At 46.4% G+C, this 70,711-nt stretch overlaps 3 protein-coding genes and 2 long non-coding RNA genes across 19 annotated transcripts; 3 read left to right on the forward strand and 2 right to left on the reverse strand.

Moving 5' to 3' along the window:
• The first annotated feature begins 22,228 nt into the window (after positions 1-22,228).
• On the forward strand, positions 22,229-29,061 carry LOC136528016 (uncharacterized). 13 transcript variants are annotated; one of them, XR_010776968.1, is made up of 13 exons: positions 22,229-22,418; positions 23,496-23,560; positions 23,693-24,064; positions 25,980-26,111; positions 26,226-26,294; positions 26,492-26,660; positions 27,161-27,375; positions 27,451-27,571; positions 27,674-27,715; positions 27,885-27,996; positions 28,093-28,182; positions 28,497-28,874; positions 28,943-29,061. It is a non-coding gene; the product is annotated as an uncharacterized lncRNA (long non-coding RNA). The 13 variants fall into 13 exon arrangements; XR_010776975.1 differs by lacking the exon at positions 26,226-26,294 and having other exon boundaries at positions 22,230-22,418; positions 23,693-23,759; positions 23,849-24,064; positions 26,508-26,660; XR_010776974.1 differs by lacking the exon at positions 26,226-26,294 and having other exon boundaries at positions 22,230-22,418; positions 23,693-23,754; positions 23,849-24,064; positions 26,508-26,660.
• An 835-nt stretch (positions 29,062-29,896) lies between these two features.
• On the forward strand, positions 29,897-32,574 carry LOC136525267 (uncharacterized). Of its 2 annotated transcripts, XM_066518271.1 has the most exons (4): positions 29,897-30,137; positions 31,467-31,573; positions 31,648-32,010; positions 32,099-32,574. In XM_066518271.1, the coding sequence occupies exons 1-4, from the start codon at positions 30,071-30,073 to the stop codon at positions 32,423-32,425; spliced, it is 864 nt and encodes a 287-aa protein (XP_066374368.1). In that variant the 5' UTR covers positions 29,897-30,070; the 3' UTR covers positions 32,426-32,574. The 2 variants fall into 2 exon arrangements, with proteins under 2 accessions (XP_066374368.1, XP_066374369.1); XM_066518272.1 differs by lacking the exon at positions 31,467-31,573.
• An 8,365-nt stretch (positions 32,575-40,939) lies between these two features.
• LOC136529878 (uncharacterized) lies at positions 40,940-43,384 on the reverse strand. The gene is made up of 4 exons (XR_010777456.1): positions 42,767-43,384; positions 42,361-42,685; positions 41,144-41,409; positions 40,940-41,066 (listed from the first exon to the last, which is right to left on the reverse strand). It is a non-coding gene; the product is annotated as an uncharacterized lncRNA (long non-coding RNA).
• Positions 43,385-44,191: 807 nt separating this feature from the next.
• LOC136529449 (uncharacterized) lies at positions 44,192-52,460 on the forward strand. 2 transcript variants are annotated; one of them, XM_066522528.1, is made up of 3 exons: positions 44,192-44,791; positions 44,876-45,117; positions 50,263-52,460. In XM_066522528.1, exons 1-3 carry the CDS (start codon positions 44,262-44,264, stop codon positions 50,346-50,348), a joined length of 858 nt encoding a protein of 285 aa, XP_066378625.1. In that variant the 5' UTR covers positions 44,192-44,261; the 3' UTR covers positions 50,349-52,460. The 2 variants fall into 2 exon arrangements, 1 of the variants encoding a protein (XP_066378625.1); XR_010777327.1 differs by lacking the exons at positions 44,192-44,791; positions 44,876-45,117 and adding exons at positions 46,867-47,054; positions 47,135-47,269.
• A 2,878-nt stretch (positions 52,461-55,338) lies between these two features.
• LOC136525483 (uncharacterized) lies at positions 55,339-58,022 on the reverse strand. Its single transcript, XM_066518452.1, has 2 exons — positions 57,995-58,022; positions 55,339-57,347 (listed from the first exon to the last, which is right to left on the reverse strand). The coding sequence occupies exons 1-2, from the start codon at positions 58,020-58,022 to the stop codon at positions 55,339-55,341; spliced, it is 2,037 nt and encodes a 678-aa protein (XP_066374549.1).
• Positions 58,023-70,711: the final 12,689 nt, after the last annotated feature.

Raw genomic sequence — 70,711 nt, forward strand, 5'->3', positions numbered from 1 at the left:
ACCGGAGCCCATCAGCCTTGGCTCAGCCCACTCGCGCTTGCCCCCCCTCCGCGGGCCGTCCATCTTCTTCCTCTTGGGCCTGCGCCCCGTCCCTCTTTCCTCTGCGTCTGGCCCAGCAGCGCGCCCGCAGCCCACTCCCGTGCTCGGCCCGCTCAGCAGCCAGTCGTGCCGCGTGTCCCCTCCCTCCTCTCTCTCACCTGACGCTGACACCCTGGGCCCACATGTCAGCCAGTATCTTCTTCCTCCAGTCGTCCCCGAATTAGACTCCGACGCCGCCGTGGTGTCCGTGCCGCCCCCGTCTCCCTCCATTTTGCGTGCGCCCCAAGCCAAGCCGGCCCTTAAAATCGGATGCCCGAGCTCTCCGCCTCCAGCCCCAAGTTCCTACGTTGCAGCCTCCTTCGCCGAGCCACCACCTATGGCCGCAGCCGTGCCACCCCGAGCTCCACTCCGCCTAATCTTGCCTGAGGCCGCCACCGTGCTGTCGCAGCCTTCCTCGAGCCCTCCACCGAGCTCGCCTTGAGCCACTCTTGCCCCTGTGGTCTTCCCATGAGCTGTGGTGACCAGGAGCGTCAAAGCCAACGTCGGCAGCAAGGTCCGGTCATGGCGCCGCCGTCTGGATGCAGCCGCCGCCGACCTCATCTTTCCCAAACGATCGCAGCCGTCGGATTCGTGATCAACATCCTAGATTAGAAGGTACCGGTTCGCAGGCACAATTGCTAAAGAGTCCTCGCACTTTTCAATAATTGAACTCGCAGTCCAAGACGTTTCTCCCTGAGTCCGTTTTCTTCTTTGGAAAGCGTATTTTGTTTCGGTAAAGTCTAAAATACGTTTTCACTTATTTACATATTCGCCACTGATTTTGTTGTAGCCATAACTTCCCTGTTTTGACTCTGATTTGATCTGTTCAACTTGCGTTAGGTTCGTAATTTCATAACCTACCTGTTCATACTACTGTTATATATGTTTTCAACTTTTAAAATTCATGATTAGATTTAATCTATTATTTTATTAAAGGAAACCTCGTTTAAATCACATCTTCTACGTTTTAACTCCGTTTTGGCCCATTCGAGTTGCGTTAGATTCATAGCGACAAGATCTACGTGTTAGTAACAGTGTTTATCATGTCACTAATACTGGAATTTCATGGTTTGAATTATATCTTGATTAATAATTATGCAACTGGGTTTTGTAAATAAAATATGATTTGTTTAGTTTTATAAATCAAATCTAAATTTGACTTAAATTATAATATCTATAAAATATCTTATATATGTTTTTATATAATTAAAACACATGAAACTAATAGTTTTATGAGTAGATCTTTCGGTAGATGTATCTTTTTTAACCGTAGCTCCGATTAGCGTGCTTTTCGCGTCTGTGTGTTCGTAGTGAGACGTAGATTTGTTGTACAAACTTTTCATCTTGATTTTATATTTGGTGTACTGTTCTAATTTAGATCTATTGTTTGCTTCGTGTATGATTGTATGGATGCTTGTGTGGTGCTTTATGATTTCGTCCAGTCGATGAGATATACGTGGTGATCAAGAAGAAGAAGAAGAACACTAAAGATTAAAGCTTACCGAAGGATCGGTGTTTAAGGCAAGTATAGCATGTGACCATCCTTGTTACCTATTCACCTTTAATCATTTAATTCATATTGCATGTGTCTACCTTGTTGCCAATAAGGATATCCTAGATATTTGGTATCTTGTACCTTGACGCCTATGGGATATGCATTGGGTAGTTTTGCTAGTGCTCAACTACAACCATGATCTTGTAACTTGACTAATGATATATGCAATAAACACTAAAAGGTGCTTTTTAGCAACATGGAACAAGGGGGCTAGAGCATTGGGCTATTTTTATGGTGCTCTAGATTCCTCTCCCTAAGGACTTATCTGTAAGTGATCATCCAGGACTTACAGGACAGCAGTGAGGGCTATATGGCTCTAGCTTTAGCTCAGTATGAGGACCTTTTCTAGCTTGTTAGTGGTTACCTTTATTGGCATAAGAATGGCTTGATGAATCGGGTATAGTGCGGCCTCTATCCCCATGTGTATAGGCTACGTGTCAATGTGCCATCGGGAAGGGGGGCTCTACATCTGTTTGCCGAGTGAATCTAATGGCCCTAACTTGTTAGACGAACCTTTGAAAGGCTTCATAGTGAACCCTACCAACCTTCCTTGGTAGTGGGTCAAGAGGCTGATCACCTCAGGCGAAAGGGTAAATCACGACTCACAGTGAAAGTGTACAACCTCTGCAGAGTGTAAAACTGGTATATCAGCCGTGCTCACGGTCACGAGCGGCCTTGGAACCCTTACGGAATAGATGATGAACATTAATGATATGGATGATGAAGATGTTCACTAATGGTTAATTGTTTATGCTATTCATTATACATGTTTACCTGATCATGTGTTTATATGGGCTTCTAATAAACTTGTTGCTACTCACTTGCTAAAATCATGACTCATTGAAAGCTAATCGCAGTTAAACCAGCGTTAGCCTTTTGAGCCTCATGAACCCCATGTTATATTTGTTGAGTACGACATGTACTTACGCTTGCTTTACTTTTCATATACTCGGATAAAAATCCTGGATGGGTACTAGATTGCTAGAGTTTGGAGGATTTAGGCTTGTGATCAATCAGTCAGTTGTCCCTGTGGAATTGGAGTCTTTGCCTGAAGAACAGAGTTGTCTATCTGCTGTCTATACTCTGAGGTTATATTCTTTATACTAATATGCTATGTATTTAATCATTGTCTTTTGGTATTACCCTTATTTGTAGCTATATGTGAGATTTGACATCCTGGGCTCACATATGGTGCGTATCTGGTTTTGTTCTTAAAACCGGGTGCTACAATTCACCAGGTCCAGTGCAGCCATGTCTTCGCCTGGTGCAAACACTGAGCATAGTACTCCTAGAGCCACTATTACCCTATCTCAGCAACCTACTCCCACAACTAGTGTTAACCAAGCAGTTCCTGCAGACACCTCACCAGGTGGACAGAGCTCTAGGCAAAGCAGTGACATCAATGAGTCAGCTGAGCAATTTGATGCCGCTAATTCAGAGGGTTATACATATGAAGGAGAACCAAGAGATGACTTAGTTCCAGGTAAACAATACGAGTTTCTAAGCATTTGTTTCTCCATTCATTATCTACAATTGTTACTGCTTTAATAACACATTTTGATCATTATTTGCTAATGCAGCGCCCCCAAAGAATGTCCGCAAGAAAACCATGGGTCATGGCTTAGAGAAGATGCTAAATAGAGGAAAGAAGCTGGCTATCCAAGTGGCTGAAGGGAAGAAAAGACCTGATGTCCCACTTCAGGCAGCGAAGCTAGCATCAGAAACTGGTGTTGCCCTTATAGACAACATGCCCATCTACACATCATGGAAGCTTTATGACAATGATGTGGGAAAGGCAGAAGTAAAAAAAGTGCTTGACAAAGTGGCGGTGAGACAACTATTTCACCCCTCCAAATACTCTCTTGCATTACTCTACTCCCATGTGAAAAATTGTATCTAATAAATGATTTGTGTGGCTTCAGTCAAGGTTGGATGTGGATTTCTAAGAATAAGGCACCAAGTAAAGCTACATGCACTGATATCATTAAGAGGGGAGTAAGGCAGACGAAGTATCACCTGAAAAAGAAGTACTTCGACGAGTCACTGATAGAAGAACAACTGCTGGCCAAGCAACCTCCACCTAAAATGAAGAAAGAGGAATGGACCAAGCTGGTAGAGTACTGGTGTGACCCAAAGAATCAGGTCCATGCCTAAATTATCTGCTTTTGTTCATATGCAATGCAAACTGTGCATGTGAATGACAACTCTGTATTGCATGTGGTGCAGGAAAAATGTGCTAAGAATAAAGTAAACCGAGCCCAAGTGCAGCTTCATCAAAGGACTAGAGCTAGGTCCTATATTGCCCATCAATACAGCCTGGTACGGATACTATGTCTTTTGTACATTTGTAGCTTAGTAATTACCATGTGCTTTTGAACTGTCAAGTTAGCACGTGCTCCAATTATTTCTGAGATGAGCTCCCATGTTCATAATATTTGCGTTGTGCTGAGTGAGCTATAATCAATAGGTGTTTAGGCTCCAATTCTTTTATGGTGACCATTTGAAACTGAAATCTGCAAGAGGAATTGCTATGTCATCAGAGATGATCATCATCAGTAGTAGGTGTTGTTTAGGCCAAGTTATTATTCTTGATCTGTCTAGGTTGCATTGATGCATGTTCCTATGTTGTTTTTCTTGAACTGTCAGTAATTAGTTAACTTTGCTAGTGATTGTATTTGTTGTTGGCATAAAAAATCTAGAGGCAAATACTTGTATGATCTGTAGTGCATACATATTTTGGCATCTTGCTATTGGCATGTACAAATAATCTATGGCTAATCTTATATCCCAAGTTTTTAACATGCTACAGAGGACTAAGTACAACATGATGGAGCCAGATGCTGTTGATTTCTTTAGGGAATGTATGAGTAGTCCCCAAAATGGTCATACACCTCTTGCAAATGAAATATATGTAAGTTACAAAACAATGGATACATGCATGTACTGCACTCAAGTAAATGCCTAGTTCAACACTGTTGTATGGCCTTGTTATTAAGTGGATTCATTTTATGTATGTCAATGAAATATGGTCGGCAGTCTACCTAGGGGTATGCCCAAGGTAGTAGACTGTCGGTAGACAGATGCGCAAGCCACAAACAAGATGGTGACGCAAGACAGACATGAGGTTTTATCCAGGTTCGGCCACCGTAAAGGCATAATACCTATGTCCTACGTCTGGTTGTATTGCTATATGTCAATGAGAGATGTTTTAGAGGGGTCCCCTGCCCGCCTTATATAGTCCGGGGGCAGGGTTACAGATCTGGAAACTAATCCTAGCCAGTTACAATTGCCATAGGTGGCCGGATAAGGATTCCTATTCTGACTGACCAGGATCTTGTTTGATCTCCAAATCTGCCTTGACTCCTTGCGCGGGATTCCAAATAGGTTGGCTGGGCCGCGCGTCGTCTTCTAGTGGACCGGACCCCCTGATCTGGGCTAGCCCAATCCTAGCCGTAAGGGTATAGGGGTTAATACCCCCACAGCTAGTCCCCGAGCACCATGTATTATGCTGCGACACGCCGTTCGATCTCATTCGACTAATGTGATCCATCTTCATGTCATCTCCAACTGATTGAAACATTGACCAACCGAATGTGTGAGCATTCTGGTCAGAACAGAGAGCAGTAGACCACGATTATAGCCGAAGATTCCGGTTGTCCGAAGAATGCAAGGTGCTCTTAAAGAAAAAAGAAAAAGATTTCTTTCCTTATCAAGTGTGCCCACTTGTATTTCTGAAAAGAAATGTAAGTGACCCTTGGACAATAGTAATTCTGGCAATCAGTCAAAGCGTAAGGGTCGATCAGATAAACACATTCACCGCAAGGTGAAGTGTGCCCACTTAGTCCCCGAGCCTGGTAGTAGGTGACGTAGGCACGTGGTGCCAGGGTCTAAAAAGAATTTCCACTGAAGTTAAGAATCCAATCATCATACAAGCAATACGAAATGCACCGGCAGGTGCATCGTACCGATGTAGTCCCCGAGCTTGCTGGAAGGCGAAGTATAAGCCTTGTAGCAAGGTCCAAATAAATGCCTCTCGACTGTATGTAAGTACAAATCACATGTAGCCGAGGAGAGCGGTCTCCGAGCAGTGGTCGGAACAATCCCCGAGCATGGTAGTGGTCGAAGCAGTCCCCGAGCATGGTAGTGGTCTGGACAGTCCCCAAGCACGTTAGTGGTCTGGATAGTCCCCAAGCACGGTAGTGGTCTGGGCAGTCCCCGAGCACGATAGTGGTCTGGACCATCCCTGAGCACGATAGTGGTCTAGGCAGTCTCCGAGCATGATAGTGGTCTGGACCATCCCTGAGCACGAGACGTGTGGCGAAGAACCAAACGCCACTTGTACTATTATTTGGTGTATTTATTTATCTTCTTAATCTGTCCAGTCCAATTTGACACGTCTGGTCAAAAAAGTAGACGGGTATAACACGTCATACTGCCTTCTTGTCCTTTCAAGCAAACAGTCACTTGGCACCTGTAAGGAGGTGCGCCAGTGTGGGCCCCCTCACACTGGTAACAAAGAGGCGCATATATTGGCATAGATCTCGAGGTTGTGAAAACAACCGTCTGCAGCGCGTGCGCACATCTCCCAAGAATCTCGGGCAGACAAAACGACAGAACTCTTGGTTAAATATAGTATAGAATTGGTAAGTTACTTTTTATCGAACCCCATTACCATTCACCGCCATAGCCTTCTTCTTCCTCTTGCCAACCCTAATACCTTCGAAATCATCACCAATCACTCCTCCACCGTATCTGTTTTCATCAGCAAGGCCAAATTCATGGCGAAAAGTGATGCCCAGAAGAAAGCCGGAGTCATGGCAAAGGAGTGGTGGAAGTCGAGAAGCAACGAGCAAACCATCAAAGACCTCGTCATCATGGGAGTACTCCACAACAAGGAGCTCATAGGATGGCGCACGCCAGAGTGCGAGGGGTACCCTGATCCACAACCAGGTGAGATTGTGGTTTTCGAAGATTTCTTTAAGCAGGGTTTTGGGGTTCCAGTGCACCCTTTCCTTCAAGGGCTCTGTCTGTATTACAAGATTGGGATTTGCAATCTGTATCCCAACTCGATTCTTCTTGTCTCTAGCTTCATTCATCTTTGCGAAGCATATGGCGGCTTCCAGCCCCATTTCGACTTCTTTCGCCATCTTTTCTGTCTATGGAAGAAAGGAAGCGGCGGCTCAAAGATAGCCGGAGGTGTGTACCTCAACCTTCGTGATAGGATGAAGGCCCAGTACCTGCACTACCCTTGGAACACATCACTTGATGACTGGTACAAGAAGTGGTTCTACATCCGTGAAGAGCCGAACATGATCACACTGTGCGACATGGGGTTCATTCTAGAGAAGAGGACCAGTTGGTCGGAGAAGCCCGAGCACCTGGAATAGATCCTAGAACTACTTGGCATAATCCTGTGGAAGAAACTAGACGGTCCAAGTGTGGTCGGGAACTTCATCACCCAAAGGATCCAGCCCTGCTAGAGGAGGGTACATCCCGGCTATGAGTACTAAGGTAGCGTAGACCCAACGAGGACAAGGCAAGAGGCGCTTGACAAGATCGAAGTCAGAGCCAGAATTGGAGAGCTATTTAACTTAGCTGATCCAAATTATGTCAGATTGAGCGACATCGAGCACGCTTTCAAGCTCGCCCGACCTCCCCCAAAGGTAAATCATCCTGCCTTGCACCCGTAGTTTTATGTTATAAGAGAAACTTACTATGTTATCTCCTTTGTGTTTCCCAGATTAGTGATCGAGATAGAGCAATAGTGTTCGTGTCTCCACCCCCTGGTGTAGATTGGCCGCAAGTTGCCGGCCCAACCACCCAGACCAGCGCCGGGATAGAAGACGTCGACTAGGCCGTGCTCGAATTTGGGGAGGAGACAACAGCCAAAGCTGCTGGTAAGCGACCGGCGGCCAGCAAGCGTCGTCAGGCGATCTTTACTCTATCGAACAATGACATAGAGGATGCAGACATCTTTCGACTCGTCCCTCGAAAGAGGAGGAAGCAACTGGAGTCGACGGAGCAAGGTGGCTCCTCCATGCCAGTGGGACCCGCATCGCCGACCACTACAGCGCGGAGGACAAGCGGCGAAGGGGCGAGCACCAAGCCCCAGCGTCAGTGCTGGATGTAGAGGGAGATCAGGTGTCACCCGCACAGCATGTGGAGCAAGCATGGACGAAGAGACGTGCCTTTGCCACATCATTCCATGCTTCCAACATGTAAGTATTTGTAACTTTGAGGTAAGCATGCAATTTTTATTGACTATGGTCGCCTTCTGAACTTATCTTGGATGTACTAGGTCGGCGTCCACCAAAAATCCGGATCAACTAATCGGAAGCAGCGTGGCTCTGGCAGCAATTGCAGACAAGACTACGCAACAACCATCCATGGAAGTACCCATAGCAGAAAACCCATCGGAGCCTCAACCCACCAGCAGTCGGACAACAGTCCCCGACCAAGGGGTCGAGGGAATAGCCGAGCCAAACACAAATGCTCTAAGCATGAACCCTACGGGGGGCGATACCTCAGCACCAAGGGTAATGGGTCAGACCGAGGAGCAACGGACGAAGGCGAGAGCACAGAGCATGTTTATCGATGCTGTAGCTCGTGGGAAGGCCATAGTAATCGCAGAAGCTGCTAACTCTAGACCAACACCGATACCTGAAGAAGAGGCCAAAGAGGACGAAGTAGAAGAGGTCCTAGGCCATCCACAGGACAGATGACAACATGTATATGTGTCGCGCTGGTGGAACGACCAATGGGTTGTTCATGAGAAAATCCTAGAGGTCGAAGAGACCATGAAAGTTGAACGGGCAGCGAAACGACTGGTGACGGAAGTCCAGGTATGCTTTGCTTGACCACTTGATCTTGCCACCTAGTCATACTATCTTACTTAGCTTTTTGCATGCAGGACTTAATGAAGACTGCAAGGTACCACAAGAAATGCTTCAACCAAATTGAGGGGATCATGGCAAGCAATAAAGAACTGGCGGCCGAAGTGGAACGCTTGCGCCACCAACTTGAAGCCACCAACCATGAGAGGACGGAGCAAGAGGCGTAGAACTAGAACCTGGTTGCCCAGCTCAGTAACAAAGAGCAGGAAAGAACAAGTAAGTAGTTACTTTATCACAACGATTGCATGACAAGTGTTGTTGCGTTGTTGGTAGTAACAGCTGTAGTGCAGGCTTAAAAGCCGAAGAGTCCGTCTCCGAGAGGAGAATAGTCGTGCGGTCGTAGAGTGTGATCGCCTGAAGGAGGACAATAGGAAACTAGCACATGACTAGTCGTAGCTTCAGGACCACATGACCAAGATGAAAGAGGAACTGAAAAGTAAGTGTTCCAGACCCCTTTGCTCACTTTTGTTGCCCACCTTATCTTGTCGTGGTATGACGTTTTAATGTCTTGTGCGGTTTACAATTTTAAAAGTCAATGCCAAGAAGCATCTGGAGGCCGTGATAAAAGATCGTGACGGCTGGAAGGCGCAGTGCCAAGAGATCACCGAGGATCGGGACACATGGAAAAACCGGTGCCATGAAGTGGCAACGGGCATTTTGCCGGTCCTCAACCTTATCGATCCGACGCTTACAGAGGACGTGCTAAGGACACCACAGCTTGGACTGGTCGATAGATGCCGAAAGGCATAGGGATGGTTCCAAGAGTTCATGAAGGAGGCGGGTGAGTACACAGGTGCACATGTGCTAAGCATGGTGCGTGCTCACTACCCCTTGATCGATCTCAAATGCCTAGAGGCTGGATACCCGAAGGAGATAGATCCAGACAAGGCTGAGGAGCTTCGGATGACCCAGCTAGACTTGTCGGCGAAAATAATTGGCGACATTAACCTATGTGGAGGCGGGACAACACCTATACAGGGTACGCCATCAACAAGTCAGCTAGAAACGCCATCAGTTTTAAGCCAACCGGCGAAGCCTATGGTCTCGACCAGCCAGGCATCGGTAGGGCCATCTTCTTCAGCTCGACAAGTACAAGAGTCCCTGAGACTCAAGCATGATATCAGGACCAGCGAGCAGCAGGTGCCGCATGCCCCGACCAGCCAATAGGATAGGCTATAGTTGTAGAAGAAGATGTAGTTGTGTTATTGTAAACTTAGACCTTTTCAGGCAAGCTTGTAATAACGTAACTGTATATCTCATAAGCTTGTTTGTCTTGTAGAAAATGTATTTAAGCTTGGATCTCTTGTTGGTGTAACTAAGTGAGAACATGTTAGTGTTCTGTTTAGTTGTACCAGTTTAGTTGACACGTCATCCTGACAGGTTTGTATGGCCCTGGTTTGTCCTGTGGTCGGAGTGTGAGGAGCGTAGCTTGTGCACATGTAGACGCAGACTAGCCAAACCAGAGGGGACTTGTCGATCACCCATAGCGTAGAGAGCAGATCCCATGCACGCATTGGGAGGAACCGGAGACAGGGCCTACTCCGAAAACTCAGGAAGGAATGGTGGTTGGTTTTGACTGGTTGAGTTAGAATAACCATAGACTTCGAAGCGACACATTAGAGTGGTCAAAGAAATCATAATAGCTTTATTGAATTAAATTAAAAGTACAAGAGGAGTACATATCTTAGTAGTTAAGCATAGAAACGCCTAAGCTTATCGATGTGCCATGAATTGGGTACGTCCGTACCATCCAGGTGAGCTAACCTGCAAGACGTTGGTTGTGTGACTTCCTTGATCATGAAGGGCCCTTCCCATGGAGTTGCGAGTTTATGGACACCAGCCTAATTCGTCTTCCACTTCAGGACCAGGTCCCCGACCATGAAGAACCACTCTTTAACGTTCTTATTGTAGTACCTACGCAAAATAGCAAGGTATTTGGCTATACATACGCAAGAATCAAGCCGCTTCTCTTCTACACTATTCACTTCTAGCTCCCGCACTTCATTGACCTTGCCTTCGTCGAAGTTCTCTACCCGTGCTGATCTGAAGGCTATATCTGATGGGAGGACTGCCTCAGCACCGTAAACCATAAAGTATGGTGATACGCTGGTATTGCGACTGGGCTGGGTTCTGAGGCCCCAGACCACGGCTGGTAACTCTTTGAGCCATCTTCCGGGAGCTTTGTCATTTTCTCTATACATCCTCTTCTTAAGTGCGTCCAAGATCATACCATTGGCCCACTTGACCTGTCTATTAGCTCTAGGGTGCGCCACCGAGACGTATTTTACTATTATGCCCCTTTCATCGCAGAAGTCCCAAAAAACATTCTCAGTGAACTGAGTACCTAGATCAGTGATGATGCTGTTGGGTATGCTAAAGCGGTGGATGACCTGGTTGATGAACGTGACAGCCTTTTCTGAGGATGCCTGTACCAGAGGCATGTACTCTATCCACTTAGAAAATTTGTCGATCAGCACAAAGACACATGTAAATTTCCCAGGGGCCGGTTTAAAGGGCCCAATCATATCCAATCCCCAGCATACGAAGGGCCAAGAGGCTGGTATTGTCTGGATCTCATGTGCTGGTACATGGATTCTCTTGGCGAAGAACTGACAACCCCCACAATGGCGGACTAGCTTCTCTGCATCGGCTACCACTGATGGCCAATAGAATCCTGCTCGGAAAGCCTTGCCAACCAGCGTTCTTGAGGCCGCGTGGTTGCCGCAGGAGCTAGAGTGGATTTGGTCCAGGAGATGTTCGCCATCCTCCTAGGTTATACACTTCGTCAAGATTTCCTCCTTTACGTTCTTGCGCCATAATTTGCCATCGACGAGCAGATACTGCTTACTGTGACGCATCAGGCGCTCATTTTCCGTCCGATTGGTGTAACCGCTGCCATCTGTCAGGTACTTGATGAAAGGTACTCTCTAGTTAGGCTCATTAGTGGTCGGAGGTGGCTCGGTGGTGCTTGACGCCGGAACCGTAGCCACCAATAGCTGGTCTAGAGGCTTGTCGATCGTTGGATCTTCCTCTTCGATGGAAGGCATGAGCAGGTCTTGAACGAATACGCCATGTGGGACTTTGGCTCAGGATGATCCTAACTTTGACAATGCATCTGCTGCTTGATTTTTGTCCTGGACCACGTGTGTGTACTCGATGCCGTAGAACTTACCTTCCAACTTTCTGATCGATTTGCAGTATGCATCTATCTTTTCACTGGTCGTGTCCCAATCCTTGTTGAGCTAGTTGATGACCAGAGCCGAGTCTCCATAGACATAGAGACGTTTGACACCGAGCTCAACCGCAATGCGCAAACCATGTAGGCATGCTTCGTACTCGGCGGTGTTATTAGATGCTAGGAAATGAATCCTGAGGACGTACCGGAGCTGCTCCTTGGATGGTGACACAAAAAGGACTCTTGCTCCTGTGCCATCGATGTTGAGAGAGCCGTCGAAGTACATCTTCCAATACTCATCGGGCCCCTAAGAGGCAGGTGTGCTTAAGTCTATCCACTCGACGATAAAATCGACGAGTGCCTAAGACTTGATTGTAGTACGGCTTGCAAATTCCAAAGAGAAAGGGCATAGCTCCATTGCCCATTTGATGATGCGCCTGTTTGCATCCTTGTTACGAATGATGTCTCCCAGAGGGTACTCGGTCATGACCACCACACGATATCCATCGAAGTAATGTTTCAAGTTTCAAGATGTTATCAGTATGGCGTAGATCAGTTTCTGAATCTGTGGGTACCTGGTCTTGGATTCATTGAGTACCTCACTGATGAAATAAATTGGTCACTATACCTTGTAGGCGTGGCCAGGCTCATCGTGCTCGACCACCACGATAGTGGAGACCACCCGATTAGTTGCCGCAATGTAAAGTAGGAGATGTTTCATCTTCTCTGGGAGTAGTGAGGACCAAAGGTGATGTAAGGTATTGTTTTAGCTGTGTGAAGGCAGCGTCTGCTTCCACCGACCACTCAAACTTCTCGGATGCTTTGAGCAGCTTGAAAAACGGTAGTCCTTTTTCTTCTAATCTTGATATGAAACGACTGAGAGCAGCCATGCATCCGGTAAGCTTCTAGACATCCTTCACCTTTTTGGGCGGCTTCATGTCTAAGACAGCTTTGACTTTCTCTGGGTTAGGGCATATGCCATCATAACTGACGATGTTGCCAAGCAGTATACCAGAAGGAACACCAAAGATGCACTTCTTTGGGTTTAATTTCCATTGGAATGTATTAAGGGCTACAAAGGTGCGTTCTAGGTTGTCAACAAGGGTATGTGCTTCCTTGGTTTTGACAACTACATCATCAACATAAGCCTCAACGAGGTCGTCTTTTATCTCGTCATTAAGGCAGGCCTGTATAGTGCGTTGGTAGGTAGCCCCGGTGTTCTTGAGCCCGAACAACATGGTCGTGTAGCAGTAGGCGCCGAAAGGCGTGATAAAAGATGTCTTGATCTGGTCGTCCTTTTTGAGAGCGATCTGGTGATAACCAGAGTAGCAATTGAGAAAGGAAAGCAGCTCGCAACCGGCGATTGAATCTATGACCTCGTCTATGCGAGGTAAGCCGAAGGGGTCCTTAGGGCAGTGTTTGTTGAGATCAGTGTAATCAACGCACATTCTCCATTCATTATTCTTTTTGCGTACAAGAACCAGGTTGGCTAACCACTCCGGATGATACACTTCTTTGATAAATCCGGCTGCCAAAAGCCATGTAACTTCTACCCTAATCACCTCCTTCTTGTCACGAGCGAACCGTCGTAGCTTCTGCTTGATAGGTTTGGCCTTGCCATTGACATTCAAGGAGTGCTCGATCAAGTTTTGAGGTACACCGGGCATGTCAGCAGGTTTCCATGTGAACACATCCATGTTGCTCCTCAAGAACCTGACAAGCACGTCTTCCTATTTGGGATCCAGGTTGGCCCCGATAAGGGCCATTTTGCTAGGATCACTGTCGACCAGCTGGATCACCTTGTGCTCCTTGGACTTGATGTTCTTGCGTGGAGCCTCGAGCTCTGGGATCTCTAGGTGGTCGGCTGAGGTCTTCTTGGCGTCGAGCATGGTCTCAGCCATGCGAATAGAGAGGTCGTGAGCCTCTGCTATTTTGAAGCTGTCGTCCTCGCAGGTATAAGCTGTGTATACATTGCCTCTAAGAGTTAGAACTCCTTTCTCGGCAGGCATCTTGAGCACCAAATACCTATAGTGAGGTATGACCATGAACTTGGTGAGCAATGGTCGACCAAGGATAGCATGGTAGGTGCCATCGAAGTCAGCGACCACGAAGTTGACGTAATCGGTGCGGAAGTGGTTCGGGGTACCAAACTACACAGGTAGCGTGATCTACCCGAGAGGTGTATAGCTCTGACCGGGGAGAACACCCCAGAACTATGCCTCGTATGGTTTGAGATCCGCCTGGGTTATCTTCAGGGCTGGCAGACTGTTCTTGAATAGTATATCAATGGAACTGCCGCCGTCAATCAGCACTCTATCGAACTAAACCTTGTTGATACAAGGATGAAGGACTAGGGGAAAACGTTCTGGCTCAGGTATTGCTGCCCATTGGTCCTTTCTGCTAAAGGAGATCTCGCGGTGAGACCAAGGAGGGAGCCATGGATCGGCGATGAGGTTGTCGGTGTTGGCCACATTCAAGCAGGCGCGGGCGAGCAGCTTGCGTTCTCGTTTGGTCTCGATGGACACTTTGCCTCCAATGATGGTGTGGACGCGATCGGTTGGCTTGACGTACTTGTGACGAGGATTTGCGTCTTCATCATCGTTGTCTTCGTTGCGCTATTCCCCTGTGTCGTTAGGCTTGTTGGACGTATCTAGAGCCTATTGACACATGTAGATAGACTTGAGAACGCGGCAATTCTCCATGGTATGGTTTGACTTGGGGTGGAGCTGGCAGGGCCCTTTCAATGCTTTGGTGTAGTCTTCTTCATAGTTACGATGTCCGCCACCTTTTTTAATGGTGTTGACCTCGCCGTCGTCTTCCCGAGCACGCTTGCCCCTGTAATCGTCACGGCGGTTACGCCACTGATTACGTTGGTCGCGGTGGTCGCGGGAGTCATTGCGCTGGTTGCGGCGATCAAAATTGTCGTTCTGACCACGATTGCCGCGGTAGTCATCGTGGTGTGGGGGGTGGTCGGAGCGTGGAACCCTTGCTGCTTCTTCGATAATTATCTTTTTAGCGTCATCGGCGTCCGCATATTTCTTAGCAGTGGCCAGGAGTGCTGTAACTGATTCAGGTCTCTTGCGGAGGAGCTTGTCCCTTAGGGCGTTGTGGAAGCGGAGGCCAGTGATGAAAGCCTCAATTGTCTTGTTGTCAGAGATTGACGGGACCTTGATGCGCATCTTCGAGAAACACCGGACGTACTCGCGCAGTGGCTCATCTTTCCTATCTCGAATCCACTGCAGATCATATTTGTTTCCCGATTGCTCGCAAGTAGCAATGAAGTTGTCGATGAAAGCTTGCTTGAGCTCCTGCCAAGAATCGAAGTAGTTCGTCGGAAAGCTGACCAGCCATTGGTGGTCTACATGGCCAACAGCGACTGGGAAGTAATTAGACATGACGTGCTCGTCAGCCATGGCTGATCTGCACATGGTTTCATAGAGCATAACCCATAATTCAGGATTCTCCTTGCCGTCATACTTCTGAAGCTTCTCGAACTTGAAGTTCTTGGGCCATATGACTTGGCAAAGGTGAGAAGTAAACTGCTTCAAACCCGAAGGGTCGTGGGTAGTATCTATTCCATACGGCGATGGCATTCGTGGGATGCACGATCGTGGGCTCTCTGGTTGATGCGATCACGCAGATTGCGTTCTCTGAGGTAATGGCGGAGATCGTTATTGCCATCACGGTGATCCCGGTTGCCACCCTAGTTAACTCTACGACCGTGGATATCACGGTGATTGTCACGGTTGTCTCGGTGGTTGTCGTCTCGGTAGTTGCGGCGGTTGTCGTCCCGACCACCATCATGGCCACTGTTTCTGCCTTGACGGTTGTCTAAGGGGTCATCGTTGCACGAGCCACGTTGGTTGAGTGGCTGTGAGCGACTTGAGTACTAGCGGTTGTGGCTTGACTCGACTGAGATGGATGGAGCCCGGGCTTGATTTACAATCTCTGCGGTCTGAGCCATAGCAGTCATCAGATAAGCTTGTATATCATCGCGAACTGCCTGGGTTTCCGGGGTATTGGGTAGTCGTTGCATGGTCGCCATAGCAACAGCTATGTTGGCGCTTGGAGTCCTGAAGACCTGTTTGTCCCCCACCCTATCAAAGGCATTGTTAAGGTCGCGTGGCTGGACCCTTATGCGTTGTGCCTCCTCTTCTGCCTCGGCCTCGATTTGTCAGCGATTAAACCAGTCAATATTGCGTGCTTTACGTGCAAGCCTTTCTTGTTCTGTTTCGCCAACTGCCGGTGGTTCGTCATTACTGACAACATTGATCAAGTCCCCTCGCCTTGGTGGGAAAGACAGGAATTGTGGGAACCCCGGGGCGTGGTCTGAGATATCCAGATCGTATTCAACGCCTTCATCGTCATGATGCTGGAGCTCGGTGTGGATGAAGGCATTGGATGCGATGCCAGACGAAGAGCTAGAGCCACCCTCTTAAACTGTGTGGATGGATCCTTCTCGATAATCCTCAATCCGAACCATGTTGACGAAGTTGCGCAGGCCGTAGGGCTGGGCCTGGTAGTTCTCCGTTGAGGCTTCGTACTCGGAGAGTCGGAGACCAGTCGTGGAGGCTGGCCGGCGACGAGCGGAGCGCCCTTCAGGAGTAGATGTGACCACGAGATCCGTACCGAGTCGTGCAGAATGACTGCCCCGAGCTGGTCGGGTAGATCTATTGTGGGTAGATGTTACCTGCTCATTAGGTTGACTTTGAATTGAACTTACCAGAGCTAGGGTTTCAGTAAGTTTGGTGCCAACCCGATCGATGGAGTCGAGCAGGTCGGTGTTGTCGATCTGCTTCCCTTTGTAGCGAGGAAGCGGACGATAGGTTGTCGGCGTGGCTGAAGATGATGCGGGCGTGGTCAGAGCCAGATCCATCGTGGTCAGAGCTAGATCCACCGTGGTCAGAGCCAGATCCACCGTGGTCGGAGCCGTAGCCGATGCAGGTGATGCGGTGGTCGATGCAGATTGAATCCACACCTCCTCTGTGGTCATGGCGATGAAGTCGTCGGAGCCAGTGGTCTAGGTGATCTGGCTGATGGTGAACGTGAGGCCGTTCAGCATAGCCATGGAGCCGGAGATGATGACCATCTTGTTCGCTTGGAGAGCAGTACACACACCCCCTACCTAGCGCGCCACTATCGACGAAATATGGTCGGCAGTCTACCTAGGGGTATGCTCAAGGTAGTAGATTATCGGTAGACAGATGCGCAAGCCACAAATAAGATGGTGACGTAAGACAGACATGAGGTTTTATCCAGGTTCGGCCGCCGTAAAGGCGTAATACCTATGTCCTGCGTCTGGTTGTATTGCTATATGTCAATGAGAGATGTTTTTTAGAGGGGTCCCCTGCCCGCCTTATATAGTCCGGGGGGCAGGGTTACAGATCTGGAAACTAATCCTAGCCAGTTACAATTGCCATAGGTTGCCGGATAAGGATTCCTATTCTAACCGACCAAGATCTTGCTTGATCTCCAAATCTGCCTTGACTCCTTGCGCAGGATTCCGAACAGGTTGGCCGGGCCACGCGTCGTCTTCTAGTGGACCGGACCCCCTGATCTGGGCCGGCCCAAGCCTAGCCGTAAGGGTATAGGGGTTAATACCCCCACAATGTAGGAACAAATGGTTGCAGAGAAGGAAAGAGAGCTAGAAGGAGAAGAACAAAAGTCTCCCTCCAAGATTGTTGCTGACTATCTCAGCCAGATCAGCCGTTCATCCACCTTCCTTCCTAACATTGGTGTCCCTCGACCATCGAAGACTAGTCGGTCCACATCGACAGATGCACAAGCACGCCTGCAAGCTCAGTTTGAGGAAACACTCCAAGCAAAAAAGAGAGGAAGCTGCTAGGAAGCATGAAGAGTTGCAAGCACAGCTTCAAGCTCAACAGGCTGCACTTGAAGAAAACCAAAGTTTGCTGTGTCAGACCCAAGAGGAAGTGAAGGGGATGCATACCAAGTTTGAAGAGACTAATGCACTACTACGAGCTGTCCTGAAACTTCACAAAGATTGAGGTAGGTATGAATGCAGTGTCTGAGGATGATGCCTTTGCCTAAGCTTTTGCTACCTTGCTAGAACTTACTTTGTGGTTGAAACTTTGTCAGAACTATGTGCAATCTGTTTGTATGTTTGAACCTTTGTGATGGAACCTCTGTATGTTTGAACCTCTTGTGGTGGAACATGCCTGATGGAACCTAGAACTATGTGGTGGAACAAGTGTGCTGGAACATGTTGAACCACTGTCTTCTGGTCTTGAATTTATGTGTATGCATGATGGCTTGACTGAATTGTGTGTGATTTATGACTTGTGATGAGAATGTTGTGGATGATGGCTTGGCTGATATATATGTGTATTATGCTTTTATGAGCTGTGATGAAAGATCAGTGTGTCGTCACTGAATATGGCTGCCACGCTCGTCATGAATGAGAGGACAATTTGTGACGCCATACAGTCGTCTCAAAATGTCTCTAACTACCATACAAAACAAGACAAAATCTAGGCGTCACAAAATCCACATACTTATATATGACGTTTCTGTGTCGTCAAAAAAACTTATCTGAGACTGTCCTCGTACGTACCATTTATGACATTTCGTACATTAGGTGACGCGTTGACTGACCAATATGTGATAGTTACAGTCGTCATAAAAGAAAACAATATGTGACGAAAAGACACAACCGTCACAAAAGGTCGTAACATTTTGTGACGGTTCTCAATATTATCGTCACAAGGTACATTATGTGACTGTCGTTATATGACGACTGGCATGACACTGCTTTTTTTGTCATAAGACACTTTTTATGACCAATTTTGTACTTACCATGACAGTGTGCTTATGTCATACAAACCTAGATTTTTTGTAGTGCTAGGGCAGCGAGCGGCGGCCATGGAGCTGGGGTGCCTAGCGGTGGGCGGCGAGCGGCGAATGTGTAGATGGGGGTGGTCTTGTGCGGCGAGCGGCGGACTTGGAGCCGGGAGCGACGGGACTACGAGAGCGCGAGCAGTCTCATGCGGAGTTCGGCCTCTGGCGGCGCGTTTGGGATAGGGTTGGGGTGGCGGCCGTGGGAGGATTTAGTTTTAGGGTGTTTTTGTTTTCTTTTATTTTTTCACTCTCTTTTCTATTCTATACCACGCCAATACAGAAGGCAGGCGCCAATGACGAAAATAGGGCGCCAAAGCCAAATCCACTCCTGGAACTTATTTTTCTTGTGTGTACCTAATTTTAATATGTGTGTACACCAAAAACCAACAGAATAATTACCATTTTCCTGTGCCTGTGTCATTTTTTCTGTGAGTTAAAACCCACAGAATAATTGCTATTTCTCTGTGGGTATGCATTGTTTTTCTGTGTGTATTGTCACACACAGAAAAATAACTCAATTATTCTGTCGGTTTTTTTTATATTTCTGTGGGGAATTTTTTGAAACCGACAAAATAATTCCAAATTTTCTGTGTGTTCTGAGAAAAACGCACAGAAAAAATAATCACCCATGAAAGTATTCGAGTTTCCAGTAGTGCCCGACCCCTTTCTAACCCTGCCGGAGATGGAGAAGAAAAGAACTCTGGCGGAGCGGGCGACGCGAGCTCCGGTGATGTGGGGGGTGGGTGGGGGGGGGGGGGCGTGGACGACATGAGCTCCGACGGCGCGGGATCCGACGCCGCTGGCTCCAATGGCGTGGGATCCAGCGCCGGTGAAGACGAGGCGTAGCCGCCACGCTGTCCGAGCGCCCGACCCCAAGGGAGATGAGATAGCTGTTGGGAGATGAAACGATTAAATTCTAAAAGGGAGTGGGACCCACCTATCCAGTAACGGCTGAGATATCAAGCCGTTCTTGTTTGGCTGAGTGTATCTAGATATATTTAGGTATAATTATATTTGTTAAGAATTTTATCTGGCTAGACATATCAAGCCGTTCTTGGCGACAATCATTGTTTGAGGTTTCTAGAGAAGGAATCAGAGCCTCCCGTTAGCAGCTGTTTGGGGTATCAAGGTGTTACACGGAAATCGTTTGGATGAAGTTTGGAATAGGGGCTTTGCGCGCTGTGAAGAAAAGCTAAGCAGAGCACCCAATGATTAAGGACAATGATCTCAATCTGCAATCGGATACCAGACTATCTATTTGTGAAGTTTTTGTAGCACAGGTCAAGCAAGGAAATCCATTGTACATGCAGGCAGAAGAAAAAAGGATCTTGTTTCTGTGGATCACAGACATATTTGATGTTTTGTTTGGCCTCTCCAGCAAGTCGTATCACTGTTGTCTGAGGTATTCTCAGAGCTAAGTTTGCATATACAATCTATGTAGGAGCAGGATCAGGAAGTCCAGCTGCCGTACGTACCAGAAGAAAGATCATATTCACTTGTTCACGCGCTTTAGGACGAGGAAGGAAAAGGCAGCAGAGAACAATGACTCAAGACGTGCGTGAAGGTAATGGACTCATATGAGCTGGCTGGTGATTATTCATTGCTATATACATAGGAGTATGCGATTAAAGGACAAAGAAGTAGAGTCCCAAACAGGTTTGGAAACATGCTGCCCTTGCATGCATGTGACTGGCCGAATAGAAAGGAAGCTTTCGGTTTTAGCGGGTTGTGTATAGGAGGACATGTGTTCGTTCGGCTTAGACGACGGATGGATTATCAACCGGGAAGACACAACACATGATCGAATCTACACATCTACTATTATCTTTTATTATGCATGTCTTCTAATCTACTATTGCTTCTCGTTATTCGTTGTTTCAACGACGGGGAAGCCCTAAAGCGGTTAGGCCAGCTAGGGCAGCCCAAAGCCGCCACACGCCCTGATGGGTCCCTCCTGGCCATGTGGGGCTTTGGGTCTCAAGAGACCTCGTCAGCGTGTCTTGCATATAGCGCCCTTGGCGATAGGTCCTGCATATCGTGCTCACTCATGAAAGTAATGGACTCATATGAGCTAGCTAGTGATTATTCGTTGCTATATACATCAACTCACTCATGAAAGCCACCCTGAGCCCAAACGGCACCCGAGACACATCTACGGCTATCAGAACTCACCTAGGGAGAGGAAAACATCGAGCATAACTAACAATTGAAGGTCAACAACACCACAAACTTCAACTCACAGAACCTCAGGACATGCATGGACTACTTAGCCATGGAAGAAACATCCCATCAAGCCACTATTTATTCTTGAACACTTCTGGCTGCTACTTTGGTGAACTTGCCCTTCTTCTTGCTTTTTTGTTGCACCGTTTCAACTAGCACTTTGAGGGCGTCCATTTTTTACTTTGTGACTAGACGATCGAAATGTTATGCAAAAATGTCCATTGGTGGGGATAGATCCCCCAACTTTTTAAATCTTGTGCAATCTGGATAGCTTCTTTCCCCTGTTTGCCTTTGGCTTTGTGATCTTTTCTTTGAACAAACTTTTGGCTTTTGTGATCTTGCGTGGATGTTTCGTTGATTCTTGATAATGAGTCATGCACGACGTATGTTTGCACTAGTCGGGGCATTGTGCACTACTTAACATTGACGCATGGTATTTCTTTTTGGGTCAATGACGAGAAACCAACTCTACTCTAGGTAGATAAATTAATTAATACTCCAACAACGATAGTGCGTGCTGGCCGAGTGCAGTACGCACGTAGCAAAGGCATGCATGATCATGTCCTTTAATTTACCTAAAGATGCATGCACCACAATGAAAAGTTCTTTTTATAGAATCCGAGAGATGCAGTAAAGAGTGCCATGACCCTCAGATAAATGTATGTTTTGTGATGCCCAGTAGTGCTGCAATAATTTTAGGTTAGAAAAGCGAAGGGCACTATCCAAACAATGTCCAAACTAAATCTCATAGGAACCATCGGGGAAATTAATACGGGGCGTATAGTATTCGCTTACACTAGTCCCAGTGGGTACCATCACGCTTACTCCCTCTATCATGAAATAGAAGGGATTTTGAGTTTGTCATAAGTCAAATTGTTGTAAGTTTGACCGAACTTATAGAAAAGAACAATAATATTTATTATACCAAATAAGTGTCATTAGATATATCATGAAATATATTTTCATAATTTATTGCTTTGATGTGGTAAAATGTTGATACTCTCTCCTATAAACTTGGTCAAGATTATTTGACTTTGGACAAATCCAAAATCCTTTATTAATTATATTCCAGGATGGTGGAGGTAATATTAATTAGGTACAATGTAGGACTATTTGCTAACGTGCAATAATAAAATTAATAAAGCATGGGCACAAATATCTGAATTCAGAAATCCGTGCACAATCCTTATGTCCATCGTCATAGCTATTGAACATACTACCTTTGTCCACAAAAGAACGTAATTATGGTATCCATAAAAAATATATTCTATGACTAATCTAATCATACTTATTTTATACACTTTTCCTATACTACAGTCGCCTGATCTGTGTGAGTTGTTCAGGCGACGCGATCGCGCGCGCAGCCTCAAGGTCTCTGTTGGGTTGTATACGATCCGGATGTGATTCAATTCAATAGAAATGAGACCCGTTAACACATCCTTGACCCGGTCCTAATTGTGCCCACTGCCGACACCTCTTCGATTTTTTTTTTGTTTGCCTCAAACCGTGCGCCCTTCAGACACGAAAGGAATCTGAGGCGACTTCACCCAGGTCATGGCGACAGGGCGATTTTTCCGGTGATTTGCCGCATCGTCGCCGTGGCGAAGCGATTTTACCGGCGAAATCCCCATCTCAGGTGACGCTCTATGTTCTGTGGGGTGGCTGCATCTCCTTCCTCCTTGTTCATCGTTGCTGAATCACTTGTTGCTTGTGTGTACTCGATCCCATTTCCTGATTGGGTGTTGATTTCGTCTTCGATTGGTTGAAATCATATTTTGAGGAGGGCACGGGGATGGACCTTTTTTCCAGTAAGGTTGGGATTAGCGATTTTGGTGTAGTGTGCAAATATACAGGGTCGCATTGTGTAGATCTGGTTCTTCTTTCTTACCCTGCTGATCTAGCGAGTCACTCGTTGATTCATTTCTCCCTCAACAGCAAGCACCCGTTACCTCTTTTTGCTTGGTTTCTGTATTCCCCTGTGGAAAAGGGGTTAGAACTGGGAAGCAAAGGATACAGACGGAGTGGTGGAGAGGTGTGCTGATTTTTTTAGTGGTATTGGCCGGATGAGTGGTGGAGATGGAGAGGTGTGTTGGTGATGTATGCTTTGTGCAATCCATTCAACATTTGTTGGAGGTCATGCTTTGATTTCCTTCTTGCCCTTTGCAGTTAGATGTGCAAGTTGTATTATCAAATGCAGTGAATTACCCCTTCTGTTTGTGCCTCACTATGGGTGATTAGGCGTCAAGTATTGGAGTTGGCTGCGGCAACCGACAATTTAAAATTTTACCATAACTTTGCTTTTGATTATCGTTCACGTGAAAAGGGTTGGCTGAACACTATATCTTTGGGTCAGTTCTGATGACCTGAGCCTGCATAAAGAATGTAAAAGATTCATGTACATTTCTTCCTTACCTGATATTTGTAAAAATATTTGAGGTGTTCTGCCTGTACACAACTCAGGCAGATGCCATGGATATAGATTGTCTTATAGCACAAGTTTCTGATAAGGTCCCTTCATAAGAAATTCATATTAGTTATTGAAATAAATTTGAGATTTCTATTGTTTTACTTTGCTCTTTCAGTTTTTTGTTGCCTTCCAGGAATATGTTGTGGTTCTGATATTTTGTAGGATTAATAACAATATTCAAAAACTGTATGCACCTATATGGTTGAGTTCTTTCTTTGCTACGTTGCTCATAAACCTTAGTCTCAGGGATCACTTTACGCAGGAGACATATCTCATTCAAAAACTGTATGCACCTATATTGCCACGATGAGGTGAGGATGCTGTACAAATTTTCTTGCAGTCAGTGTTCATTTCAATCTCCTTTGAAAAATTCTAGCGTAGTTCGAGCTGCTCTGTTTATTGTTCTGTAGCTGTCTGACACAGGCCTGCCTGTATTCTTTCAGCAACAATTTGGCTTGCGTGTTTGCAGCTCTCTCACCAGATGTTTCAGATAGCAGCGTCTTGGGTTTAGTACTTGTTCATCTGAATTATTTCAGTTTGCATTGATAGCCAGTGTCCTGCTAATTCCAATGTGCAATGGTTCCTTCTTTGGTTACTAGGAACTGCACCATTTCAGCTGCGCGGTGTTCCAGATATTCAGTTCAGACAGAGATTGAAATAGCTATTGGGCAGTGTACTTGATCAGTCCGATAGGAAACCATGTGGTGCCGGCTCTTGCTTTCAGTCCACCGGGTCGAGTAAGACAACAACAGCAACAATTTTGGCTCAGTTGGGAAGTAGTAGGACAGAGACAGCAGCTGCACTTCGACAATCAGGTAAGGAGGTAAGCAGTGCGTCTACAGCTGGCTGCTATTTCCGTTTGCTTGCACAGGCAGTCTGTTCAATGTTCAGATTAGAATCTTCAGAGTAGCAGCTCTGTGAGTTAAGTACTGCACCATGAGTTTTCGTTGTGACTGAAATCATTTTCTTGTCTTCTTGTCTACGGAGTAAGCACTAGTTCCTTTGCCTTGATTTGCATCAACGTGCTGCCACTTTGTGTAGTCACCATCATGCTATAGTGAAAAGAATTACCTGCTAATGATTACTACTTGAGCTAATTTGTTTGCATTAGGAGATTTACACGGCTGCTACTGTGAAAGTTTAGTGTGTTCAAAATTGAAAACAGTGCACAAAGTTTTTCTTGTGATCTTTAACTTCTTCCTGCATTTTCGCATGCTAATTAGAATTTTTTGTTAGCTGGTTAATTAGTGATTAATTAATTTGTTTGGGTTATAATTGGGGATATAGGCCTTAATTTCTCGCAAAGAATTTTAAAGGCTCCTATTCACCTATATAGTTTCAGGGATTAATAACAATATTAAAAAACTGTATGCACCTATATTGGCACTGGTGTTGGTGTAAGTCCATGTAAGGCTCCTGTAGCTTGTCCCTCCCTGTGACAATATATAGCTTGATCCTCCTGTGACATTATAACATGCAATTTTTTGCATTCATCATTACAATAAAACTATAATATTTTGGTGTTGCCCACATATTTTGGGAACTCACATTCATTTCTTTTCTTTGTTGTTCTTGTCCATAGCAGTTGTAGGTCACTAGTGCTGTGGAACTCTCCTGTTCATGACAAACAAACAAATCAAACACAAATATCATTAGTTGCAATGAGTACTAGTGTAAATTGTTAGTATGTAGCACCGCAATTGTAGTTGTCATAATATGCAATAAGTTGATTTGTGCTAACACATCTTGAACTTTGTTAATTGTGATTTGTGGCAACACACCTCTTTTTTATCCTTGTCCTTTCATAGAAAAAAATTATTTCTTGTGATTTGTGCTAACACACCTTTTCATCTGTTTATTGTGATTTGTGCCTGCCCACACCAAGTTTTTGTCCTTGTCCTTTCATAGAAAAAAAAATGCCTCTTGTGATTTGGGCTAGCTCACATTTTCCTTTGTTTATTGTAATTTGTGCTTGCCCAAGCCAAGTTTTTGTCCTTGTCCTTTCATAGAAAAAAAATTGTCTCTTGTGATTTGTGCTAACACTTCATGAACTTTGTTAATTCTGATTTGTGCCAACACACATCTCATTTTTGTCCTTGTCCTTACATAGAAAAAAAATGTTTATTGTGATCTGTGCTAACACATATTGAAGTTTATTTTTTGTGATTTGTGCCAGCACACACCAATTTTTGTCCTTATCATTTCATAGAAAAAAAATTGTCTCTTATGATTTGTGCTAACACACCCTTGCTCTGGATGATAGGGTTGATAATGGATTGTGGTTTCTCAATGACATTAGAAAATGATGATTGGTTAGGACGATGCACGTGAGCTGTACAATTGTTTTGATTTTTTTTTTCCTGTGGAAGCTAAGTATTTTCCAATCTTTTGTCCTGTGCTAAGAATGTTTTTCTCTGAGCGCATAGAACAAATCAATGAATGTGTTAGCTGTTTACAGAACACCTATAGTCCTATATTTGTTTTATCTTTTGATCTGTACCTGTGTTATCAGTGATCACTTCACAAAATCACACATGCTGTAGATGTAGGAGCTTAACAATTTTGGTTTGCTATACTTACACTCTCTCTGTCTCCTACTTGATCAGTTGCTTGCTTTTGTTTTTACTCTGTACAATTCTGCATGCGTTGATGTTTGCAGGAAGTCTGTACAATTCTGCCTGCGTTGATGTTTGCAGGAAGTTGCTTTGATATCACTGAATCTTTGTGCAGGACGTTGCTGCCAGAATAATGGACTTCTCACAACAAGGCCCAAGGCCAGTGTGCATCATTTCAGCAACTGGAGCTGTTTCTACAACAACCCTTCTCCAAGATTCAGAGTCTGGTGGTGTGGGTACATATGAGGTATGTTGTTGATGGTTATCATTTGCCTAAAAACTACTTCATGTATGTGTTCTGTTCTTCTCTTGTTGCATATTTGAATACAAATGTTTGCCCACTGTCCAAATTAAACAAAAGGTTTGATGGTAGCATTTGCCTGGATAGTTGGATTGCTTGCATGTTACAACTGAAGTATTGCTATCAAAGGTCAGAAAAAAAATCATAAAAGGAGGTATTTGTTTTCACACTTTCTCTTAGTTAAGTATGTTGAGGACGTCTGCTTTCAGTCCAAGGTTGGGGTTATATCCTTGTTTGAGGCTGCAGTGCAGGCCATACTATACAAGATAATTTCTATTTTTCATGGAATTGTTCATGTATACTTTGATTATTTTGTTCTTATTTAGTTTTGTACCCCTGAAGGGCGGGCCTGGTGCAAGCGGTAGAGTCTTACCGCCTGTGACCGGAAGGTTCCGGGTTCGAGTCGCGGTCTCCTCGCATTGCACAGGCGAGGGTAAGGCTTGCCACTGACACCCATCCCCAGACCCCGCATAGAGCGGGAGCTCTCTGCATTAGGTATGCCCTTTTTTTTAGTTTTGTACCCCTGTGCTTTATTGTTGATTTGGCAGGGTCGATTTGAGATCCTATGCCTTTTCGGATCGTCCTTGGTGCTAGATGGTGGCACACGGACCCGAAGCAGAGGAATCAACAAGACCTCTGCTTGTTGTGTTGGTGTTGGTGCAGTACTATAGAAATAAAATGCATCGATAGTATACTATTGAATTTTGAAGTGCTCTGTTCCTATTAATATCTGCTGTTGATGAAAACCAAACAAATAAAACATTGATTACAAAATTGCAATGAGCAATAATGAAAATTGCAACTATCAGGCACCATAATTGTAGTTCTGAGCATATGCAATATATTGGTGTTGAACCATTTTGCCTCATATTCTCGTTTTTCTGCTAGTTGATCTATATATTCTGCACGTATACACTATTTGCCTATTTAACTTTTAATTTGTGTTCTTTTTATGTATAAATGTTTGAACCTGTGTATTTTGTCAACAAGCACAGTGGTTCTGGAATCTACCATGCTCACAATGTTCCTGTTCTGGAGCTCACCTTCTGGGGCGGCAAAAGGGGCTATATGACTTAAGCTTTACATTTTCCTTCCTGTTCATCTGTGAGATGCCTGGGCTATGATCCAATGTGCAATGCCTGTGGTATCGATGCAGAACCAACTTGCCCAGAACAAGACACATAAGCTCATCCTGAACTACATTAATCAGGTGTGGTTAACTAACATTTAGTGCAGGGCGTTTCTGTACCACTTAGTACTTTGCTTAACTATTTCATTATGACAGCTTTGCGAGCGTCTATCTAGTCCCATGGGAGAATCAGCCGTGGTCTGTGCCAGTCTTTGGGTCCATGCCTGACATTGTGTTCACTATTGGAGGCAAGAAGTTCAAGCTCAGACCAAAGCAGGTGTGATCCCTTCTCCGTTATCACACTCTGAGCTCTTGATCATGTGATTTCAAATAAATGTTCCTATACACAACTCTTAAGTCTTACCTTCTATTTTTGCAGACTATGTGAGGGTGGTGAACTATTGCACCGAATTTTGGCCAAGTAAGGAGACAGGATGTCCATCTCTTTGTTTCCTGTATCTCAGTCTTTGTCATTAAAATTCTAGATTTTGTGCTGTAAAATCAGATTGCTTTATTTTGTTTGTCTGCTTCGTTTGATTTGTAGTTGCTGGTATAAGGTTCATTACTAAATGGTGTGTTCCTTTGGACAGAAAGAATAGCCGTTATAGTGAGAAAGATGCTACAGCAGTTGTGCGCCAAATGCTGAAAGTGGCTGCAGAGTGTCATCTGCCTGGGTTAGTTCACCGAGATATGAAGCCTGAGGTAGAAATCAAACACTTCCAATCTATTTGCACTCAGTAAACATTTGGTGATATTTCACTGCTTCCTCTGAATCTGTCTGGAACCTGATATGACAAGTGTGCGATTCACAAAGCAATTCTTTCCAAGAAGGCTGCTATTATCAACTATCTTTTAGTGAACTCAGCAAATCCATTCATCCAAGATAAAGTGAGTACAAATCTTGTTTAGCATGCTTGTAAACAGTTTGTACAGAGCCTAATGCAAGCAAATTTTGTTTGGGCCTGTCTTCGTTACTTTAAGTTCTTTGGTGCCTTGTAAACAGCTTAACTGTTGAGACACAATGTAGTTTTGCCAAACAGAAGTAATTGCACTTTTAAGTACATAAAGTTGCACTAATTCAAATGTGCAATTTCCTTATCAATGAAGACATATTTCTACTGTTGCATTGTTTCCTTCACAAATGCTTTTGACTTCATTTTTATTATGTAATTTCTAATATGGTTTCCCTTGTATAACTACAGAGTGTTCATCAGAAATCATCAATTATCAATCCCCTAAACCCAATCATGAAGCATAGACATATAGCAATGCAGACCGAATCCCTTTCCACATTTTGAAGAACCAAGTTAGAGAAGTTTATAGAACAAAGGAGATGAAGTGAACACATGACAAAAAACAACAGATTAGTACCTTTTTCTTTGACAGATCTTGTCCAATCTTGTATTTTTGTGTATTTTTCACTGATTTTCGCTCTCTTTCTCTTGTTAGGTGCTTTCCCGATCTGTACTTTATTGGATCTGTTTCTTTTTTGCTGGAGGATGCAGTGACATATTTGTGCTTGTACGGCTATTTTATTGGGCTAATAGTTGCATTCTGGCTCAAATGAGCACCCACTTCAGGTAGCAGTATTCGGTTTATGTGCCCTGTAAAGTTTGACGGACCCGGCAGGATCTAATGTTCCTAACAGGTTTTTTCGCGGACCCGTTATGATTGCGGTGTACAGAAACAACTGTTAACAGATTTGGACCGTTCAAAACAATCTGATGGCCAGAAACCGTCGCCTGAATAGAACCAATGTTCCAGGCATCTGAAATATAGCAAATCCCTATTTTATATCATGAATGTTAATACTTTTTTTTATGTAACTTTAGTCAAAGTTCAAACTGTTCGACTCCCCAAAAAGCGAGAACTGCATTCTTTTGTGGATGGATGTAGTATATAACACAATTAGTTGTTTAGAGGCTCCTAAGAAATAACGTAGTGATACTATACATTTGGTGAGTTGTATCGTACGTGGCATAATAACGTTAAAAACAGTTACTACGTACTGATGGTTTATACAGAGATCGGATCGGTTCACAGAAGGAGTTGTGGCGACGGATTAAAGAGTTGGAATGGAATGCCGCGTCATCACGAAACTGGATTCCTCTTGCGGCGTGCCTTTCCAGCCGAAAAAGCCGGAAAAATAGGTCAAACGCAGCCGTCGGATCATCGACGAACGGGGGAGGAAACAAAGCGTGTGCCCTCCCTTCATCATCATCAGATCGAAGAGAAAAACACAAGATGGAAATGGGATGAGAGACACGCACGCACCGAACCCAACCCAACCCCAAAGCAGTTGGGAATTGAAATCCCAGGTGGATCCAATTCTGCCAATTGCGAGTTCCTGGCGTCATCGCCCAATTACTTCTCCTCCCCACGCCGGCGGAGGAGCCTTTTGCGATTCGGCACCAGTTCCAAATTCCCCCGTATCTTGGCTGCCCCCGGGCGCAAGTATTTTCCATGCATGATGCGTCGCAGGACGGCAGGAGTGGGTTTCCCCTATAAAACCCCGCTCGGATGGCACGGACGCACCGCGCACTCGGTGGTGGAATAACTTTATTAGCTTGATTTATTTTATGAATCACTGGGTAGAGTGGCCATGGCGCTGCCCCCTTCGCTGAGCCACCGCCCTGGCTGGCTCGCTCCATATATATATCCCCTACTCTAGCTAGTTTGTTGCGTTGATACGCTGGCCAGTGCGTTACGGTCCGTATGACCGTATATCTCTCATCAACGCAATCAATCGTAGAGGAGTACACCACAGATCCAGAGCATGGAGCCTACTGATGCTTCCATCGTCCCAGGGCTAACGGTGCCTATGACGCCAGATGAACCACCAGGTACCACGGAAGATTCGCGGTAATAGTTAGAACAAGAACAGCTGTGTTGTAGCTAGTTATAAGAGTAAGTAATATATTAGTGAGAACTAGCATGCATCTTATTCTTTGTACTCCTGTTCTAGGGTACAAAGAAGGCTTCCTGTCATCCTTTTACCTTTCGGCTCTAGTTCCTCACCTTCAGTCCGTGTTTTGTGGACGCGCATATAGTACTCAGCGCCCCAAACATATATACTCAGCTCCCTCTATTTCTGGGTGTATCACTAGTACAGAACCGACCTTCGGTTTTTATTTTTAGTCCTGGCTAGAGTTAGGCTCGATTTGTCTCAGGACCAACGGTTAGCACCACAAGCGTTTGCAGAAGGGACCTTTAGTCTCGATTGAGTTGGGACTAAAGGCCACCCTCTAGTGCCGGTCGGAGCCACCAACCGGACTAAAGGTCCCCTTTCGGTTCTTAGCTTCAACCAGGACTAGAGGGTGACCTTTAGTCACAGACTGAGTCACCAACCAAGACTAAATGTCCACATTATATATCCACCTTTCTTCCTACCCAGCTCGAGCCATCCAGAACCATTATTGAAGCTCTCTGTTCTATTGATCTGTTCTTGCTCTCGGGCTATTTGTGAAGAGTTCATTCCTCCTTCCATTCTAGCTTCTAAAGGCTAGCAACCTCATCATCCTCTCATCTTTTATTGCTAGTGTAGCTCATTTCATGGCTTAGAAATTGAGAAATTTATGGTTTTTTAATTAGGAATAATGGTGATTTTTTATTTATACGTCATTTCTACGTAACCCTAAACATTTGTAATGATTTCTATATCTTTGTTGTTATCTTTACCGGTCAGCATTTTTTCAACATTTTACATAAACCTTAACATTAGTTCTTGATAAAAGTTAATAATTAATTAAAATAAATTATGTGCCAGCACGTAGGGTGCCACCACAAATGTTTATATATATATATATATATATATATATATATATATATATATATACTTTTAGTAAAATTTATTTAAGACATTAATTCTGTTAACGCGCAAGAATGTTAGGACACATTAGTGTATAATGAGCTTTAGTGCAATGGTGCAAAATGTTTAAGTTTACTTGGCTCATATATATCTTGGCACATTTAATATATATTCATTCTATTAACACGCAAGAATGTTTGGACACATTAGTGTATTTAATGAGCTTTAGTGCAAAATGGTGCAAAATGTTTAAGTTGACTTGGCTCATATATATCTTGGCACATTTAATATATATTTCTTTAATATATTGCATAGTATTTATATGGGGCTCTATATTTATTTGGACATTTTTTAATTTTATCAGGTATGATAAATGGCGAACGTCCCCCGCCATATCCGTCAGGTTTCAACCCTGCTGATATGCCATTCGAGCCAAATATGGCTGTTCCGCAGTTCCCAGATCCAGCCATAGTATGAAATATTTTCACCATCTAAGTTTTTCATATATACACTCATTGATAATATAATTGTTGCATATGTCGCAGACTATATCCGCAACCCGTTGGCTGAAATATGCACTGTGGTTTCTCGAAGTGTTGGACATCAATGTTACGACAAGTGAGGTCGTGAATGCTGAAGGGCATCAGGAATGGAGGTGTAATATCGCCTTTGACATCCCTACTAGGGGTGTAACAGCAGGGGAGCGCAAAAAAGTCGATCTCAAGGGACAACCGAAGCCGAACCAGATAGATGCGGAGTTCAATACCGTGAGGAAATGTTTACGGAAACTCAAGCGTATTGGCTATCAAGTGCCTGATTACTCATTGTTCAAAATTTGGGATTTAGAGCGTAGTTCGGACGTGGCGAAAGTAAGCAAAAGGATTGCTAAAGATAACCAAATCGATGTGGTAAAGTCGTGTATAATATCAAAGTTGTGTTTATTTATTATTATTATATGAACGTTCTCTGATTTTTTTTTGTTTTCTCTGCTTGCAGATTTTACTCAATAATTATACTTATGCTGCATGTGGCTTGCAAGCCATTCTAGAGCAAGCTATTGAGCAACTGGGGTACTGTTGCGACTATGATGGGTATGTGGATACTACAGGTGGATACCAGTACCGCCTGAAACTTACTCTGGAGTTGGCCTCTAAAAGTTTGGCAGTAGGTTACATCTACGGACAACCATGTCTTCGGGTTTGTGAGGCAAGAGAGAGTGCACTAATGTGGGCATTGAAATACATAGACATTGACCGCCGTTACACAATCCGTGACATACATTACTATGACTATATAAAAAAGAAAACTTCATTAGGTTTATAAGGTTTATGTTTACTTAGGTTTGTATGGTTTGTTTAATTAAGTTTGTATGGCTTATGTTTATTTTCATGTAATTCATGTATCGATTATAATTTGTATCATAACTAGAACACCTAAGTTTAAGTTTCATTATGTTGTATATATGTTTTGGATTTTCCAGAGATGGTTTGCTTTTTTCTACTTATTAAATAAATTTCTGCATGACAGTACAAAGTAATTAGAGGTTGAACTAAGTCTACCGTAGAAATTTTCATACCATTTAGACAAGCCGGAATATATAAAAACTCATACCACCAAAGTCAATATATCAAAATTCATATAAATATAGGGAGAGTATATTCAGCAGGCAGCAACACAATAAATTATTCTATAGCCACCTCTACTTAAGATAATTTTATGCTAATTTATGATAAAGTAAATACATATTTACCATAGTTATGTTACTATAACACAAAGAGATATTTATAGTAAATCACATAGTAATAAGGAGTTAATATCATCTCCAAATCATTACGTAACGCAAAGTGGCCACAAAATAAGTTATTCTATGGCCAGCCTTAGAACGGTAGTTCTATAAATCAAAATTTGTATCATTAAAGTCAATATATCAACCTTTCTAACTGGTCCAACGGCTAGCTCTGCAAGCTGGCCCAGAAGGGACCTTAAGAACCGGTTGGTGGCTCCAACCCGGACTAAAGGTTAGGTCTGGCGCACCTTTAGTCCCGTTTAGAGTCACCAACCGATACTAAATATCCAAGCTATATATTACCTTTCTTCCTCCCCAGCCTGAGCCAGCCAGCATTTGAAGCTCTTTGTTCTTGCTTGGGAGAAGGTGTTCATGCTTGGATGATTTGTGAAGCGTTCATTGCTCCATCCGTTCTAAGGCTCTAAAGGTTAGTAACTTCATCCTCTCATCTTCCATTGCTAGCATAGTTGTTTCATGATTTAGAAATAGATAAATTTATGGGTTTTTTAGATGTTGGAAATACACAAGCGAACGCTAGACCAATTGGTCTGGCTGTGCGCTTTGCACCTTGTCGGCCAGAGTTCGAACCCCCCCCCCCCCAAAGCACAGGTCTAAGGCCAGCCCAGTCTCACGGGAGCTGCGTTACCGCTGTGTATGTGTGGGATAGAGGTTCGGAGGTTTTCTCGACCTGTGTGAGAAGGTTTTCTTGTTAGCCAGAATGCTCGGGGGTATCTTACCCCAGCGGGTCGAGTTTTTTTAGATTGGAAATAATGGAGTTTTTTTTATTTATTCGTCATTTGAGCTTAAATTTACTTGATAGTTTGCACACGTAGAAAAAGAAATTTTATAGTAGTTGATCATTATGAGTATCCGCCTTTTATTGCTAGGCTCATTTCATGGTTTAAGAATGGAGAAATTGGGGGAGGTTAGATTGGGAATAATGGTCATTTTTTTTTATTTATATGACATTTTGGATTGAGAAATTTACTTGATAGTTTGCATATGTTGATGTGGTTTACTTATAGTAGTTGATCAAAATGAGTATAGAGTAGCTAGATGGTGTCCCCGTCCAGGTCCTCACCCTCGCATGGGGTTCGTGAGCGACTAAGGACGGACCTCCCTCTCATTGTGTGCGGCGAGTGTAAGAAGAAGACTATGTTGGAGTACAAAGTGAAGAAAGAGTGTCCCAACTAGGGCCGCATCTTATACAAGTGTCCAGATCACAATGTTAGTTCTCTTTCTTTTGGCCGATTTTTATGGTGTGTAGCTATTTTTTGTGATGATTTTGTTTAGAAGTTCTTGATTTCGTGTCCTAATTTCAGTGGGATGGTACGATATTGGATGTAAAGGTTGGTACTGGGAGGAAGAGTGAGTAACACGTGTAAAATCGGCCGAGGAGGTTGATGACAGTGCAGTGCATGAAGAATTGAACTAGTCGAAGAAGCCCATTGATAAAGAACTGACGAAGAATTTGTCTATTTTAGTTGGCATTGGTCGCGAAATCCTTTTTGTGTTTAAGTGCATTGTAGGTTTAGTTTGTTTAGTGCTATTTGAGATTCTCTACATTGTATTAAGGCTTTAATAAATTAGTGCTCAAGTCAAACAGCTGTGGTTGGATATTAATTAATCATGTTGTGTAATTTACGTGAATGATTTGGTTGTTCTCATCAGTACAACAGCAGAGGATCTAATTGCACTGAAGGAAGCTCTTCTCATCTTTGGGGAAACATAAGGCCTATTACCAATCTGGACAAATGCGTTGCAACCCCCATTTGCTGCCCGCCACACATGATTGCAGTGGTTTCAGAATTGATGGCGTGCCCGGTTGCTGAATTCCCAATTTCCCATGTCGATACCTTGGCATCCCACTGTCAGTTCTACAGGTTGCAGAAACCAGATGAGCAGTACCTGATCGATTCAGTCGCTGCGCGAATTCCATGCTAGAAGGGTAATCTGCTAAACCTTACCGGGAGAACTGTTGATCAAGGTTCCTGTAATCGTGTCAGTATATGTATCCATGTTAGGTGCATTAGTTTGTTTCATTTCCAGTTGAACATCATGTTTGTAACAGCGTAGAATCTTAGGTGCTCGGTGATTGCACACGAGCACGCTAGGACCGCGTCTTTAGGCACCTCCCCGCCATGGCTGGCACGCCGTGCATGTCGCACGGGTGACCGAGAATGACGGCACACCGTGCAGCGCCCAACCATGGCGGGGGATGCGGATCAGAGCCTAGAAAGGCCAAGTTGAATGCATCAAACAAGCTGCGCCATTTCGCAGTGAAAAACTGCTCGCTCTCTCTCTCTCGTGTTCGTGTGCTCACGCCATCGGTTCCAACATTCTGGCATCAGAGCGTGGTTTATGCAATACGACGGTAGTGTGAGCCCACCGAGAGAGCCACCGCGGAAGAAGTTCGTCATACCCTCGCGAACGCCACCACCAACCACCATGGGCGATGCCCAGACTTCCAACAGCAGCGGCGGCGTCAAGGAGAGCTCTCTCCTTTGGCCAATGCTGACCACGGACAACTACACCGAATGGGCGATGCTGATGCAGTGCAACTACGAGGCGCTCGAGATCTGGGGGGTGATCGACCTAGGTACCGGCGTCAAGCGCGCACAAGATCGGCAGGCGATGAGCGCGCTCCTGCGCTCAGTCCTGAAGGAGATGTGGCAGTCGTTGGGGAGGAAGGCGACGGTGAAGGAGGCGTGGGAGGCAGTGAAGACGATGCGGATCGGCGCGGATCGAGTCAAGGAGGTGAACGCCCAGAGGCTCTTGAAGGAATTCGAGAACATCGCCTTCAAAGAGGGCGAATCCATCGACGACTTCGGCATGCGCATCACCAATCTCGTCGGCAACCTGAAAACCCTCGGCGAGAACATCGATGATGTCCGCGTAGTGAAGAAATTTCTTCGTGTGGTGCCACCTCGCTTCACGCAGGTGGTAGTCTCCATCGAGATGTTCGTCGATCTGAAGACCCTGACAGTGGAAGAGCTGATCGGGAGGTTGCGCGCGGCGGAGGAGCGTTTCGACGACAAGACTGAACACGTCACCGACAAGATGGGGAGACTCATGCTTGCCGAAGAGGATTGGTTGGAGAAGAACAAGCATCGCTTCCAATCTGGGTACAAGCCCGGAGGAAGCGGATCGGGCGGCGGCGCTCCAAAGAACAAGACGGCGGCACGAACTGACGGCGGTGCCTCGAAGCCGGTCAAGTTGACCTCCGAGGGCACGCCGCGTCGCAAAGGCCGGTGCCGCAACTGCGGCATCTACGGTCATTGGGAGCAAGACTGCAAACGCCCCAAGAAAGACAAGAAGAAAGAACAGGTCCAGCCGGAGGCCAACGTCGCCATCGGCGGCGGTGATCAGGCTGGCGCACTGATGCTGGCCACGTGCGACGTCGTGCACGGGTCATCTCAGTGTGTTCACCTGATGGAGGAGAAGGTCGTGCCGGTGGACGTCCCTGATGGTGTCTGGGTGCTTGACACCGGCGCCAGCAATCATATGACAGGTATGCTATCAGCTCTGACGCAGATTGATACAAGTGTTCGAGGAACAGTCAAGTTTGGCGACGGCTCCAGCGTCAGAATCAGAGGTATGGGCTCAGTAGTAATGCAAGATCGCTTTGAGGGTCATAAAGTACTTACTGAAGTTTATTACATACCTGAGTTAAGAAGCAATATTGTCAGTTTGGGACAGTTAGAAGAAAAGGGCTTTAAATATGTTGGTGAGAAAGGTAGACTGTGTGTTTATGATCAGGAGCATACTCTGTTGATTTCTGCACCTAGAGTTGGGAATAGACTGTATTTAGCAAAGTTTGGTTTAACACCACCAGTCTGTTTGCTTGCTCAATCTGATGACAAGTCATGGAACTGGCATGCCAGATTTGGTCACTTAAATTTCAGATCTTTGAGTAATCTTAGTGACAAGTCTATGGTAGAAGGGTTGCCTAGCATCAGAAAGGTAGAGAGAGTTTGTGATGGGTGTGTACTTGGAAAACAGCATAGAAAACCATTTCCACAAGTGTCAAGTTTCAGAGCTGAAAAGGTTTTAGATTTGGTCCATGCAGACTTATGTGGGCAAATTACACCTAAGAGCATAGGAGGTGCTTCCTATTTTCTGCTAGTGGTTGATGATCACAGTAGGTATATGTGGGTGGAAATGCTAAAGACTAAAGATCAGGCACTGGAGTGTTTCAAAAGGATAACACTCAGGGCTGAAAATGAGTCTGGTGGAAAACTGAAAGCCATCAGGACAAACAGAGGAGGTGAGTTCAACTCAAATCTTTTCACTGTGTTCTGTGATGCTGGTGGGATCAATCACTACACCACAGCCCCATACACACCACAGCAAAATGGGGTTGTGGAGAGGAGAAATCAATCAGTGGTTGAGATGGCCAGGTGCTTGTTGAAAACCATGAAGGTTCCATCAGTATTTTGGGGAGAAGCAGTGAGAACTGCTGTCTATTTACTGAACAGGTCACCTACCAAGGCCCTAAACAGTAAAACTCCATATGAAGCTTGGCATGGGAAGAAGCCTAAAGTGAGTCACTTGAAGATTTTTGGTTGTGTGGCAAATGTGAAGCTGGTTGGTCCTGGAATTAGCTAATTGTCTGACAGATCTAGCAAGATGGTATTCATAGGCTATGAATCAGGCACTAAAGGCTATAGACTGTTTGATCCTTCCACCAACAGGTTGGTGGTGAGTAGGGAAGTCATATTTGAAGAAAATAAGCCTTGGAATTGGGACAACACAAGCTGCAACACAGACCAGCAAGAGACAGACACTTTTGTTGTTCACTATGACTTAACTGACCAAAATCCGACAATAGAAGCTGATGCTGAAAATGCAGACACTGCAGGCAGTCCAGCTGCAGCTGCAGGGGGTGATCTTTCAGCAGGTCAAGGGAGTAGTGTGGGACTCAACCAACCACCTGACTCCCCAAATACTTCAGGCTCAAATGCAGCACCAGCTATGAACTATGCAACCCCACCAAGTCAACATTCAGAAGAAACCTATGGTGGACCTTTGAGGTTCAGAACACTGAATGACATCTTTGATACAACTGAAGAATTGGAAGATTATGAATATAGTGGGGTATGCCTGTTAGCAGCTAATGAGCCAGTGGGAGTGGAGGAAGCTCTAGTGGAACAGTGTTGGGTTGATGCAATGAACAGTGAGCTGAAGTCAATTCAGGAGAATAACACTTGGTGCTATGCAAATTTACCAAAGGGTCACAAAGCAATAGGTTTGAAATGGATCTTCAAGGTGAAAAGGGATCCACAGGGCAATATTGTCAAGCACAAGGCAAGGCTTGTTGCAAAAGGATATGCTCAAAAGTTTGGGGTGGATTATGAGGAGGTTTTTGCTCCTGTAGCTAGGCTTGAGACGGTGAGACTCATGCTAGCCCTTGCTGCCAATGGAAAATGGGAGGTACATCACATGGATGTCAAATCTGCTTTTCTGAATGGTGAGCTGCAGGAGGAGGTATATGTACAGCAACCACCTGGTTTTCAGAGTTCAAAGCATTCAGGCAAAGTACTGAAACTGTCAAAGGCTTTATATGGCCTGAAACAAGCACCCAGGGCCTGGAATGCAAAGTTAGACCAGGAGCTTGTTAAGCTGGGGTTTTGTAGAAGTGTTGAAGAACATGCAGTCTACATGAGAGGTAGTGGAGACAGTTTGTTACTTCTGGGAGTGTATGTCGATGATCTTGTCATTTGTGGGCCTGACAGAAAGAAGATACAAGAGTTCAAGCAACAAATGAGCAAAACCTTCTGCATGAGTGATTTGGGCTTACTGAGCTACTATCTGGGAATGGAGGTGAATCAAAAACCTGGTGAAATAACCATCTGTCAGAGAGCATATGCAGCAAAAATTGTTGATCAATGTGGCATGACAGGCTGCAATTCTGTTGACACTCCAATGGAGCAGAATTGTAAGCTACTTCCTGGGAAACCTAATCTGGCAAGAAATGTAACAAAGTTCAGAAGCATTGTGGGAAGCTTGAGGTACCTAGTGAATACTAGACCTGACATTGCCTATTCTGTAGGCATAGTCAGTAGGTTCATGGAGTCACCTACTTCTGAACATTGGGCTGCTTTGAAGAGAATTGTCAGGTATGTGGCAGGAACAACTGAGTATGGCTGCAAGTATACCTGCAGTACATTTGCAAACCTGAAACTGTTGGGGTATTCTGATAGTGATCATGCTGGTGACTTGGAGAAAAGAAAGAGCACATCAGGTGTGGTGTTTTTCCTGAATAGCAACATAGTGACATGGACTTCACAGAAACAAAGAGTGGTGTCATTGTCGAGCTGTGAAGCTGAATACATTGCTGCAGCTTCAGCTACATGCCAAGGAGTATGGCTTGTCAGACTCATTGCAGACCTCACTGGACAGAAGATGCAGAAGTTCAGGCTCCTGATGGATAGCAAATCAGCCATTGAGCTAAGCAAAAATCCAGTATACCATGAAAGGAGTAAACACATTGACACTCGCTACCATTACATCAGGGAGTGTGTGTCTAATGGAATTGCAGAGGTGGATCATGTCAGCACTGACAGGCAGCTTGCAGACATCCTGACAAAGCCTCTTGGGAGGATCAAGTTTTTGGAGATGCGTCAACTGCTTGGAGTCAGCGACGTCTGTCACGATTAGGGGGGTGAAATGTTGATCAAGGTTCCTGTAATCGTGTCAGTATATGTATCCATGTTAGGTGCATTAGTTTGTTTCATTTCCAGTTGAACATCATGTTTGTAACAGCGTAGAATCTTAGGTGCTCGGTGATTGCACACGAGCACGCTAGGACCGCGTCTTTAGGCACCTCCCCGCCATGGCTGGCACGCCGTGCATGTCGCACGGGTGACCGAGAATGACGGCACACCGTGCAGCGCCCAACCATGGCGGGGGATGCGGATCAGAGCCTAGAAAGGCCAAGTTGAATGCATCAAACAAGCTGCGCCATTTCGCAGTGAAAAACTGCTCGCTCTCTCTCTCGTGTTCGTGTGCTCACGCCATCGGTTCCAACAAGAACCACCTTGGTCAGAGCCACCCTTTCAGCTATCCCCGTGCACCTATCGATTCATCCATTGTGGTATGCCTTTCCCCGTGGGCCATCGATGCAGTCGACCATCATCGAAGGGGCCTTTCTTTGGAGTGGGGGCATGATAGTTGCTGCTGGTCGTTGTCGGGTCGCCTGGCCGATTGTCTGCAGGCCACGCGAGCTTGGTGGCCTGGTCGTGATTGATCTGCGAATGCCTGGGGTCGTGCTCCGAGTTCGCTGGGAATGGCTACGACGAACTGCTCCGAATTCCATTTGGGCGAGATTGCCGGCGAGGCGGGACAATGCTGTGGCTGCGGTGTTCGACGCGGCCACTTTCTCCATAGTGGGCGTCGGCAAGTCCACATTGTTCTGGCTCGATAGATGGATCGATGGTAGGAGCATTAGTCAGCTAGCCCCGGCCCCTTTTGCCACAATTCGGAGACCCGGGCGACGAAGGTTTGTAGCTCAAGCTCTTTCCCTCAGAGCTTGGGTCAGAGACATGGCCGGTGCGCTGACGGTTCGGGTCCTGCTGGACTACCTTCATGTATGGGAGCTCACCAGTGATATTCAGCTCACACCGGGAGTCCCTGATAGACTGTGTTGGCGCTGGTCCAATGACGTGTACCACCCCCGGTGTTACGTACCTAATTAGCAAATAGGCTAAGATTTATAAAACTTGACTCATAAGTTTTACGTGCTCTGTAACGATCTCTTACTTGTAATACTAGTATAATGCCCGTGCTAACGCAACGGATTTATCTTGGAGACGCACATGAAAACAACCAATGTTTTTTTTTCATAGTTCAATTTTTACACAATATCTTTGAGCATGTACTCAACATAATTTTGGTCGAGGTAAACAATTCAGCCTGTTCGGGAGGCCGTATCGTATCGTGGATTATTTACTGCTGGCTGGTTTGGTGTGAGAGAAAAACACTGTTCCTGGCTGGAAATTTACGATCGTTTACGAGCAAACGAACAGGCTGATATCATTATCATTTTGAGTCAGTGACGCATCGTGAAAAAACAGTGCCTTTGAGGTCATGGACTCGTGAAATATTGTGGCCAAAGAGAAGACTTTCCATCACCGTCAAGTCGATCTTTATCTCGGTGACTTGCCTAATTTGCTTATCCTGAACAGGCAAGTGAGTCCAGATGAAAAAAAGCTAGAAAAACAAATTGAAATCAAACACAAGCTCGATATAACTACCTGATAGATTCCCAATATCTTAGCAGGGCAAGTTTGGCTTCCAGTGTCTAGAGAATGGTAAACGTGCTTAAAGTAATCAGGGGCAAATTGAATAAATGATGATTAACTTTGTTTTCTTGACCTGCTTTATGATGGACCTGTCATCCATTGTCTTTGCAAAATAGGCCTTCCTCTTGTTGTTAACAAGAAATACAGATGATTGTTTCTTTCCTGTTTCAAGGGGTATCACGCAGAGCTTGTACTTGCAGTATGGAATCTATGGTTAACTGCGCAAGAAAATATCCAAGCATAAATAATTTCTTCAGAAAAAGTATTGACATGAACAAGATATGGCTGCAAACAAAATGAAAACACAATGTTTACAGAGGAAAACTAAATGGAGACACCAAACAAATAGAAGGTGTTATGAAAAAAACAAGCATTAACGATTGTAAGTTATATCTACCAGTCTAGAAATGAGCATTTGAGACATTGACAACACAATTGTAATAAAATTCCCAGAGAGCTACAATAACCCTACACATGAGGCTACTACACGATCGCCCAAAGCTACAATAACCCTACCACATGAGCGCTCCTATCTCCAGCAGAACACATCGCTCATGAGTGTCAAAACCTAGATGCAACCGCACTTACATGTTCCTAAAAAATGATTCATTTACAAATTCCAATTCCAATCTGCTTCTGACAATAGTATCCCAATAGCAAAGCTAGCATTCCAATGTTATCATAAACCTTATCTCACTGAAAACGTTGTAAAAGATTACTGTTGAAGCATCAGTCAAACTTTATGCACAAATCAAATTTTGGATTAGTACATGTTAAGTAAACAGCCTGAACACTTCTAAAAAGCAAAAATGACAGTTTCCCGATAGCTAAAAGCAAAATGACAAAAATCTCAAATCACTTCTAAAAACTAAACTAAATGCATCTTAGAGCTTGTGAACATCAGATATATACATGCTGGACGAAAGCCACTTCCTTAGCATCAATATCGTCAGTAATCCTGTATTTCATGAAAAACTGTCACATACTGTACAGCCTCAGTGCTCAATCTAGCGAAAGCATGAAACACTAATCACGAGTCCGCGAACCTTTCTAAATAAATTGTAACAAAAAAAGATCTGCAGCCCGCAGGGCAAAGGCAGGAGTATTAACAGCACAGTAAGTGTCATCTTCTCTACACAACTTTTTTAATATCCGTGCAGAACACTAACCTATGCCAGATGGACGGAATTGCAATCTGCATCATCTTTTCAATACAAAATCTACATCAATTTGTAGATTTCATTTTCAAGAAGGCCATTGGTATATTTGTTTATGTGTTCCTTGTTGGATGAGGTCCCAGTCCTAGTCAGAGCAAATAAAATGGTTTTCTTTGCTCTTTGGTTGTCCTTGAGAAGATCCTTCCAAATCCCAGTGCCAACAGGATCATATTGTCTTGAGGCCACGAGAGTGCCAGGATGGCATCAGGGCACATGGCAATTGGCAAACCGCAATGGCCGGCTAGCCGGCTCCATCATCTGGAAAATCTGCCACATGCTGCATGCGTAGCTCAAAGTCTGAAATGATTCACTCTCAGTTGAATTGAAAACAAAGAAAAGGAGCTAGCACAAGACTCACCAGCGACGGATGGGGAGCAGAACAAGCCGCATCATGTGCAGAAGGAGGAAGCAGCGGCTCCTCGGGACGGGAGGCCGGACTGCGGGAGCTGCCGAGGGCCCATGGAGGCGGCCAGGCCTGCCTCTCGTCATCTTCAACCTTGAGTCCTCGACTCCCCTAGATTGAGTGCCGCACGGATTGGGATCCGCCCAGAGGGGACCTTGCCCTATGGGTGGGTCCGCCCACACTGTTGCGTCGCCGTGCTTGGGGCTTCTGGCGTCGTCGCCCGTGTGCGCCGCCGCGCTGGGGCGCCTGAGCTGGGACGCCCCGCCAGGACGCCGAGATGCCACGACCGGGCCTGCCCCCACCACGGCGCTGTCGCGCGGGTGCGTCGCCACGCTGAGCCGCCCTGCCGGGATGCCGCGACGTCGCGACCAGGCCTACTCGCGCCTCTGCGCGCCGTCGCGAGGGTTGCGACCTCGCGGCGGGGGTTGAGGACGGTGCTCTCAGCGCGACCTCGCCGTGGTCGGGGTGGCGCTAGGCGGCTAGGAAGCTATGGGGGCAGAGGGAGGAGGAGGCACCACGACGGGGGCAAGGGCGGCGGCGGCGGCGTTCTAGACGGACGAAGCTTGTGCGCGGAGGAGAAGCATCGGGATGCTGTTTTCTTTTTTTATTGATAGGCCGCCGCCAGGAATCGAACCGCGGCGGGTGCGGGCGGCACGTGGGGTGGGCGATCGTTCGAGCAGACACACTAAACATGAGCCGTCGGATTTGGATGAGTAATGAGAGAGAATGGCTAAGAGATAATCTGGTGCATCTGTTTTGATGGTGTTATATTTTTTAGGTGCATTCATGGATGTGGATGTAGCATAGGTTATGACTGTGGAGCAGGCATTTATTGTGTGGCTGTAGATTTATTCTAACTGGTGTATTATAGGGTAGGGTAGACTAAAAAAATGCGGAGTAAAGGTTCTTTTAAAATTATAGCCAACTTAAACATTTTCAGGATAAACAAATCCTTGTTAGTAATAAAAATGTGCACGATGAAGTAGTGTTGCTTGAGTGCTTTGCATGAACCTAGTTTAAATATAAATAAATATATAAATATATATATATATATATATATATATATATATAGTTGTTTATGTGTTTGTAAAAAAAAAAGAAATTGGAAAACAAAACACACACAAGCCACACACGCACACAACATGGAAAAAGTCTACATAACCCTCTTACCTTTGGCATTGCGGCTACTTCACCTCCTGAACTTCGAAACCGTCTCACGAGCACCTTAAAGTTTTCCAAACCGTTTAATTAACACCCTAGCTAGAGTGGTTTTGGCAGCTGGTTTGCCTACGTGGCACTCCAAAGTGGGAAGACAGGACATGGTGGTGGTGGGCCCCTGATGTCAGTCCCTTGGCTCCCCCAGCACAGCAGAGACGCCTCTACGGATCGGAGCGCGTGGTGTTCGCGAAGGCCGGAGAGGACGCCGTCGCCTTCACCCTCTCCGTCCTCGATGACCCCTGCGCCGTCATCGATGGGATGCTTCGGGAGGATCCTTCCTTCGGCACGGCTAGCTGCTACGCTAGTCTCTCCTCCTTCTCCTGCCGCGACCCGCCCCCTCCTCCTCTTCCCTCGCGCCAAAGCCGCAGGCCGCCGCGCGGACCTGGCCGCCCGTGGGCAAGCGCAGGGCATCATGGCATCCGCTGCGACCACCTCGGGTGGCGCTGCAGCGATGTCACGTCGCGGGCGCCCGGCTCCGCATGCCCCTGTGTGTTCTGCGCCGCCGCCGCCAGCGGCGAGGGAGGCGCGACACGGAGCTCCACTTCCTCGAGGCCTCCTTCTGCCGTCGTCCCTATCTGCCGTCACCGCCGGCTGTGGCGCCTGCCGGAGTGGGGACACCTGCCGCTGCAAGGCACGCGACGCCGGGCGCGGCCGCGACAACCTCCAGTGCCGCTACCGCGTCACAGGCGAGCACGGGGTCCAGTGCAAGCTGCTGAGTCCTCACGCTGCTCTCCAATCTCATACATACATAAATTACGATAGGTAGCAGAACATCTCCAATTGCAGTGGCAAGCAGTATCCGTATTATACTCCATGGTCCATCACGCTCGGCATGTCCTTCTTCAGCTTCAACATCATCGTGGCCGCCGCCAACTTCCTCTACAGCCTGGGCATGCTCCTCGAGTTCGCCGCCTTCTTCTGGCTCTGCGTCAAGCAGCCCGGCCTGACGCGCCCGTTCCGCGTCCCGGCCCGCCTGCTGGCCGCCGTCGTGCTCTGTCTCGTCCCCTCCGCGTTCCTCGTCTTCGTCATGGCCATCGCCGGGCGGAAGGTGTACGCCATCAGCGCTGCGTTCACGGCGGCCTGTGCAGGTAGCTCTTCGTTGTTGTTTTCTGTGTTTCTCAGCGTTTGTAATTGGTTGTAAATTACCATCAGCCCATAGCCAGAGCCAGAGCCAGAGGAGATGGTCTCCTGAGCGTTTGAGAAAAGAAAAAAAGAAGAGCCAAAACCTAGAAGAGATAGCTTATAAGATGCTGTACCTCAAACAAATGTAGTACCTAAGGTAGTACACATACATATGTTATACAGCATTCGAAGATGCACTGGCCATGCATCGGGCAATAAACTAACCCGAGCTTGTCAAGGCCAAGCTGCAGCTTCTGAGACTGCGCGTAAGGAGTGGACGAGGCGAAGGGCTTTCCCTGCAGCGGAGGAGGACGAGGACGGACGAACGGGACGGCACGAGCGGCGTCCGGAACGACGACGGCAGCGGGGCCGCCAGCGCCGTAGACGAGCGCGGCCGTGAGCGCTACCTACGTGACGGAGGAGAGGAGTCGCGTCCGGATTGGTGCCGCTGCTGGAGCGGGAGCAGTTGTGGCCGGCGGCATCTCTGCCGGCCTCTTGTCGCCGCCACTCATGAATCTAGGTGAGCGCCCCGTCCTTCCCCGGCCCTTTGTTGCCCGCGCCTCGCCGCTGTCGCCGCGCCATAGGCTCGCCCGCCCGCTGCTCCTTCACCGGCACACTCTCGCGCTGCCGCCGCTCTTGCGCCGCGAGCACTCGCGCGAGCCAGGAGGCCGCCGCCAGGCCGAGGCATCCGCGTATCTGGGGGAAGGGGACTGACATCAAGGGCGCGCCGCCATCCTGTGTTAGGGCCTGTTTGGCAGGGCTTTGGCTCCTCTGAAAATGGCTCCGGCTCCTCTGAAGGAGCAGCTCCTCTGAAGGAGCTGAAGCCGTTCTGGAAAACGTTTGGTAAAATGGCTCCTTCACACTAGACGACGTGAACCCACAGCAAGGAGCCACGTGAAGCTCGTTTTTTAGCTTCTCCTGCGCAGGCAAAAAATGGCTCCGGCTCTTGACCGGCTTCCCACGCGGAGCCCTTTCCAAAACAGGCGTTTGGCATAGCTCCTGCAGGAGCCGAAGCTGAAGCCCCTGCAGGAGCCCTGCCAAAGAGTCTCTTAGTATTTCCAAAACCACTCCTGGGGTTAATTAAACGGTTTGGAAAAAATTAACAATGTTGAGAGGGTGGAGTAGCCATAATGCCAAAGGCGAGGAGGTTTTGTAGACTCTTTCCCACCTAACACTCACGCATGCACGCTGCTGCTGGCCGCTGGCGCATGCTGCAGCCAAGTTTGACCGAGAGCGAGAGAGAGCCGCTGCTGCCCTGCATGCCGAGCAATCAAAGCTGCTGTGCCGCCGTTGCTGCCGTGCCCGGTCGCCGCTGATCTGTGTCTCGCCCTGCTCGCTTCGTTCGCAGTGGTCGCTGCCCGTCGTGCCAGGGCCGGGTGACCGGCTGCCGTGCTTGACGAGAGCCGCGTCCTTTTCCTCGCCGTGTTGGGCGCGTCCGAGCGCCATTATGGCCCGTGCTCGCGCTGCTGCTGCCGCTGTGTCGCTGGTTCGCTGCCGCGCTGCTGCCCTGCCGTCCGCCGCGACTTTTGATCGAGCTGCACCACGCGTTCACATCCCGCCCGAGACAGCGCCCTTCGTCCAACCGAGTCGCGACGACCCATCAATGCCTGGCTCACCTGCTCGCTGGTGGACGCGCTGGTCCGGCCATTATTGGCCTTGACCGAGCCGGAATAGTTGACGCCGTCTCCACCGGGTGGGTGTAGCAAGGAAAAACCGCACCTCTTCGCCTTTCAAATTTGCGCAGCCCCGAGCCTCCCGGTCCAATTCCTCGCACCAGAGAGTAGCCATGGAAGTTGCCTAGCCAGTCCAACTACGTCAAGCCTCAGCCGTTCGCTGTCGCCAGCCAATTTCGGAATTTCCGAGCCGCCGGTCATCTCGCCGCCGTAACAGAGCACGTTTTGGGGTAGGTCTCTACGCTTGGTTTTAGCTCGATTCAATGCACCTCGACTTATATTGACCTGCTGGTGTCTATTCTCGCCCTAGTTTTACCGAAGGTCTCGCCGGAGACGAGCTGACGCCACCGTGTCCACTGCGGAGCGCCGCTGTCTCACCCGCTCGCACGTGGCCAGCTCTACTCGGGCTGCCTCCGACTCAACCATCACCTCTGCAAGAACCGCTGTAAGATGCTGATGCTTAACTACCCGTTCGTTAGGCTAGTAGCTGCTCTGGCTTACAGGAGAGCCGCGGCCGCCGCGTGTATCGCGTCCGCGAGCTCCTCCTCTGTTCGTACGTGAGATTTAGAGGGAAGGAGGATGGGCGGAAAAGGAGTGGAATCCAGGGGGTTATGTGTGAATCTATGTGGGAGACATGAATAGTAAAAGGGCTAATAAGATTTTCAAAGGAGTACGGGGTTCCCAAAGCTTTTGTGCCAATTAGCTTCATCTCTTAGAGGTAAAATTTCTGGGATTTTTTGTCGTCTATCTATTTTTTCGTCCACATCTCTCTACCTACAGATAATTAAGAGTTTCTTCCGCCTATAGATTTATATGACTCTAGATAATTAGAATAAATAGATATCTCCATGTCTAAATAAACTGAATAGAAATAAGAATCCTAATTCAAATCTCTTTTCTGCACGTCTCAAGTTTTGTTTGACATACGGATGTAGGTTCCTTGAAAAAATATATATATAGCCGATGAGGACACGGTCTCTAAGGCAGAAAAAGAAAAAAAAAACAATACATGGCCGATGAGGACACGGTCTCTAAGGAAGAAAAAGAAAAAAACAGAAAAAAATCATGGCCAACCAAAACAAAATCTCTCTACGGCAAAAAAGAAAAAACACAGAAAAAAGAGACCCAAACCGAGAGTTTGTATGGCAAAAAAGAAAGGGAAAAAAATTTGTGGCCAATGAGGACATGATCTCCACGGCAAAAAGGAAAAAGTCGACGTTTATGGGAAAAACAGAAGAAAAAGATCCAAACTGAAGAAACTTATCGTGGTTTAGTATTTAGTATTATTAGAACTAGATCTCTACTCTTATTTTATTTCCTATATGGATTTAGATTACGATCCTTGTCAACTTACTAGGAAGTATCTATTTGGATTAGAATAGGATTCCTAATTATACTTGTGTTGAAAAAACGGAAAAAAGAGACCCAAACCAAACCAAGAGTCGTACGGCAAAGAAGAAAATGGCAAAAAATTTTGTGGCCGATGAGGATACGATCTCTACGGCAAAAAGAAATAAAAGTCAGCGTTTAAGGAAAAACAGAAGAAAAAGATTAAACTAAAAAACCTTATCGTGGTTTAGTATTATTAGGAATAGATCTCTACTCTTATATTTTTCTATACGGATTTAGATTAGGTTCCTTGTCCAACTTACTATACGGATTTAGATTACGTTCCTTGTCCAACTTACTCTGAGGTAGACAAAAGAAATGGGCTTGTAGGTTTAGATATATTGATAAAAATAGTAAAACATAAAAAGATAGGTACCATTCCTGTTGTTTTTATGAATATTTGATTTTTTTTTTCTTCCGTTGCAACGCACAGGCCTATTTGCCAGTTCGAAATTAAGTCCTAAAATTATGATTCTTGTTTTCTTAGACTCCTGGTAATCCGTACTATGTATTACAGTAGATTAATTCATCTGGTGCTCACTATTTTAAGGTCTGCAATAAATAATTAAATGTGTTTATATAATTGTTGTGCTATTTTTAGTGACTGCATAGTAAAAGTGTTTAACCTGAAATTTTTACGGTAGGATGGAATAAGTATAAGGCATCTGTTCTAATTTGTGTAGCCTTTAAATAGGTGCTATGAGTGAGTTATAAACTGTTCTTGCTCTCAGCTATTTATTAGCATAAATATCATTTTGTAGTTTTAGAAAAGTGTTTCTTTTGTCTTGTGCTTGAACTAGTGTTGATGTTGCTACTCGTCCTTGTTGTATAGCTTGCTGGTTTACTCTAGATGCATTTTAGAATTTGTGGGTTGTATTTTAATTATTGCATCATCTTTGCATACATATAGACCACGAGTCGAGCGAGCTGGTGATCGCTGACGAGCCTGAGTACGAGGAGATCGTCGAGGAGTACGAGCAGGAGGTCCTGCTGCTGGTGGAGACCCAGAAGCCACTGTCTGACTTTGCTAACACCGCGCCTGCCCAAGAAGCCCCGGTGCATGACTCCTATTTTATATATTCACCGTATATATATGTTTGTGCATTACGTTGCAGGAGTTTTATGGAACCCACATGCATAAAAATACTATCCTATGAGTCCTACTAATTGCAGGTCGTGTAGCTGCTATGCTTAGGACCCATCATTAGCATGAGCGACCTGCTGTTGCTCACAATAGGTTACTTATTACTCTCATTAAAAATGGTGGAAAGTAATTGGTGACTTGGCAGGAAACAGGAAGGTTGTTGGGTTACTGGTTGGTGCATCAAGTCGGGTCCTGTGGCCACAGGGCTTTGACTTGGGTGCATGGTTTCCTGCCTGAGTCGATTAAGGACCGTCCTTTGTTGTGGATAGCAGTCAAGTTTCGAATGTCCCTCTCACATACTTGCGGGTGGGGGTAGGAAGGCTTATGTACCTTACTTGTCATGGGTTCCGACTCCTTCCAGGTCGACTGGTATGGAGGCGGGGATAGATGGAGTTCCAAGGGCACCATCCTGCCGCATAGGCCGCAGTGTTGGGATTTGGAGTCCAAGTTCGGGCGGGGACGCTGGAGCCTAGGACAGGTTTGGGAAGGGCTAGTCTTGTCTGTGCTTTTGGGTGCAGATGAGGCGTGTGTTGAGGGGTACCCAGCTGGGATACATCGGTTCGTGAATCGTCGTTTCTTTCGAGACGGCACGTGTTTGACTGTGGTCTGGCACCGTAGTAATAACTAGAACATGGATGATGGTATTAAAATGATTATGATTGCTTACCACGTGCTTGAAAAGTAGAACAGATGCTTACTTAGAATGGTTAGCTAATAAACTAATCATGACTACTAAAGATTGAATGTAAGGATGCACCTTTAGTAATGCTTCTTACAAAAGTTAAATAAACCAGCAAACCAAATAGCCCCATCATCCCCTTGAGAGTTGGGAAATTATTCCCACCTAGTCAGGTAAGCCTTGTGGAGTACATTGTGTACTCAGGGTTTTATTCCCCCTGTTGCAGGTAACAGGTGGATGGTGAAGCTAACTCTTGTGTGTGGGTACCTCCTGGTGGGCTCAGCAAGGATTCTTTTTACGTTGCGATCGTAGTTTTTATTTATAATCTGCACCAAATGTTTTCATAAAGAAAAGTCTTATAACTCTACGGTCATATCTTGTATAACTGTTTACCATGATAAATGCTTAGACATATCTCTGAATAAATATTTATTTCAGCGACAACTTTGATCACATGTTTATTCTGCAAGATAAATATATATAAACCTAAAATATATAAACTTTTATTATGTTACACTATAATTGTTATTCCCGCTGCAAGATACAATTGTTTTGTAATAACTCCGATCTTTGTAATCTTGTGATTGTATGAAATGATTAAGAATATTGTAAGCTTTATTCAAATTCTGATGAAAAATGTGGATTTTCGAGTTCTCCCGTTGGGTGTGCTCGACGTAACTGTGTGGTTTATTGTGCTCACTTGGGTACTTAGTGTCTAATGGAAGACAAATACCCTGGAGAGCGCATTAAATCAGGCGGTTCTGCCACATGACGCCAGGTATTCATCATCTTCGGCTTATGCAGCCATGTTCGTCGGGTCGTCGCGACCTCCGGGGACACGGCGATGGAAGACAAACGCACCACCCAGGGGTGAAGTACTTCTTCTGGTTGGCCATGCACGAACATGGTCTTCAGAATTCAGATAACTGCATCATCTGTGCACAACATTCAGAAACAATGGTGAAGGACCGAAAACGGCGACCAGAGGTGGTGAATGAGAGCCATAAAATTTCTCGCGAAACTTTCAACCACTATCCCAAAATTACCACCAAACATGTGAAGCAGACACAGTGATGTCCACGACTAAAATGAGTGAGTGGATGTTTCCTAGGAACACAGCGGGACACCACAAAGCGAACGGACCGCAAAGCACTCGCACCCAATCGAGGAACAGAAAATAGGATACTCAACTCCTATTGAGAAGAAGCGAGTTTTCGAATCTAAAATACTTAAGCCAACTGATGATAAGAGTATCTAGATAGGTTCCTTGAATCGGTAAGAAGCCAACGCAAAAGACGGAACGCAAATTGGAGCTCAAACACGCAAACTGCAGATGAAAAAGCCAGCACGGGAATTATAGCCAGAAATTCAGAGAGCTGGAACCAGAAATTGGCCGGAAATTAGAGAAACGCTGGTGGAGGGGCTGCTCTCCACTGTGCGCTGCTGCAGAGACAAATCAGAGCCCTAATTCACGTATGCAAGAACAAATCCTTTGCGTCAAAAAAAAAAAAGAACAAATCCCTTGACCAATCAAAATGAGGCTCAAAACAAGAGCGATCTGCTGCACTTGCCTGCAACTGCAAGGCGCGGTCAGAGAAAAATCAGTGAGAGAGTCTGCACAGGCCGGCTGTACCAAACACCGATCTGCACTGGTGAACACCCAAACTCAGACAAGCGAGCACCGGCGAGATCTGAACACCACCGTGCAGAAAGGCAAACACAGAGAGAGAGAGAGAGAGGACCGCACGTTTCTGGAAGGGGACTCCCACGCACGGCCTGGGCGAGAGCTCCTGCCGGCGCTGCCTGCCTGCTGGTGGAGAGCGGTGATAGGACCGGTAGTCTCGATCGAGACCTGGTGCACCACGATCTGCAGCTCGGGTGAGAACTGGACACCACCGACCAAACTCACAGCACAGGAACGGAGGGAGAGAGCGAGACCGACGTCAAAGAGAGGGGCGAGCTCGGCTCGGCCTGGGAGCGGATGGGCACCTACCTGGGCCCCTGGCGGACGGCGCTGGTGCCATCGCTGCTGTCCCGTCCTGCATCGGTGAGCACGCCCGGGAGCGACGAACTCGAGCAGAGCAGAAACGGACGCAACAACACAGAAGGGGGCGCCCAAGAAAATTGACGAAAACTCGATCAAATCACCATGAATTGTTTCCAAAATTTGCACAGATGAAACTCAGCTTAGCACGAATCTATCCAAAAAAAATCATCGCCCATGATTGACCCAAACTCCGTGAAAATCAGATCGAGCCAAGAACACAGTAAAATCCCTAAAAACGAAAATTAAAATCTCAGACTCAAGGGATAAATCCCGGAGGGTAAGATGAGGTTAGGGCCTTGTTCTCAACACGAAACTAGAGTGAAAAATCTGTGGAACTATTGAGCAAACCCTAAAGAAGGGGGCACTAGAGAGGAGAAAATAAAATGTCAAGAGGCCAGGCTGAGTGGAGACAGCCCCACCTAGCCTGAGGGCATTATGGTTCAACCCGATTTCTGTCGATCGGACAACCACACTTCCTTCACAGATTTGCTTTGTCTTAACACAACCTTTGTGATTCCGCCACGTGCCGCCCCCGTTCCTCCTCGGAACCTCCATCCGGGTTTTGAGGACAAACCTGCAAAACCATCCACCCCTTGTTTTTGAGGCTCAACCCAGCAAACCGTCCGCGAGTAGCGTACTCCATACGCGTCCCCCGCAACTCGACGCATGTCACCGCTCGGCCACCAAGTCTTTCAGAGCCTCCGCTCGACTTGCTCGACCACCGCCTTCACTCGATCAACACGGTCATTCATCCATGTACACTTGCGCTTGTCGATGTCCCCAGATGTCAGCCACCGCGGCTGGTCACCTGACCTCCTAGTCCATCGGTCTAAGCCTCACATTCGTCTTTCACCGCTCCCAGTCCATCGGCACGGCATGTCCCTACTTGACCTTCACCTCACCGTCGACCACCGCCTCTGAGCTACACAGCTGTGCACCACTAAGGCAAGAGACATGTTGCACAATCCAACTCAAGCCACGGTTAGTCCACAAACTCAACCCAAGACATGAATCACGTTGATAATCACTCATCACAAATCTGAATCACAGTGTAGTACGTATCAACCTTGTGTTCCCAAATAGACCACCTCCTTCGTTCTTGGATGCGTGTTCAGTAGAGAGGTCTGGTCCACGGTGCTTAGGAAGCTGCACTTGGACTTGTGGTTTCATTTCGGGTAGAAAAAATCTTCAGTTGGTGGCTGTAGGAGATGAAAGCGGTGCCCAAGCCCCAAGGTAGCAAGACCGGGCTTCGACGCTCTGTTCTTCCTCATTGGTTGGTCCATCTGAAATAAAGAACAAAATGCAAGAACGTTTGGAGAGCCAGAGCCGATGCAGCTACTGTCGAAGATTTTGGAGGAGGCAAGGGAGTGGATGATGGCTGGCTTTAGGAAGCTAGGCACGTTGCTTGCGCTGCTCTAAGGTGTAGTAGTCAGTTGTTTTCTATAGTCGCCCGTACTACACAAAAACTTTTACAAGGTGTTTTGAAAATGGGCTCCAAGGCGGTTGGGCCGGTTGCCCGCTTCAGTTATTCATGGCAGGGCAGCCGACCTAGCAACCGCCTCAGTTAATGCTTAACCCAGGTGGGTAATGTAAAAAAAAACACATCGATTAATGCCTATTAACTAAGGCGGTTGCCCTAAAGCAACCGTCTCGGCATTCGCTTCCAAACAACCGCCTCAGTTAACAAATCATTAACTGAGTCAGACTACTAGAAGCTACCCACCTCTCGGTTATTCAGCGCCGCATACAGACCTCGAGGCGCGGGCGCATAGGAGCGGGAGTGGGGCCGCGTGTCGGTCGTAGTGAGAAAGCACAAACGTGCTGCACGCTGGGGTGATCCGTGTGCTACTCCACGCCAGCGATCCTGAAGCGGGGCTAGTGGCCACTCGTAGCTCGCCACGCGTGCACGCAAAACAGGAGACGATGCCGATGGTTTTTCTATTCTGCCCATGGGAAACGACGCGGTCTTCCAGGAGATAACTCTCTCGTCTGTCGCCCGTCTATCCCTCAATCGTCTGTCTCGTCTGTCGTCCCTCTATCCCTCTCTCGTCTTTCTCTCGTCTCTCTCCCATTGGTCTTCCACGCAAGCACCCTATCTCCGGTCCACCCTCCACGCACGCCTCCCTCTCCGGCGTGAAGGCAGCTCCCTCCGGCGGTGACGGGCTATGGGGCGCCCACCACACATAGTGGCGGCGCGTGGGGAGGCCCACACTGGCGACGGCGGCGTAAGGGGCGGCCCGAACCGACGACCGTGGCGCTCGAGGCGGCTCCCTGGCGGCAGATCTACGGTGGCCGCGCCCCCCGACGGATCTAGGGCGGTGGATCTCGTCGGCCGCGCGTATTCTCCGAGCACAACACAGCGGCCCCTCCCTCTCCTCCAAGCACGACGCCCTTTCCCCGTCCCTCGTGCGTCGACCACCAGATCCGGCCTCCAACCGTCCACCGGCAGCGGATCCGTACACCGGAGGCGGCGGGGGGCGCAGATCCAGTCGCTAGCAGGGGTGGGGGCGCGGATCCGGCCACCACCGAGCAGATCAGGCCACCGGCGGTTTGCGGGGGCGTGGATCCTACCACGGGCAACGGCGCCGTGTGGTACCGGGCTCGGTGTTTTTTTTATTTTGTGAAATTATTAGCCGAGGCGGGCTACTTAACTCAACCGCCTCCGTTAATAGCATTAACCAATGTGGTTGTCTTGAGGCGTCCGCCTCGGTTAATTGATTAACCGAGGCGTTAAGGCCGGATTAACCGTGACCTTTGGACGGAGGCGGTTGGATTGCCTGCCTCCGTTAAGTTCTTTTGCCCGCCTCGGTTAAGGTTACAGTAGTAGTGATGTTTAGTTTGTAATAGCACCCTGTGTAAGTATAATTTGCAGCTGGAGCAGGTTGGTAATCATTGTTACCCTGCTACCTCCTATGCTCACTCTCTGTAATGTTTCCATTCTACTTTGTCTTAATAAAGAACATGCCAAGGGTCGCGAAAAAGAATAAAGGAAACTGAATTGCTCAATATGTGGCAGGATCACTGCTTGTCGTGCCATGCAACGAGTCTCAAGATCATGGCACGCAAAACGCACACAATGCAACATATCTATACATGCTCCGGCTGTGGACCATGCATTGCAAAAAGAAGAAGAAGAAGAAGAAGAAGAAGAAGAAGAAGACGGCACATTGTGCCGACGTACAGTAAGTACTACACTTTCCGACAACTCGAGAATTATCTGCCTGTTCCCAAATTCCTCTTGCATGAAAGCAGTCACTAATGGCTTTTTTGGAAATGGGAGAGAACTGCAAACGCCACTTGAACCGCTTGGAAAACAAACAGTAAAATTGCGGCACAGTGCGCGGCGCTGCGCACAGAGTTGCTGCAGTGCCTCTCGCGGATCAATCCGAAGAAGGTGTTTGCCGCCTGGCATCGCTTGTGCAGCTTGTGCCACGTGCCGTTGAGGTAGTTCATTTCGGGGTCGTCGACCTCGAAGACCACCCCCTTGCAGAGGTCTGTAAAGCCCTTTACGACATCCTCGTCGGTGGGGAGGAAATTCTGGAGGATGTCTAAGCGCTGCAGGAGCTCAACGTCCTCCACCTTGCACGCCAGCTGCGACATGAAGAGGCAGTAGGCCGTGACGGGCCTCTGGCTCATCCCCATCCGATCCTCAAACGCGATCAGGTTGCGTAGGATGGTGCATGTCAGTTCATCGATCCGCAGGGTAGGGATCCACAGCGTGCGTCCATCAAGGCTCACGTCAAGGACGGATTCCACTACGCCCTGTTTGAAGTCACGACGCTTGAGCTTCACGAAGGCGTACCTGCGGTACTCTGTCGCCCGGCGCCACCGGGACATGGAGATGTTCACCCGATGTTCTTCTGGTTCCCTTGACGAGGCGGCTGCCGGCGCTGTTGCGGTGGTCGATGGGGCCGATGTTGGGGGCGACGGGGCCACGGCCGCCTCCGACGCTGTTGTGGCGGCCGATGGGGCCACGGTCGCCTCCGACGCTGTTGCGGAGGCTGATGGGGCCGCTGTTAGGGGCGATGGGGCCACGGCCGCCTCCAGTGCTGTTGCAGCGACCGATGGGACCGCTGTTGGGGGCGATGGGGCCACAGCCGCCTCCGGTGCTATTGCGGCGGCTGATGAGGCCGGGGACGCCTCCGGCGCTGTTGCGGCGGCCGATGGAGCCGCTGTTGGGGGCGATAGGGCCACGGCCACCTCCGACTCTGTTGCGGCGGCCGATGGGGCCGCGGCTGCCTCCGGTGTTGTTGTGGCGGCCTGGGCCGCGTCCACCTCCGGCGTTGTTGCGGCGGCCGATGAGGCAGCTGTTGGGGTCGATAGGGTCGAGGCTGCCTCCGTCGCTGTTGCGGCTACTGATGGGGCCGCTGTGGGCGCCGATGGGGCAGTGGCCGCCTCTGATGGGGCCGCAGTCGCCTCTTGTGCTATTGCAGCGGCCGATGGGGCTGCGGTCGCCTCCGGCACCGTTGGGGCCCTCTGCGCCCGTGGTCGTTCTGCCGTTGGCTTGAAGTAGTGGTGCACGAGGTCCAGCAGGTGGGTGGGGGCGGGCGACGACGGAACGGGCCGCCACCTCTCCTCTCCGCTGATGGTGTAGAGCCGCTTCTCCAACAGGCCCGGGACACGGTGTGCTAGCTCTTCGTCGAGGTCGAGGTCGGACACGGACACGGAGTCATTCCTCCGGATGCGACGATGCATCTCCCTGAGGACGGACCAAGGTATCTGGTTCTCAAGGAGGAACACGATGTCGCGCATCACCAAGTTCTCGTTCTCGTCTCTCCAAGGGTCTTTGATGACCACGTCCACGCGCCTCTCGTCCGTATATTCTACGAGGAAATGGAGCACGTAGCACCCATCATCCAGCAGCGGCATTCTGCTGCCGGAGAAAGAGAAATAACTGTCCACCGTGGACTGAGCAATATCGGGGTACCAGTCCCTGCCCCTGCTGCTCCTCCTCAGATGATTATTCGTCAGCTCATCTAGTAACCGATTTCTCCTTGCACCATCGAGAGGACACATCCTGTCGGCCACACCCTCCTTATTCTTGTCTGAATCTGAATGTAGACCACGATGGTAAACGCCGATGGACACCTTCTTCGGTGTGAACTGGCTTCCACCGACGTCGCGGAGACCTTGTCGGGCCATCCGGATCTTCGTCGTCGGGACCGACACGTTTCCTCCCGCTGCATCTGCGGCTCCTGATGCTGCTGCGGCTGCTGGCTGGTTCTGGTTGGAATTGGAAGTACTAGCAGCCGAGATCCCTGCATCTACATGATATACAGTTCATTTTAATTAGCCCACAGCGTACTACGTGTTCCATCTAGTGATAACGTACGGATTAATTGTTGCATGCAACCGTCGGATTACATTATCTCAAAATCACAAGGCAAGGTGTTTCCTTTTTAATTCAGCGCAACGAGACTCTCTGTATACGTGACGTACGCTAGGTTCTATAATGGGAAGGTTAAGGGGCTTCAATATCTAGCCTAGATAGTTTCCCCAACATTATCATGAGAGGGAGTATGTAGATCGTATGCAACTTCAACATTACTTGCACAACTCACAAAATGTAAATAGGACATTTGTCGCTAGAGATAATCATGTAAACTAATAAGTGGCAAACTGAGCGGTAATTTAGTTGGTTGGGTTTTCCTTATGGTAGAACCTGTCCACCAAGTTTATTCAAGTCATTGACTTGACACGGGTATTCACACTTTCCTAGATTTATTCTAAGATGTAATGGTGTTGTGCTTTCAGTGCTAAGAGATGTTTACGTCGACAGAGTTTGCGTGCGCGTGTTCATAGCGATGAATGTACGTGTGTTGTGTACGTCTATGTTGTAACACGTAATTAGAAAAAACTAATAAGTGCACAACATCGCGGACCAAAATGGGCATTGATATTTGCTTCTTACCTGCTTGAGTATTTGCATTCGACGACATAGGGCTTCAATTCCAAAGCTTGAGTTGTCGCCCTCGCCCTTCTGATCTGTATTAGAGTACTGTGCATTAGGAGTAGTGTGTTCGATCGTTTGGTGCATATATATGCTACGCTAGCTCTTTATATAGTGCTATGTGCACACATATCTCCCTCCCCTGCCCTCTGGGCCGAAAGGATATGCATGATCTATAGCGCATACATGTGCGAACTCCACAGAGTTAACAGCATGTGGAGGAGACTGGAACTAAGAGACAAGAGCAGAGACAAGAGGACAACAAGGCACGCCGTGCTTTGTGCAAGAGCTTGTCCTGAGGACAAGAACATTAGTGTGTTGTTTAATAGATAGTCTCGTGCAGTCCTACATAATCTTAAAACAACTTGATAGACAACATATACAATTATTTTCTTTTAAGTAATTATCTCATATTAACTTCAAATTTCTTAATTTATGCATAGAATAAAAGGAATGTTGTGAATTGCATAGCAATAACAACTCATACGATAATATATTTGATGTCTCATAGCTCTGAATTTGGCTCATGAGATGGTTAATTCATAAAGCAACGACCTCTTTCTCTCGGGTGCAAAAAAATGATTTAAATTGGATCCTGTATGTGCATCATAGGGCTTGTGTGGGACAGCTCCACAAGCTCCAAATTCACCAAAAACGGCTCCGCTCCACGAAAAGTTAACCAAACGCTCTAGCTCCACTAAATCCGCATTCACCAAAATGGTGGATCTCGGGGCCAAATTTACCGTTTTGACGGAGCTTCTCAAGGGGTGCTCCTTCAAACTAAGTTTGGTGGAGTTGGGGAAAATTACCCACCACCACTTATTACGCTACAAGATTTCGTTTTCTTTCTTGTTCTTCTTCCTATCACGAGCTCCTCTGTGGCCACCCCCGTCCCCAGCCTCGCCGTCGCTGTGCCAAACCCACCATGGCCACGAGACAGCCGCCACCGCGAGCTCCTCGTGTAGGCCCCACCATGGCCACGAGCTAGCCACCACCGCAAGCTCCTCGCGTCGACCGCGACTGCGTCCCCGGGCCTGCCGTCGTGGCCGCGCCTAGTCGCACCACGCTGCGCCCCGCTGTAGCCGCCGACCGCGCCACGGTCCGCCGAGCCGGCTGGAGGAGGAAGAAGAGTGGAAAACCGGGAAGAAACTTTTTTCCCAAGGGCAAAACAGGTCATTCCAACCAAAATACCCTTGCGTGGATCTAGAGCTACTGTATAGCCGAACAGTTCCCTTATAGATCCACTAGTAGAGTTGCTTCATGGTGAATCCCATCCAGATTCATTTTTTAGTGGTGGAGCTATCCCAAACAGACCTATAGATGATGTACATCGTGATTGTTGTCTGTCGATCTTCGCATGAAAATTGGAATTCTTGGGAGAGCTGGTCACTTGGTGGTGCAATGTTCGAAGATCATTGCGATGTTTTCATCATAGGAGGTTATGCTAAAGCATGTAGCTTGGTTGTTCCACCTCGTGTATCTTGTCTATGGTTGTTTGTTTTTCTATTATGTGTTGTGTTGTTATTGTCTTTTGGGGTTTGCCCCAATTTTGTAGTCTTCCATTCTCGGACTTGCCAAGATCTATAGAAATATATTCAAGTGAGAACTATCGTCCCCCGCCCCTTCCCTGTGACTTGTCAAAAAAAAAAATTGGAAATTCAAAATTTCACCATATATACACCCCCTATGACAAGTGCACATGTACTCACGAGGCAAGTGCATCATCTCTAATTTGTTCTAGCTTCTTAACCACTACCTCCATATAAAAAATTATACGTGATATGAGACCGCTAGCCATGTACTTGCCCCAGAGTAAAGCATATCAGAGCGAGGAAAACCAGCGGTCCCCCCACGTTGCTAGCCAAGTATTGACAAACGCTGAAACGCCCGTGATCAGCAACAGTACAGAAGTATGAACAAGAAACACAGGGCGACAAGTGCGTTTCTTCGTCTTCTTCCAATGATGGCCAGTAATATAAGAAGTGAAAAGCATATGCTGGTCTCGTCCATAGCTTTGGATGAGCGCCATGTCGTCTCTAACAATATATATACGTACGTATTATTATTGAAAACATGCAATTTGATTGCAAACGTTCGCACATAGAACGAGCGATGCGAATCTCGCCGCTCATCCCGCCACTACATATGCCAGATTGGCAGTACGTCTACTCTGGTACGGTGTACCTCTCAACCATTAAATTATATTATTTTCATTGTACGTAGTGGACGATCGATCGACTCTGTTCATCACCGGCGTCTAACACTCTAACTCTAACTACACTTTCTTAGCATCAATATTTGTTGTTTTTTTTAGCATGAAAGCGGCAGGTCATCATGGGTATTAAGTAATATTTGGGTTTGTCATATATCAATTATAGAAGACACTTTTCAAGCAAAAGAGTAGGCTTCTCAACCATTCAATATTCATCAACATTTGCAGACAGTCATCATGGAATCTGAAGCGAAGTCATCCGACGACCACCCATCGTTGGCCGAAGAAAACGTCAGGACTCGGGACTCAAGACGGCGCCCGGCTCTATCCCGGCTCGTGCAGAGCCAAAGGCGGATGGTGGCGGCGAGGGTCAAGCGCAGCTGGCTGTGGCGGAGCCAGGATTTTGCACCTGGGTATTTCATATACAATGTATTAGATTGCAGTGATTCACTCTAGATTTCACTATCAAAATTATTTCAATTTTTAATAAATTAGAAGGAAATGATAAGCCTGCTGGAGTCTGGACCAGAGAATAGATCTAGGAGAGGGAGAAGCCGAGTCGAGTGGAGCGGGGCTGGGAGGAGGGCTGAGCCGCCGAGGGAGAGGGATGCTGCTGCTGACTGCAGTGACAGCCAATGGCTTCAACGTTAGTCCGCTCTGCCACTAGACACTGGTTGCCGACTGTAAGAGTGAGGGGGCGAATTGAGCGGACAGTGAAGCTGGAAGGAGGCCGAGGAGCCAGGGGTGTTGGCTGCGCCGTGACTGATGGCCGCCGCCACCGCTTCCGACTTCCGAGTCGATGCACCGCAGCTTGCCCGTTAAGGTGCCGTGCCACGGAGGGAAGGTGTCGAATTACTGATTCGCCGGCGGGGCAGCCGAGACGAGATGCAGTTTCTAGTGACTTCGTGGACTGGTAGTAGATCTATTGTGTTCAAGGACCAATTTAGAACATATTGTACAATTATACACATATACCTTTGTACATATATTTGTTTCAAGTGACTTTCGTGAGCTAGTAGTGGATCTATTGTGCTTATGGACCAATTTACAACATACTATACAGTTATATACATATATATATTTATACATGTATTTGTTTTTGTTGTAAAAGACCATGGGTATGCCATGGAATACACGGCATGCCCCTGGCTCCGCCCATGCAAGGAGGAAAGGCTGAGGGGCGGTACGCCGAAATCCCCGAGCACCGGCTGCCGGTAGGAGGCTAGGTAGCTAGCCTGCTGGGCGGAACCGCCGACGACCAGAGAGCCATGCCGCCATGGATGCAATGCAAGCATCAGTGGCAAGCAGTGTTGCGGCAACCAGCGTTGTACAGGCATACGCACAGGAACAGAACGGACGACGACGCTCCACTATAAAATTCCCAGGTCTAGTTTTCCAGAATAATTCATATTTATTGTTGTTTAGTTATTAATTATTGTTTTTGTTGTTTCTATAGATCTATCCTAGAGCTTTGCAGGCAGTATTCATGCATGCTGTCATGCTTATGCAATCAATATGTTGCTCCACTGTCCAGGGCGAGGAAAAAGCTCTGCAATCCCTTCATGTGGCATAGCCGAGCCCCACCCAGAGTAAAGTTCTATGGGTGTCTACTAGTGAAGTATAGGATACAATGCAAGCTCAATCTCCAGTTCTCCACATGAAGCACATCGTGGACAATTCAACCTGTGATCTCTCTGCCACAAACCGAGGAGTCCGCTGACCACATTACAACGGGCTGCCCTTTTGCCAAAGCTTTCTGGATCAAGATCGGAGGGATCAACACTCATATTGCCCCTGTCAGCAGTCTATGATGGTGCTCAACGCTGACTGACGAAATTCCGACAACAGCGGCTTCTACCTTCCTCCTCCTGTGCTATTGGGAACTTTAGAAGCACAGGAACGACGTCGTCTTCCGCAGGTTCCAGCCGAGCCTTTAACTCCTGCTCCTTGCCTGTCGAGAATCGGCCACAACTTAGAGCTGCAGACTCCCAAGCGCCCAAAACGGCGATAGCGAACACCAGGTGCAATCTGTTTGGATTTTGGAATGTAATTTCCTTCTCTTTTTTCAGTAATAACTTGTATCTCAGGCGCAAATAAAGCCTCCTGGATCTTAGTTAGGCCTTCCACTACCGATGTATTTCAGAATCCGTGGCTAATACGTATATCAGGTAGAGACGCAGTCATTCGCAACAACAAAAAAAAAAGGTAGAGACGCAGTCTATGATGGCGGGATGTCGTGGTGGTGCGGGAGTGCCACGGTGTGGCAGTGTGGCCTTCGTTGTGCCGGCATGGAATGGAACAAGAGCGCGCCAGCCGCCCATGGCTGTTGGCTGTCGAGAATCGGAGGGAAGTGCCTCGTGGGCAACCTCAAGTAGACGCCGTGGCTGGGGGAGGCCTTCGTGCCGTCAGAGCCGTTGGCGCGGCTTGCCATCCCGACCTGCACACGCCGGCGGCGGCCAGCCTGATCCGGTAGCTCCCTCATGGCCGCCGCCCGCCAAGGGCCCGGACCCCCGGACCCGTCCCCGTCATCGTGGGAATCGCCCTGCTCCCTCGGCGCCGGCCCGGCGGCTCCCACCTTGGTGGCCCCGGCTGACGGCTGTAGCAGCGGAGGCGGGCCATCGCGACGATGGTTCGGCTGCCAATTGGAGAGGAGAGCGCCCGCCGTTTTTTTTCCTGTGTGTGGCGTGGCTGACTCACCCAGTTGCCAACGTTGACCGAGCTGGCATGGCGCCACGTATGCATAAGCCGCCTTCAAAAGAACCCGAGGTGCAACCGTGCAAAATTATTCGGTTTAAATAGTTGGAAGACATAAGCATCCGATTTCACGTTGGGGGGCGATCTTGAATGAACTCAGAGAAAAGTCGATAAAATTACATTTCACCGCCACACACACGCGCGACACTTACTGTATGTTTGGCAATTCTATGAGAAGAAGTATAGGAATTAATAGAGGGAATTAAGATGACAGTTTGACTTTTAGTTCCTACTCGTGTTTGGTTCGTGGAGTAAAATAAGGGAGAGAGTTGAAGATGTAATTCATTGGTGTGAGGATTTTTTAGTGACAAATTACTATAAGATAAGTCACGATCAACGGTAAGAATGTATTTATCTTTCACTGAGAACATAATTTCTATCTACTCTCTAAGTGTATTAATTAGTGGGAGCGGGGTGAGCGACCGCTCAAGGCCTCCAAAAAAACAGAGGTCCCCAATCTTACCCCGATGATCCATACTATTTCAGATTTCCAGCATTTAGGCTAGGCACACACCCAACATATTTCTCTGTTACCTTCTGGTTTCTATCCCACAACCCATGGCATATGATGTTGGGGTTTTTTAGTTAATCCTCTCCAATTTTGACTGTGTGTTTTTAAAACTATATTAATACCTACCATACCAAGTACGAGTAACACGATATCAAGACATATTTTATAGTGCCTTTTAACAAAAACTTGTGCAGTTTTATGTAATTTTGATCAAAAGTTAGAAAAGCTTAATTTACAACAAAGCTAATTAAAGTGACCTGAAATTTTTGAGCTCTACTTGTAGCAACCTCGTAAAAATATGGATTCTAATTCTACACATGCATGCATGTAACCGTAAAAACACTCTGATTCTAATTAAAGTATGCTTGAATTTGCTCTGATCAGGCTAGTGTCTGTCGACTTTATTTGGTTGATATATCGATCGATTTGCGACAAATGAAGATATACTAAAGATATATATGAAACTAGTATTCTCCGATCAAACTACTTTAATATGCTCTGATCAAACTAGCATGCTTTAGTTAGTTGCCAAAGAATGAAGAGCCAGGATATCCATATATGTTGTTCATCAGCATATATATCTTCACTTCACTTGGGTTGACACTAAAAATCCTCCCGTTTGCATATCCAGATGATTAATTGCTGCTTCAAGTTAATTAATAGTACGTGCTATTTGAGCCAGTACTTCTCAAAGCCATACCGATTCTTTTTTTTTTTGAAAAAAAAAAAACTGCAGCCACCGACTGATCCATGCATCTATATATCATCAAGCTCTTTCCAGAGAACACTGCTAGCTATTAGCCTACTGCTACATTGGCAGCACGATGGCAACAATAACGACGACGACGACGACGACGCCTCTTTGGCCGCGCTCACCATGCTGCTGCTCCTCCCCTGCCTCTGCACGGCGGTGGCCTTCCTCACCGCCGACGCTCCGTCGCTGCCTGCCAAGATAAACGACAACGGCACGACGGCGACCTGGTGGCGACGGCGTGCGACCAAATGAAGGGCTCGGGCTGACGGCCCTCATCACCAAAGAATTGTTCAGTTTGCATGATGACTGGGATTTTGGATGGGAATGAATGAAGAAGCAGACCACCAGGGCCGTGAGTTGGCCCAGCTGTGTTTGAGCCCACGTCTCAATTGGGCTTGTGAACCAACGAAGCAGATCGGGCCGGCCAGCCGAGAAAGTTGCAACTTGGCCCTCCCTGATCAATCAAGCCGGGTACCTTCTCGTCTCATCGAAGAGAAAAAAAATAAAGAATAATTTCTTTGAAATTAATCAATGAAATTATGTTATGGATGATGATTCTTATAGATATAGATTATAGGAAAGAGGAGAAACTAACAGGCTTCTGCTAGTTGTAGCTAAGGTAGTAGGCAAGACATATGCTGATGGCCACTACTTTTGTTTTCTTTTTGTTTGAGAGATACCATTTGCCGGCCTCGTGATAGCTTAGCTAGAGAAATTAGTGAGGAGACGCTAATATAATTGGAACTTTTGGAGACAAGTAACATCTCTCCATCCATTTCTCCGTCGCGTTGCCTTTTGGTACGAATTTCCATGTCGGCAAGGTGCCTGTGCGGCTGTGTCGTCGGTGATATGGCTCCGGGCCGGCCGGCCGGTCACACATCCAGCTAAAAAGAAAATACGGGAGGATGTATCCACGGAGGCATCGTAGGGGCCGGGATTAAATTAGAATGACCCTAGTCTAAACACCACCTGAGCGCCCTCATGGTAGATTAATGACATGTGGAAGTACAAAATAGATTCTACAAAATATCATGCGGACACCGGGCAATATGCATGGAGGCTAAATTTAGGAGCCAATGGTAACATGCAGGAACCCAGGTGTTGCAGATTGTGTAGGACGTGGGATTTAGCTACCTGTACACGTGTCAACAATCCACCATGGTTGCAGAAGCGATGGTTTGGACCCAGAGTCCACCCAATTTAATTCCCATAGGGTCCTGCCACATGGATCATGAGTTTAACAGTCATATATAGCCCGCAACTATGCATCCAGGCGAACTAAGTGTACCTGTTGGTTAGGTTTTTCGTAGTGAAAAATCTAAGTTTAAGTGGTAGGTGATTTGTCCATCAATTGTGAAGTGTCTACGGTGAAAAATCTAAGTTTAAGTGGTAGGTGATTTGTCCATCAATTGTGAAGTGTCTACGGTGATTTCATCAATCTTAAGATTTGTTGATCCAATTTAGTTCTTTGGAGATGCTTATAAAGATAGGGTTAGTGTATGCTCGTGTTGTATACTGGGTCTCATGAAAATATCCATGAGCAAATGATGATTTAACGTAATGATCTAATATATACTCGGAAGGAGCAATTGGAAACAAAAACCATTGCATAAATTTAGAAAGACGCATATGGGCGTTTGATGTCTGTCTATTCATAGATACATGTCGTGAATCAACGACAGGTTATCACGGTGCCTTCGTGGCCATCGTGCATTACTACAGATCTGGACATCACTGTCGGATTAGGATGTACCTTCACTGTCGGTTCTGAGCTTAAAAATCAGAAAATGATTGGGGCTGGATCAAAACCGGCAGTGAAGGTCCACATCACTGTCGGTTTGTGGCTTGCACCAGTAGTGGCTTGACATCTATTTATCACCGCCGGTTCTAGCCAAGAATCGTCAGTGATGTTGGGCTATCACTGTCGGTTCTAGACAAGAACCGACGGTGATAATATCACAGTACAAAAAGCTAGCGCCATCATCTCCTTCCTCCCGTCTTCCATCGCGAGCACAGAGACGTGCGTTTGGGCCGCTCTCTCTATTGTTACGGCTGCTCTTGACCATGAAGCTAGCTCTTGGATTTGGAAGAATGACTTAATCTTTTTGCTTTAAGGTTAGTAACAAGCATCCACTTCTTTGATTTTATTACTTAATTAGCGTTGTTTTGATGGCTACATTGCTTGATTCTCATTCTAGTCCTTTCTCCATTCTAACGAGCACTTTTTTCAATTGGACTTTGTACAAGGCTTGCAAGCAAATTGTGGTGAATCCATCATCCAAAAGGTTGGTATCTTTGAACTCATTTAAATTCGTAGCTAATTATATGGTGGTCAAGATCATTGTTAGTATGTGATGTTATAATTAGTTCTTGATAGGAGTAGAGTAGATTATTTTACAATTTTGGTGAGCAAATTAATCCATGCACCACCTACCAACACATTGTTGGGAGCTACATTGTTGTTCATGATCATATCTAAAATTTTAGTGTTTTTTTAATTAGTGTCTCTATTTTTATGTAGCATGGAGTAGAATAATTGTTCTTTATTATTGTGAAATAGTTTTTTTTAATGGTGCTACTATTTTCAATTTATATGGCCGAGGCTACCAATTTCAATATTTCAATAATTAGTGTACAATAATGTTTTCCAAAATTGGGGTGACTAAATTAAATAAGTGTAGAATAAATTGTTGTTTAGAGCAACAATTATTGTTCATGAAGCTCCACTTGTTATTAATTTCTCTGTAATTACTGTCTCAATATTTTGTTGTGTAGAGAAGGATCGAGAGTGGATGTATGGGTCCTGAGCGGACAAGCGGTACATGGTTGGCGTCGGCAAGTTTTTCACCGATGCCAAAGCCCATGCTAGGAATAGGAACCCTGTCTTCTGTCTTTGCAAAGATTGCATGAATTAAGGGAAATGGGCTCAAATCGAGTATGTACGAATGCACTTGATTAGCAGGGGTTCATGCCAAACTATACGATATGGACTATGCATGGCAATGTTGGTGTGAATGTTCTGCAGGAAAACGATGATGATGTGGCAATGCCTGACGCGTAGCTATCCACGATGCTGACGAGGAACCCGGTGTCAACACGGAATCTATGGCCACAATTAATGATGTGTTTAGGAACACACTAGTTGACGACACCGATGATAACGATGGCATTTCTCAGCTACTACGTAATGTAGAGACCGGATGTCTTAGTAAAAGACAGCTAAGAAAGCTAGAGAAAATGAGACAAGATGGCAAAACACCATTGTATAAGAATTGTCCAATGAGCAAATTGGAAGCGACATCATGCTGTTAGAGTTCAAATTGACAAACGAATTGAGCAATAAAGGCTTCGATCAGTTGTTAGGTATAATAAAAAAATGCTCCTAGAAAAAATGAATTGCCAGAAAAGACATACATGACCAAGCAAATGATCTTCCCCATCGGCCTCGAGGTTGAAAAAACCACGCGTGTTCCAATGATTGCATATTATACCGTGAAGACGAATACAAAGACTTTGATGCGTGCCCCAAGTGTGAAGCTCCATGGTACAAGGAAGGGCCGTCAGATGAGGGTACCAAGACCAGAGAAGGTTCTATGAAGGTCGTTTGGTATTTCCTTATAGCTCCTCGGGTGCTTAGGCTGTTTGCATGTGCAAAATCGGCCAAGCTGTTGCGCTGGCATGGCAAAGAGCGTAAGAAAGATACAATGATAAGGCACCCCGCCGATGGGAAGGACTGAAGGACAGTCAATAATATGTTCTATAAGAATATCGGTGGAGAGGTAAGGCATTTTTGGTTTGGTTTGAGCACAGATGGGATGAATCCTTTCGACCAGGTTAGAAGCATCTGACCAGTGATGTTCTGTATATACAACCTTCCACCTTGGCTCTGTCTGAAGCGGTCGTACATCCAGATGCCACTACTTATCCAAGGGCCAAGACAACCTGGGAATGATATCGATGCGTTTCTGTAACCAGTGATCAATGAACTAGTCGAGATGTTTGAAAAGGATGTGGAGGATGTTTGGGACGAGTATAAAAAGTAACATGTCACGATCAAGGCAGTACTTATCGGTACAATCACCGACCTACCAGGTCGAGGTTGCTTGTCCGGAGAGAAGACAAAAGGCTATACTGGATGTGTCGAGTGCTTGGACGACACCGATGTGGTACATCTGCCAAAGAACTCAAAGATAGTTTATATGGGATACCGTATGTTCCTATCTAAGGATCACTCTTACTACAGGAACAAAAAAGATTTTGCCAGAACTATTGAGAAACGCTTCCCTCCAAAATATCGAGATGGGCATGCGATACTTCGAGAAGTCAACAAACTAGAGGTTGTCCTTGGGAAGGGGCACAATGCAGTAGCAGCGCATGATGGGAGCGTCTGGAAGAAAAAATCAGGTTTTTCTGAAAACTACCTTACTGGCTAGTGCTGAGTGTACACCACTGTCTTGATCCCATGCATATAGCATATTCTAATGTTGCCCCCTTTTTCACACTTTATAATGTGGCACAGTGTCCTGGTAAGAATGGTTGGTGGGACGAAGGTCCCATTCTAGGTTGCACTAATGCAATTGGAGACTCTAGACCAGTCGGCGGAAAACAATGAATGTGAGTTTTACGTAATGTGGGCAATGCTTCGCTACCTTGGCGTAAAATCGGAGGCGGCAGATGCTTTGGTGTGTATAATCCCCATTTCATTTATATATGTTAATTCAATAAAACGATCTACTTATTTCTCTAACATTTCTGCCTTTCGAAACCGGGTTTTTTTAATGACAGCGCAAGAAATTTAAACACAATAGGCTGTTAGAAATGGAGATCATAGCACTGTCATCGGAGCTAGCAGCCTTCATTGTATCAGAGTGCTTGAAAAAAGGAACATTCTCCATTACAAGGCGCAGTACGCCCAGAGCGGCTCGCTAGACTATTGTAATTTCTTTTTTAGTTCAAGGGATCGAGAGCTTCATAAGTACATTTGAACTGTAAATATAACATTTGTAATATTTAATATTGATGGACCTGTCGTCTACGTAGCGAATATAAAGCGAAACCCGATTCTAACAAAAAAATAAAAAATAAATTATATAAAACAATAAAATGCGAAAAAAAGATCACTGTCGGTTTGCATGTCAAGCCGGCAATGATGTCTTGAGCAACACTGCCGGTTCAAAGCTCAAGCCGGCAATGTTGGCTTGAGCATCACTGCCGGCTCAAGCCACAAGCCGGCAATGTTTGTTGCTCCATCGAATGTTTGGACACATGCATGAAGTATTAAATATAGACTAAAAAATAACTAATTACATAGTTTACGATTAATTTGCAAGACGAGTCTTTTAAGCCTAATTAATCCATGATTTGATAATGTAGTTATAGTAACACATGTGCTAATGATGGATTAATTAGGCTTAATAAATTCGTCTCGCGAATTAGTGACGGATTTTGTAATTTATTTTTTTATTAGTATTCAAATATGTCATGCGACATCGTCCCTAAAACTTTACACCTTAGATTTAAACCAGACCTGAGATTTGGTGGGTGATCTCGATTGATTTTGTGTCGCCACGATCACGACGACTCCTGCTCGACCGGTCGACCCGTCCCTTTGCTTTTGCATTGCATTGTTCCAAATACAATGGACCACCTGGCGGCTAAGCTACCATGGTGGACCTACCCCTAGGGATACATGTGCCAACATGATTCATCTATCATCTTCAGCCTGCAGCTTATTTATTCTTTAATTCTTGATGATGATCGACCACCCCATGCCGGCCTGTTACCAAGAAAGGCATGTTTGTTGGTCCCTAGAGGCCACTAGCTTCATGCATGCATCTAATTGTTTGATATATTATATTCTCTTTATTTAGTTTATAGTTAATTTTTCTAGCACTGCATAAAGGGGAAAAACTACTCCCTCCATCTCCAAATATAAGGTGCGATTCAGCAATGGTGTGGTCTTCAACAACATATTTTTACCTATACTATAATCTATAATTTATAAAAACAAAAGTTTCATCATTAGAAAGTATTTCTAAAATGCATATCTAATGCAGCTTATAAACTTTTCATATGATTAGACTAATTGTTAATAAAAATATGAAAGCTTTAATTTTGAAATATATGCATGCCTTACATCTTAGGATGGAGAGAGTAATAACCATGTCCCTCTCGTAATAACTATAGGCCAAGGCCGACAACAAACAAGCATGCATGCTATAGGAAAGCTGACTAACCCGTCTGCTAGCTGCGACTCTAGATCGATTTGTTTCTTCATGCTTGCATCACGCAAGTATAGGGACTGCTCATGGGTCCATTCTCCCCCAATTTTACTCACATGCAACAAGGACACACACTCTAGATCAGCAAGGACCCAAGGATCATCAACGTTGGTTCACCTGAGTGGCCATGATGGAAGTCATTTGGATGAAAGGGGCCACAAACCCA

The sequence above is a fragment of the Miscanthus floridulus genome, chromosome 19 (genome assembly GCF_019320115.1).
Source record: "Miscanthus floridulus cultivar M001 chromosome 19, ASM1932011v1, whole genome shotgun sequence".
Taxonomy (NCBI): Eukaryota; Viridiplantae; Streptophyta; class Magnoliopsida; order Poales; family Poaceae; genus Miscanthus; species Miscanthus floridulus.

Coding starts and splice junctions, on each gene's coding strand:
- LOC136525267 (XM_066518271.1), top strand. CDS start 30,071: ATGGAGCCTACTGATGCTTCCATCGTCCCAGGGCTAACGGTGCCTATG. Junction 31,574..31,647: donor AGTTCCCAGATCCAGCCATA/GTATGAAATATT, acceptor CATATGTCGCAG/ACTATATCCGCAACCCGTTG. Junction 32,011..32,098: donor AAGATAACCAAATCGATGTG/GTAAAGTCGTGT, acceptor CTCTGCTTGCAG/ATTTTACTCAATAATTATAC.
- LOC136529449 (XM_066522528.1), top strand. CDS start 44,262: ATGACCCCTGCGCCGTCATCGATGGGATGCTTCGGGAGGATCCTTCCT. Junction 44,792..44,875: donor ACATACATAAATTACGATAG/GTAGCAGAACAT, acceptor GTCCTTCTTCAG/CTTCAACATCATCGTGGCCG. Junction 45,118..50,262: donor GTTCACGGCGGCCTGTGCAG/GTAGCTCTTCGT, acceptor CCCCTGTTGCAG/GTAACAGGTGGATGGTGAAG.
- LOC136525483 (XM_066518452.1), bottom strand. CDS start 58,022: ATGTCGTCGAATGCAAATACTCAAGCAG. Junction 57,348..57,994: donor GAATGCAAATACTCAAGCAG/GTAAGAAGCAAA, acceptor TATATCATGTAG/ATGCAGGGATCTCGGCTGCT.